The 70422-nt window shown below is 49.0% G+C and overlaps 5 protein-coding genes and 2 pseudogenes across 5 annotated transcripts; all 7 read left to right on the forward strand.

Annotated features, from left to right (window-relative positions):
• Positions 1–8068: 8068 nt before the first annotated feature.
• Positions 8069–10793, forward strand: LOC149331636 (TNF receptor-associated factor 3-like). The gene is made up of 2 exons (XM_089555532.1): positions 8069–8398; positions 9509–10793. The coding sequence occupies exons 1-2, from the start codon at positions 8114–8116 to the stop codon at positions 10667–10669; spliced, it is 1446 nt and encodes a 481-aa protein (XP_089411658.1). The 5' UTR covers positions 8069–8113; the 3' UTR covers positions 10670–10793.
• An 11682-nt stretch (positions 10794–22475) lies between these two features.
• LOC149331637 (uncharacterized) lies at positions 22476–25049 on the forward strand (annotated as a pseudogene).
• A 3358-nt stretch (positions 25050–28407) lies between these two features.
• LOC149331638 (uncharacterized) lies at positions 28408–29556 on the forward strand (the record flags this gene model as incomplete). Its single annotated transcript, XM_089557387.1, has 1 exon — positions 28408–29556. A coding segment is annotated over one exon (1149 nt), but the record flags the coding sequence as incomplete, so codon positions are not given.
• Positions 29557–38699: 9143 nt separating this feature from the next.
• LOC149331639 (uncharacterized) lies at positions 38700–41821 on the forward strand. The gene is made up of 2 exons (XM_089555533.1): positions 38700–39012; positions 40661–41821. Exons 1-2 carry the CDS (start codon positions 38722–38724, stop codon positions 41819–41821), a joined length of 1452 nt encoding a protein of 483 aa, XP_089411659.1. The 5' UTR covers positions 38700–38721.
• An 8918-nt stretch (positions 41822–50739) lies between these two features.
• Positions 50740–53318, forward strand: LOC149331640 (TNF receptor-associated factor 6-like). Its single transcript, XM_089555534.1, has 2 exons — positions 50740–51044; positions 52158–53318. The coding sequence occupies exons 1-2, from the start codon at positions 50760–50762 to the stop codon at positions 53316–53318; spliced, it is 1446 nt and encodes a 481-aa protein (XP_089411660.1). The 5' UTR covers positions 50740–50759.
• Positions 53319–54190: 872 nt separating this feature from the next.
• LOC149331641 (uncharacterized) lies at positions 54191–57691 on the forward strand (annotated as a pseudogene).
• Positions 57692–66913: 9222 nt separating this feature from the next.
• On the forward strand, positions 66914–69674 carry LOC149331642 (uncharacterized). The gene is made up of 2 exons (XM_089555535.1): positions 66914–67213; positions 68324–69674. Exons 1-2 carry the CDS (start codon positions 66929–66931, stop codon positions 69482–69484), a joined length of 1446 nt encoding a protein of 481 aa, XP_089411661.1. The 5' UTR covers positions 66914–66928; the 3' UTR covers positions 69485–69674.
• The last annotated feature ends 748 nt before the right edge of the window (positions 69675–70422 follow it).

Consider the following 70422-nt stretch of genomic DNA (forward strand, 5'->3'; position numbering starts at 1 on the left):
CGGAGCTCCAGCTCTCGCCGCATCCTACGCTCGTAGTCAGCGGGCAGGAATTCGCGCAGGAATGCTGCACGGAACTCCTCGAGAGTCGCTGCCCGGTGGCCGGAAAGCCGATGCCACCGAGCTGCCGTGTCAGTCAGCGCTGCGGGGATGATGTGTGGAAGCACCACCTGCTCAGTAAGACCCATAGTTCTCTGATAATGGGTGAGGGACTCAAGGAAATCCCGGGCACTGAGTAGGTCATCATACCCGCGGTATGTTGGCATGGGCAACTTGACCGCGGGGTGAGACAACTTCGGCGTGGCCAAAAGCGTCCCAACAGCCCCTGACAGCGACTGGATCATCTGGGCAGCACTGACTAGCAGCGCCTGCGCTCCGGCCTCAGTGGAGGCTTGGGCGGGCTGCACGAACGAGGGAGGCAAGGCCCTTAGTTCGATGAGCGGCGCGGTTTCCGCAGGGAACCGGGCCAGCGCCTCGCCGTTCCCAGAGCAGGATTGACTGCTCGCGGGGCACGGCTGCTGCTGTTCGAAACTGCCGGTTGCGGCAGCGTGTCACGAACTGCTTTCGCACTGGGCGGAAAGCGTGCACAGCTGAGGCATGTGACCAGCGGATGCACCGCAGGGTGCTTCCGATACAGCTCCGATGGGAGCCGCGTGGTCGACATTTTGGGTTGTGTCGCCGTAAACCCCAATGGGGGCCGCGGCCAACCACGGTGTATGGCTATTCGAAGGAACAGCAGCCAGCGGATCAAACGACGCTACAACTCCGTAGGGAGCCGACATGTAGCTGCTGAGTGCCCCGCTGGGGGTAGACATGGTGCGCAAGCGTGATCGGCAAGGCGACCTGCTCGGCTAATATGTCATCAAAGGCGTAAGCGCCAATGACTTAGCACGTTGGGCGCCAGTTGTGGGTTTCTAAGTGGACACAGGCCACCACCCACCGCGGGTTCGAGCTTCGCGCGAGCGAAGGCCCCCATCAGCCGTCACCACACACACACTGGGGCACCGATGCAGTGCACTCAACCTCCGCTGGGAGGAGAGCGATTCGCCGCAAAGAAATAGGCCTCCAAGTTCACAAAGGAGACGTTTATTCACATCGTCCTCTAGCTGATACACACACACTCAATAGTCACCCCGTCCCGGGGGCGCGCGAGGAGCAAGGCTCCGCTGCGCGCACGAAGCGACTCGAGTAATGCGTGCCGCTAGCACGCCGCTGCAGGAGAATGTCCCCGCGGCAGTGCTGTGATCTCCCTCTCGTGTCGACCGTTGGGCCGGTTGCGAGAGAGAGTGGGCAATCAACGCAAGGTACGCCTGTCGGAGGTCGCTGGACCCCGCTGGACAGGCTCGAGCCGCTGCAGGTCAGAGGACACGTGCGGGCGAGCTCGAGTATATGTACTGGTCCGAGCGGCAAAGGCCGGCAGGGACAAACAGTAACGTACGCACCTTACGCTGTCTCGGAGGGGTCTCTCTCTCGGCCCCGCTCGGACGGTCGCGGGATGCGCGGCCGCCAAAACGGGTCCCGGATTCCCGCCAAAAGGCGCCAATGGCAAAGGCGCTTGGGGAGCCGGGGCGGAGCTGTGGCTAAATGACAGTGATTAGTCACCCAGCCGCCTCTCCACCGCCTGAGGCGGGAGCAAGGGAAAGAGGGGAAACAACGCGGGAGGCCGGCAGAGCCGCGCAAAGGCGACGGCGGAAAGCCAGGATTCCCACAAATGGCAACAAAAAATGTTGTGCAGCACACTTAAATTCTGATGCACTTCTTTGTATTCATGTTAGGTGGAGTATGCTGTTATGACACATATTGTCGTCACCAAAACTGCGCAGTATCCAATTCGACATCGAGCCACCAGGCACTGATGATGTGAGGAACGAACATGCACACAGCATGGTGCTTGAGTAACAAAATTCAATGTTTCCCTTCTTTGCTGACAGCATAACACATTAATAATGAGCAACAAAGTATAAATTGTAGTGCCATGCAACGACGCATGTAACAGTTGCGCACAAATACAACTTTTCTTTCCTACAAGGACCACCTTTTTGACAAAACTATTTTAAGCTCGTCCCTGGACCTGGAAATTCGAGTGTGACGCATTGCACATGCAGTGTTAGTCAAATGTGATAGTTTTTTCAACTGCAGGGGTGAAGTTGCACGCCACTCTTCGAACTGCATTGATGCTTGCGCATTGAATGTTTGTGGAACTGTAGACATTGCTAGTTCCCACAAAAGTGTTCTTTCAAGTGTACACATACACAACATAGCTACCTTTATAATCGCAAAGAAGCTGTACTGCTTGGTGACTGAACTTCAAGACTTACCTCGCCTTCCTTGCCGAGCAGGGTCTGCTGCAGCTGTGGCACCTTGTGTAGTACTCATTGCTGCAGACATGTTGTTCTGCCCTTGTGTGCGGTTCATGACCTGGTCACTGGATGGGCCTTCGCCGTTTAAGCAGACACCAGTGGTAGCCATTGTGCTGTTGGCAATCTCGGCAATGTGATCATCATCGAGGTTTTCATTGCCTTCGTCTGCATAAAATATTTCTTCAATAACCTCGCTCACATTTTGTGATGTTCCTTGCTGCCCTAAAACAAAAAAAAAATATTTCAGAGACTGTAAGTACAATGCGACAGGCATTAAGGTATTACTTGTCCACTTCAAGAGGAATAAGCACTGGTGCTTGTATACAACAAGAAGGCACAAGAGAAATTGCATCATTCTCTTGTTCATAATGTTATATACGCGTTATCATTTCTTCATGCTAAAGGGTGCACGTGTGGTGCAGACTCATGCAGGAAAATTCACAAATACCTGGACATCGATACAGGTAAACTGGATTTAATTTCTGCTAGAGTTTACAATCCAATTTACCCATTGACAAAAGAGAGCTCTTCCTTGTGCTCTAAAATGCTGACCTGGCACTACAATTTGCCTCTTCGAGATGACGTCGGGTTCAATTGAAACAGGAGAAATCTTCAAGTAAAACAGCCCGGTGCAGCTCGTGTTTAATAGTGGCAGTGCTTACATTTACATTCGCACTATATTTGCTGAGAGCAATGTTACTAGTACCTCAGGCAGGAAAGAAGTATTCGCAAGCACACTGGCTTTGCTGCCACTCTGAACTGGTGAAGCATACTTTGCAGCAGTGCATGAATGCCAAGCAAACAATTTCTAGAGTCCCACAAAGAAAGTGTGGGGTTAGCACAGACATAGTTCCAAGTCATTCCGTTCAGAGGACACTCACACGAGCTCTGCATCTGTGGAGGCAGCACAGGGCCTTCTTGGTCCGGTGTGTGAATGGCTGCGGCTCCATCCCTGGACGCGCACGCCCGCGCTTTCGCCGACGGCACTCCGGACCGCGCCTGGGGGCGGCAGAAGGCGACCTTGTTTGTCGCCGCTTTCTTTATCACATGACCAAATTCTTTGGCCATGTCATGTACATCCTGCAGAAGGTGACATTTCTCGTCATACTCTTCTTCAGTTCCGGACCTGTGATAGCACAATGAGGTATTAAAGCATTGCGAGTTGGAATTACGAGCAACACAGCAAGCATGAAATTAATCGCAACCGCCTCGGGTAGTGATCGTAAAAGCAAACGAAAAAAAAAACAGCTTAGATGTTACTTACTTTGCAAGGTTGGCCCTGTCGTTTCGCTCGAACTGTGCTAGCAGCAGGTCCACCCGGTCGCGTATAGCCCTTTTCGACACATTTTTCCCAGTTCCCTGGGAAATTAATGCGGCTACTTGATCCCATCTCCTGGGATCCTCAAATGGGTTTGTAGCGTAAACTTCTCTCAATATATTTATATCGTCCTCTATCGTAAAGCGGACGCGCACGTGGGCAGCTGCTGCTTTTTCCGATGCCATTCCGCCTCGTGTTCAAAGGAGCACTGTTTGTTTTGACAGAACAGGCACATGTTTATGCACGTGGATGGGCACGCTTTTGTTCGTAGCGCCGCACCGGTTCAAAACTTAAGCAACTACTGAAGGTAAATGAAAGACTTATATTTATTGCTAATTCAAATCGTTATTTGTAATAAACTGTAAAGCTATTTATTAACAAAAGGTAATTGCCTCCTGCTGACGAACTACTGAGGCGGAAAACCCTGTTCGAATGTCCCGCCAAGTCATCTCCATGGCGACCAAACACTGCGTACTCGCTAAGCCTAGCAGCTCTGTAAACACGGAAGCAATCTGAAAATTTAGAGCACTTCATCGCTAAAATTTTGTGGTGCGGGCATCTTCAGACAAAGCGAAAGCTTCGTGCGCCTTTCGTTTGCCGTGAACTTAATACACAGAGTAGCGGCGACAACGAATCGGTGGTGTAGTGAGAGGCCCCGCTTCGACGGGCGCCGCCATGTTGCCTGAACGTAGAGCAGCGTTGGGGCGCACGCTATTTTGGCGAAATAGCGTTCCCCGCTAACGTTAACCCAAGACGCAGGGCGGGGCTTGCGTTCTGCGCATGCGCACTTCGACGCCCCAAACTTCTTGGGGCCCCCAAAGCTTGGGGCCCCCTATTCTAAAACTCTCTAATATGCAGAGCAAAGAAGCGGTCTAGCGGTTCGCCAATTACACTCGGCATAGGCCAATCCCTGCCTGTTGCATCGGATGAAAGCACTGTAACACTGTGCGATACTCCTACTTTTGAGAAATGCGCTTCATCCCAATATATATACCTACATATATACTCTAGGCTTGGCGCTGAAGGGGAGGAAGAACTGCGACTTCTGGTCGCCCAGGCGGTCGACATGCTCGGCCTGTAAATTATGGCCGAATAAAGGTCTTGTACTACTACTACCTCTACTGTATACTCCACGACCCTTCGCTTTCATGTTTTGTTTACATTGAAAGTAAAAAGGGTCCAAATCGGAAAGTTCAAAATCAAGAAAGAATAGGCCTCTTTAGCAAAGGGGAGTTTTGGGCCAGTTGGGCGCTCGTCCTGTGTCCCTCTCTTGTCTTCGTTTGTCTCGCGCTAAGCCAACCTGCAAATCAATAGGATTGGATTGGATTATGGGGTTTAACGTCCCAAAGCGACTAAGGCTATGAGAGACGCCGTAGTGGAGGGCTCCGGAAATTTCGACCACCTGGGGTTCTTTAACGTGCACTGACATCGCACAGTACACGGGCCTCTAGAATTTCTCCTCCAAAGAAATTCTAGCCGCCGCGGTCGGGATCGAACCCGCGTCTTTTGGGTCAGCAGCCGAGCACCATACCCACTGAGCCACCGCGGCGGCGCAAATCAATAGGGTTCTTGCATTGAATTCTTACGTTATTCTGATGCCATGAGAATTTTACTCGAATTTTTTGAGACATAGTACCATCAAAATGTACGGATATATGAGGTAAGCGCCCGAGGGAACGTGGAATCAGTTTATGTTTTGAAGGTAATCACTTTTCTCGAGATTAAGCAAAAACAATCGATGTTATTACTGGCGGGAAAACCTGAATATAAATGGCGGACGACATACTACTGAGCTCAGTGTTTAGTGAAACGTTTTTCACTACGTTCGCTGTATGGAACAAAAAAAAGAAAGAAACATTTGTTACTGAAGGATGCTATATTCGACTGAAGCAATGATATCGCTCCTAGGTGCAGCACACTCTCAGAAAAAGCTATGAGTTTCGCTGTCGACACAGTTGTATACCAAGTGCCTGAAAGCGCTATGCGCGCATCAAGTTAATATTCACATTCAGCTTCACAATCTAGAAATATGAAAAACAAAACTTTCCAGTTATCGCTTGCGTGCTGAGGCAGCTCGTACACGGTGCGAACCATGAAATCGTGATTGCGTTGACTAGCTGCGTCTCTGCGAACTCGTAATTTTAGAATCCCGCGATGGAGTACTCATTCGAAGTTACTGCGGCTGTGAATAACAGACATATTAATTCACTTAATGCATTTTTCTGTACTGATTCCCTTCGAGGAATAATTAGGGGGACACTTAGGTTATGCCCTAAGAGTATCACCCGATAGCCGTAATGGACGCCTTCAGTGGCATGGGTCCTGCTTGTATATGTAATGTATTTGTATTTGTAATGTTCTTTGTTTTTTAAGGATGAATATCTTGTGTAAGTTAGTATGTTTTGTTGTTGCCCACACTAATGAACTGTAATTTTATTTTTTTTGTTTATTTTATTTTTATTTTTAATCATTATTTCTATACAAAAAGGCATCCACGAAGTCCTTTAACAAAGTCGAATGAACGTTCCTCAGTGATAGAAGTGTGTAGCGCGCCCGCCTCACGACCCAAGAGGCAACGGTTCGAGTCCCGCCTCGAGCATCGTTATTTTCTGCGCGATTTCTTTTCTTTCCTCGGAGGAGTTACATAATGGAGGCGGAATGATGTTCGCGACCATGTATACCAATGAGGAATTGTGTATTCACGTCATCATTGTTGGACTGTGTGGTGAGTGTGGGATATTTGAATTACCCGCGCGAGGTCACGTGGCGGTGACTTCACACTACTTTTGACCACTCCCGATTTTCGCGACACGCCAACGGTAACGACGACGCCTGGTTCTCCGCTGATCGGGACCATTCACGCGCGTTATAATGCGCGCTCGAGAAATTAGTTTTCTGTTCCTGCTCGTATAAAATAGATATTGCTGCCCCGCAGAGCCAACGGCGAAGAATGACGGCCTGTGGGGTGATTTGGTGCATGACTGAAAACATTGCGGCGCCACGCCGACAACACAATAAAGAAAAGGACAACACATGCGCACACTACCAACTGTTTTTGGAAGAACAGGGGCATATTTATGACCCTCACTCACCATTTAACAGCGCTATATCGCTCTCAACCCAGCAAGTGACAAGTAATCTGGAAATGACTAGGCTAAATACAAATCGCAAAACGCTTCTTCTACCCTGTGCACTTAAAGCACTATAGCTTATTGCAAAGATTAGAAAAATAAACGAGACAAATCTCAGCAATAGCAGTGTCAGTCACCCGCAGCAAAAACAGTCAGTACCTTAAACGTAAAAGCAAAACAAAAACGATTTAAAATAATAAACAAAGTAAAATGACAATAAAAGCACCACAACAACGACACCCAGGTTTGGGCGTCGCACGCCAGCGAAAGAAGGGAGAATAATTTGCGGTGCAGGTCTTTATAAAAACGTTTCCAGACAGCAAACTTCATTTCTTCGATGAGCTATACAGGCCTGTCACTAATACACGTGCGACCCTTATTTTTAATCCTAAAGGCTTTAATAATTTCACGTGCCACCTGATCGCCAGTTCTGCTTAGAATCCTAATACTTCTAAGCACTCTCTCACACTCTCAGTCTATACAGCGGGGAGGCCAATTAAACCCCCCCCCCCCCCTTGCTATAGCGATTTCCCATGCTTCCCTGCCCTGTCAATGATGCAAAGTCCCGTCTGGCCTATGTAGACGCTTCCACATGTCAGTGGGATTTCATGCACCACGCTGACGGCCCAGGAAACAACAGATTTGTCATGCCTCTTATCGCAGTCGGGTTTCTTCTTTTGCCCGATCTGTGAGTACAACCCACTCAGCTTTCTGGGTGCGGAGAACACGACAGGTACAGTGTTTGTCAAATGTATAAAGCCAAAGGGGTCGGCTTCTGAGCTCCGAAGTGCGGCACCTCTTGCATACTCAGGGACCCTAATCTCACGAAGGCGGGTAGAGCTTAAGTCCACATGCTTCCCAAGCTTAGGACTATCAAATGTGCTCAAAAGCTCCGCTGCACGATTTGAAAGCAAACCCCTTGGGCTGTATATTGTTGACAAATTCTGTACGTCGTAGCGGCTTGCCACGTTTTTAAAGCTGTGAACCACTCGGTGTATGTGGGGGAGCAGTTGTGGTCGCCTAGTTTGCAGCTTGCTATCAGGGTTCTTCTTTCCTTTCATTTTTTGAAGGAGGGCATTACGAAGGCTGCATTACTGATAACTTTCGCCGCATGAACAGTGTCCGCGAGGCGAGGAACGAGAGGCAGCTGGTATTGGGGGCGTTGTCGCCTTGACGACCGGCAAGAAAAAAAAAGGGGGGGGGGGGGGGGGGGGAGAGCAAGCAAAAAGCGATAAGAGCGCGCATTCCGAGGGGCGGAAAAAGTCAGATCGTGCACACCGCCGAGCTGAGAGTGGACGCCTGGAGTGATGCCTCCTGAAATCTGGGAGTACACTGTGGTAGGCTTCTCCGTGGAGCTCGACTGGAAGCCCCTACGCTTCGTGAAACCCATTCCGTCACACAGAGTATGCGGCGTCTGTGGACTAGTTCGGAAGGGAACCGCGTTTCTTCCGTGCTCACACACTCTGTGCGAGTCCTGCTACGAGCAGTGCGCCCAGGACAACGCCATTGTGTGTCCGCTGGACGGCCATCGATGTGACGAGGATCACGTCGATCTGAACGAGTTCCCCGTCGAGGAGCTGCTGAAAAGAAAGGTAAGGGCGAAAGAAGGAATGACTCTGTCTTTTGTGCAACTGTTCTGCGAATGCAGACCCTTGTTATAGAGGGCCTTTAATGAGCCCTGTGAGACGCTGGTGTCATTTTCTAGAGGCTTAGGCATATCATGCATGAAGTTTGATTTTTATCGTGGTTTCTTCTTCACGGCTCGAAAGCTACGCATTCCTTAGAAGGACAAGGTAAGCTGTTGGGCGAGGAGGAAGGAAGAAGGAAGCGACAAATTCCCGTAAGTTAGAGGTGCGCGTTCATGGAGCGCTTTAAACCTGATTAAAAGTGAGGCTACATGCAAAGCAGATGCGTTCGAACGTAAAAGGCGTAACTAACGCGGTAGGGTACCACAACGCTAAATGCAGAGGTCGTGGGTTCGGAATGCACTGGCGGCATGTGGTTGTCGATACATTTCCTTTCTGTTGAATTATGTGATCTGTTATTGACCAACAGTGATTGACACCATTACTGAAAAAAATTGCCCTGATATTATGCGCTCTCAGTAATGCTTTTAACTGACGCAGCTGATGTTGGGAGAAATCTCGAGCGTGAACGCCTCGCACAATGCGTCTTTGAACCTCTCCGCCGGCATGTATGGTAGAAAAATTTAGCAAGTAACCATCGTTAAAATGTCTTTGTGGCAACTTAACTCTCAGCAATGAGAGGCCAGCCCTTGGCTTCAACGGAAGCTCGTACAGAACGGTCTTGCCTTCGTAGGTGGGGCGTTTGTGGCTAGGCGGCGCATGTTGTGGCGACATCTTGGCGCGCAGGTCGCGTGAGCGGCACTGGTCACGTGATGGGCTTCAACGCTGACGCCAATCGCGCTAGAAGTGAACCGCGAACAGTGGAGCTGTAAAATGTACCCCCTTCTGCTCATACCGATTTCAAAGACTGTTTTGCATCTTTCGCATCAATTGTAATGCCGGTTCTTTTTCGACTGTCTAAATCGAAAATCACGAACGTTGCGATAATCACTCGGCTTTCGCCAAAACGCTTTGTTTCCAAAAGCCTGAACGTAAGTTACAAAAATAGTGCAGCAGAATTCTGTGTTTGTCTCGATCTTAGCTTTGTAAAAGTGCTGTGCGCTTTATCACTTGCAGGTCCAATGCTGGAATAAGGAACGTAACTGCGGGGAGGTACTGCCTGCATCCAAGATCGTCCAGCACTTCCATCGAGAATGCGGATACCATTCCATCTGCTGCCCCAAATGCTCGGCCGTTGTTCTTTGCAGCGACGTCTGCAGGCATTTTAGATCGGACTGCTGCAGCACTGCTACGCCTGCTGCACCCGAGTGCGCAGGGGAGGCCAGCGGCAGAAACGCTGCGGCGCTTCTGGCATCGTTCAAGCAGAGCTTAGAAGGACGGGCAGACGAAATGAAAGCACTTCTTGAGCGTCTTCTCGTCGGAAGCGGCGCCAATAGTGACCGGCTCAGTGAAGTTGTTCACGGCGTGAACAACTGCCAAGAAGCACTGAGTGAACTGCGGAGTGGTATTAACGCTCTGAATGACACCATGGGACGAGAAGTGATCCAAGGAAGGACAGAACAAAGAGAGACTCAGAAGAAATGCTTGGATGAAATAACAGCGTTTAGGAAGGATATCAAAGAACGTTTGGTTGCTAACAGCGAGGGTATGCCAATTCTTTTCAACGGTCTGGATAGACTGGAGAAAGCATTGATAGGCGAGTCGGAAAAAGCGTCAAGGGAGATCCTTGAAAAGGTTTCCCAGGTTTTAGGTTGCATAAAGGAGGTCAAGGAAGGCATGACCGAAAGAAAGAACACAGCAGACTGCAGCGACGGAGTGCTGGGACATAGTGAAAGGCAGGTGAGGCGCTGCGAGTTTTTCGTGAAAAACTTCCAATCCCTCCGAGAAAAAGCTTTTAAGGATGGGTGGTCCCAGTACAAAGCAGATAAAGTATACCTATGCGGCTATTATATGTCACCTGGATTGCTACTCACTAAAAATGAAGGGCGAAAACTGTCACTCCATGCTTGGTTCTGTTTGTTCAGTGGTGCCATGGACGACGCTCTTCAGTGGCCGTTCAAGCAAACAATAAAGCTGGACGTTGTGCACCCAAATGGAAGGGAGGAACGTGAGCTCAGAGATTACTTTTCTGGTATTCATCTTGCTTGTAAAAAGCCGGTGGAGTCAGGCAATTCTTCGGGACTTTGTACCGCAAACACCCTTGACCTCGATGTTGTGATCAATGACGGCTACGTGAAAGATGACCATATAAGGGTGAAGTTCGAGGTGCTGCCCTGATTAGCTCCGAACGAGAACAGGGGGGAAATACAGCTTCGTCGCATTTAAGCACCTGTACCTAGTAGCACTTTTTTGTTAAGCTCCAGATTTCACAGCGTGACCAATAAAGAATGTTTCTCGGTCATTGCTCCTTCTGACGTGCGCTTTCAATACATCCTTTGATGGCACGTGCCAGTTTTGTGGGGAGGTGGCTGACACCTTCCACATGGCTTGGGCGTGTCAATCAAACCCATCTATCGCCCCCAACCCCAACCCCACCAGCGAGGTCTGGGAGGCGGCCCTGCTCGGCTGTCAGGACCTAAAGACACAAAAGGCCTTGGTTCACCGGACGCGGGCGGCGTTGCTTGCCAATGGGGCCCCGAAATAGGGGCTCCACCTAGTAATGTGAGGAGAAAGGACCAGTAGGGTCCTACCCCAATCACTTTACTGTGTAAATTTAATACATGATAAATGTTTTTCACCACCACCACCTGTGCCCGTGTTTATTGCCTAGAACTGAAATATATATAAAATATCACTGTTGTAGGTTCTGTGACGCGTACGTTAAATCTAAAAATTATATAAATCAGTTATTTTATTGATGTTAGGACTGTTTGAAGTGTGTAAAACTAAGGATAAGACAAGGTTGCATCTCGGACTGCACAGGGGCACTGCCTCCCAGACAAACAGTGCCTACCTCGCGTTCGGGATCGCACCGTCTCGTAACCAAACACATATATATGTACCTCGTGGGTGCAGCTTGGTTAGCATTGTCCGAGTGGATGTGAGCTATAAGCAAGTGGTCTCTGTTGTGCCCCGTTCGATTTGTCTGGCACCGACAGTATGCTAATTTATGCGGGTCGCGGGAGAGGATCGGTTTCGTTTGAGGGGGCTTAGCGTTCCAAAGATGAGGGACGCCGCAGTGAAGGGCTCCGGAACTTTCGACCTCCTGGGGTTCTTTAACGTGCGCTGACATCGCACAGAACATGGGCCTCTAGAACTTGGTATCCGCCAAAATTCGACTGCCGTGGCCTGGATCGAACCCGCATCTTTCCGGTCAGCAGCCGAACCCGATAACCACTGAGCCACCGCGGCGGCTTGGAGAGGGTCGGTTTCTCGCATGCTGTTGTGTCTCGTGATGACCTCGGCTTGTGGCGTGAAAAGCATACTGGGTGTTTTTTTAACCGTTTACAGATTAAAACAAAAGGCGCTGATAGTGTCGTGAATGCCGCCTTCACGGAACGTGTATTCGGCTCGGCCGAAACAAGACAAGACAAAGTGGTCAAATACATTTAATTAGCCAAATTTTGCTAATTATCTTTTTAACCTTTCACTTTACGCTGCATATTGCAATCGCAATATTGAAGGCTGCAAAGATTCAAAGTGGAACAGATATTGATATTCGCGATTGAATTTTCAGCCTTTTCGTATCCGATTCGGGAATTGAACGCTCAGAGTGCGTCGCAAATCGCGCCCATGATATTACATAAGAGATTGACGAAATGATGACGACAACCGGCAGCACAAAGGCTATCGCTGCGACTGCGGCAGACAGGCGCTCGAGAAGAGCGCATAGTCACTGCCTCCGCGAGCAGCACGCGCTCTTTTTTCGTCATTGGCATTGAAGTGAGATTCACGCTACCTATTCTCAGCGGCTTCGAAAAAGCAGCCTGATGATAATGTGCTAGATTTTCCTTTCCGCTCTGGCTCGCTGGCTTATCGGCTTGCGATTTATTATTTTTCACCGAAATCTTCACTGGTCCGCTGCCGGCTGTAGATTCTGTTAACAGAACGATCAAGGCTGCAGCAATAGCTGGGACACCCTGTATATATGAACTCTGAATGCGCGTTGGAATGGCAGGGCAGTTGCAACCGCGATTCTCGTTGAGCGAGAAGGTGCAGATCGTTTTCGCCTGCGCTCTAAAACGAATGGCAACGCTCGCCTCGCCTCAAGACTCCACGCCTTCGAGAATCCTGGGCGCCCGGTTTCGTCCCATGCGATGTTCGCTAAAATGCACGAACTGTTCCGGACCACAGGATCTGTGCTTCATTCACGGAAGGCAAAGGGAGTTATCCTGACTGAAGAATCCGGGAATAATGTTCTCACCTACGATCGTGCATACCCCGAAGCCAGCATCCGTCAAATCGTGGGGGCCGTTGCATCCACCCGCTATTCAGTCTGGAGGGCGGTCAAGAAGCACATTTTTTATCCTTATCACGTTTGCTAACATAATGACGGACGCTCAAAACAGAAGCCGTAAACGGAGTGCGGCCCTCTTGTGACAGGTGGACAAGGTGAAGAGGCTCCAGCTACGCAAGAACATCGCCTGGATGCTCTTCGACACGCACCTCTCTGACGTCACCTGGAACTGCACGGCGCCCGACGAGCGAGAGAAGCGGCTCAGAAGGAGAACTGCACATGCGTTGGCAGCGAGTAGCGTAGCAATCAGCACGCTCGGCTGTGGAACTGAAGGATCGTGGTTCTAATCCCATCGTGCTCAAAGATTTCTTCTCTGGTCTCACTAGAAAAATCGTGACACCTTCTGCTGGCAACCATCTGTCCACAACGATGAGGCATTAAAGGCTTTCCCCTTAAAAGTTGGCTCCACTGTTTCCCGAACAGTTCGGAAAGCATACCTTTAATCATTGCGGTTCGGGCTCAAATCCCAGATTGAACAGTTGTGGGTTCGGTTCGGATGCGCCCCTTCGACACGCACCTCTCTGACGCCAGCTGGAACTACACGGCGCCCGAAGAGCGAGAGATGCGGCCCAGGGAGTACGTGGCCACCTTCGGATGATGTCCATCGTAGCCCTCCGCAGAAAAAGGGCGAATACTAATATAAATAACTCTCGTACACTAGGCGCGTATATTTGGGCGCATCCGAACCGAACCCACAACTGCTTAATCTTTAATATGAGCCCGAACCGCAACGATTAAAGGTATGCTTTGCGAACTGTTCGGGAAACAATGGAGCCCACTTTTAAGGGGAAAGCCTTTAATGCCTCATCGTTGTCGACAGAAGGTTGCCAGCAAAGGTGTCACGATTTTTCTAGTGAGACCAGAGAAGAAATCTTTGTGAACGATGGGATTCGAACCATGATCATTCAGTTCCACAGCCGAGCGTGCTGATTGCTACGCTACTCGCTGCCAACGCATGTGCAGTTCTCCTTGTCTAGGACGTGGAGGGTGTTTGAAGAAGGGCGTCGAATAAGACGGATGCCTCCAGCATTTAGTGGTGTCTTCGGCTGACGGCACTCGTGGAGTTTTCTACGCACTCGTGCGGTGCCCCACGTTCGGCTAGATGCCACTGGTGCAGTGCCGTACATTCGGGTGGGACGAGCACGACATACGTGCGTGCCACCGCGCCATCGTGGAGACCGACGGTGGAGCGCGGTGCAATCCCGTCGTGCAGCGCGCGCTAGCAGGCTACGCTGTTCACGCTCGTTGGTTGACGCAGCATCGACGAAGAGGAAAAACGGACGAAGCATTACAAGTAGGTACATTTTAAAAAAAATTTTCAGTATTACAGAAGCTGCAATGCATTTATTCGCGCTGCATTCACGCAGCCACCGGCCGGCAAGCCATGTGCCTTCCGTTATGAGGAAATTAAAGGTTTGTCAATATTTTTAGTCTTGGAAGTTCTGCCTTGGCTCTTGCAGCGAACGGCATATGCTGTTCATCCGGGATGCCTGCACTTTATAACATCGAACTTTTTGCCAACGTATGCGCAGGCTAAAGGAAATCAATAAAGCGACAATGTAGGGCCCTTAGCGGATTGAGAATCACCTGCTGATATTTTCGAAGCTATAAAGGCGTATGCATCGAAACCGGAAAGCATAATGCCTTGGTGTGGTTCCTACAAACCTGCGCCCCCATAATTAATCGCAGTATCTCACGAGCAGGCTCGTGGGTCCCGCGTTTCCCGCCGATTCTATCAACGCCTGTTTCAAGCCCGGTACTGCATTGTTCTGAAGAGGCTGTTGCTATTTGTACAAACTGTGCTCTCGTTGGCGTCGGCCGCTCGTAGGAATAGCCTCTGAGATCATCGAGGGTCTCGGAGGCGTCGGTTAACAGACGGCAGGAAGAGCAATGGCACTCTGCGAGTGTTTCGCACGTTCAGCTGATGTGCAAGGAGACGTGCCACTCGTGTAGTATTTGACGTAACTTCCTGCGCACCGGCACGGAGGCAGTGCGTGTCAGCCGAAGACACCATAAGATTCGCAAACAATTGTGTACTTAATTATCATCTTAACCACACATCAGTGACACAAGCAGACAAACCGCGCCAAACGCTTTCGCCTCATCGCACTTTAGGTGAACAAAGTGCCCCCCTGAATTTTTGGCGAAACAAACCCGACATATTTTTTCTTTGGGGGGGAGGGGGGGGATGAGGGGGGGGGCAGGATTATAAGCAGTGTGATGCGTTCTCGAACCTACAAACTAACACAAATTCGAACAGTACGTTGTGATTAAGCACAGCGCATGTTCCCAGAGTGGGCACTAAGCAGCCCATTAACATATTTAGCGTGTAGGGGTATTTTAAGCGCAAACGGCAGTGAGAGACGAGGCCCCAGTTGGTTCAGTAAGAAGAAGACAGAGCATGTCGGTGACAGTGTGGGTGAATAAATCTCTCGGTGTGGTCGTCGCTCTGCGGATGATAGGCTGGGCTGGTCTGATTAATCATATTTTATTACACGTCTCCTTGCACTGAGCAGCTAGCAATGTGCACCATGAAGTTGCACGAAATGCCGCAGAATGAAGGTCGCCACGTCTTGCGCAGCACAAGCCGGGATCGGATTGGAAAACGTTTATTGCCAGTACTGAGCCTTAGTGGGCGTTATACTAGGTGGCTTCGAGCCCATGGCTCTCGGCAACCTTGCGAGCCCACTCAGTGTCCCGGACTCGCGTCAACGGGTCTGAGCTGGCCAGTATAGCCTCCCACCGCTCTACAGAAGGGACTGGTGGTAGGTCCGGCGGTGGCGGCGCCTTTTTGCTGCTCCATAACATGTGGTCGTATCCGGCTATCTTGTCGCATTTCTTGCAAGTCGGATTGTATTGTGTTGGATACATGTGTGCTAGTCTCGACGGGCTAAAGATGGCTCGCGTCTACAGCCGACGCCACGTTATCTCCTGGCTTTTGTCGAGCTCTTTGTCTGGTGGCGGATAGATCCTCCTTTCCAGTTTAAACTGAGTGGTATATTCGTGAAATGATACGAATGCACCTCTCGTGAAATATGGGGACTCAACCCGGCTCACTGCACGACTGACATAACCTCGAGCAATACTGTGAGCCAACTCATTCCCCCTATTCCCCGAGTGTGCCGGCACCCATATTAGTTCCACCTGTCTTTGGTCCCAGTCTTGATGTCTGCCTCCTGGGAGATCATCCGGGAGAGCTGAGGTTTCAGAGTACCTGTTCATTGGACAAACACCGACAACTGCCTATAGGCAAACGGTGCCAGTGTATGGAAGTGGACTGTGTAAATGAACGCTGACGCGGTCAAGTGGTCGAAGCGGGGAAGGCAGCGGTTGCAGCTCTCCAGGAGATGGAGAGGAGAGCGTCTTTCGGCGTTGACAGTTAAGGTTTGAGCGAATTTACTTGAGAACGATATTATACATACATGCGATGCTAGTGTATCGCGGCTGAATACTTGCGCCCGTCTTCAACACTCTAGGGTGCGCACATAGTGAGTTTGTGTGGAAATATGTACATAGATATTCACAATAAGTAGCAACTTTTTCTGGTCATCCGAGAGATTGTCGCCGCGATGAAGGAGGTAGGAGCTTATCGCGAACGGAGAATTGGGAAGCTTGACGGTAAAGGGCACGTGATGAGTTAACAGCCATTAGCTTGGAAAGTAAATAGAGAGCAATGTGATCCGAGGGTTATTGCGGTGCGGTGAAGACCTCTCAGAAAATGAAAAACGACGGTGTAGGGGCGTCTGCTGAGGAAAGGCGTTTCGATCCCTGCGGCCGGCGCGACAGACGACGCAAATGTCATATTCCTGTAGACGGGGAGTCCACCTGGCGAGGCGGCCAGATGGGTCCTTTGGCGCGAAAAGCTAGAGAAAATTAAAGTAACCTGTCACAACGTCAAAACGACGGCCATAAAAATTTAGGCTATAATCTACAAGGGCCCATGTGATTTCGAAACGCTTTTTTTCTGTCACGGCGATATTCGACTTTGCTTTCGTCAGCGCTGCTCACCTAGGCGACTTATTTACCGATGCCAGATTTGCGCTGGGCGCTGGGGCAACCACCCATCGTCTTCTTTGCAATATAACGTTTTCTGCCAAACGAAACAAAATTACTCAACTGCGGTTCAACAAACATCGTGTGTACAGGGAGCATTGTGGCCCTTGCTCTCTTTCTTCTTTCACTCCCACCTTCCTCCCTTCCCTTACGGCGCGGTCTGGGTGTCCCCGATATGTGCGACAATTACTGCGCCATCTACTTCCCTCAAAAATCGGTTTTCAATTGCCAAAGTGGCAGTAGGGGAATAGCAGAAAGCGAATCGAACTTCAAGCGCAGCAGAGATTAGATAAAAAAAAAATAAAACTTTTATTGCAGCGTAGAATGGTGCAAGGTATAAGCATGGTTAAACACTGAAAAAGCGGAAGCAAAGTAAGTCGAAAAGGTGATGCTAAAAAAAAAAAAAAACATTTGTGAAAACAGATGTGAGTCGGTGCTTACGAGAAAGAGTAAGTTAAACGAACTGGCTTGGCCTAACTGACCGATCGCGGTACGTCACGAAGATGAAAGAAAAAAGGTTTGAACCAGGCGCCTGAAGAAGCATAGCCATAAAATTATATGTGCTCGAAATGCGGCGACCATATAATGAACTTAAGCCCTTTTTGATTCTGCACAGAACGCACTGAAAATTATGATACTAAGTTCAATACCTAAATTATTGCGTAATATGCTTAATATGGAGACCAAAGAAGCGGCCGAGTGGTTCGCCAATGACATTCGGCGTGTGCCGATCCCTCCCTGTTGCATCGGATGAATACACTGTAACAGCGCGCGATACTCCTACTTGTAAGAAATGCGCTTCATCCCAATATATACGAGGTCTGTTAGAAAAGTATCCGACCTTTGGCCGAAGAAAAAAAACTGGCATAACTGGAGCGTTGGAAACCTCATAACCTTCAAAGTAGTCTCCTTGGGGCTCCATATACATCTCCCAGCGGTGCTGCCATTGTTGGAAGAATTCCGAAAAGGCCCTTTTCGGAACGGAATTTAGTTCTGCTGTCGTTGCAGGCATAATGTCCTTTCTTTTCTGTAATCGCGCTCCTTTCAATGGCCTCTTGATTTTAGGAAACAGCCAGAAGTCGCAGGGGGACATATCTGGAGAGTAAGGAGCCTGTGAACTACAGGAGTCTGGTTTTTCGCCAGAAAAGTCTGAATCAAATGCGTGGAATGTGCAGGAGCAATGCCGCGAGGGATGCGCCAATTTCTTGTTGACCTCGATTCCGGTCTCTTGCGCCGCAAAGCACCACGTAGGCGATGGAAGACATCTCTGTAGTACTCTTTAGTCATTCTTTGACCCTGTGGGGTGCGTACTCGTGGTGTGCCACACAGAGGGAGTCAAAAAAGCAGTCAACATCACTTTGACATTGCTGAGCACTTGGCGGCACTTCTTTGGTCTTGGTGACATGGAATGCGTCCCCTGTGACGACTGTGATTTGGTTTCCGGGTCGCACCCGTACACCCAAGACTCGTCACTAGAGATTACGGCGTCGGTGAAGTCAGGGTAACTGTTTGTGGAATCCAGCATCTCCTGTGAGACTTCAACACAAAGCTGCTTTTTCTCCACTGTCAGCAGCTTCGGCATGAATTTCGCTGCCACTATCTCCACGGCAAAATCTTCGGTGATAATGGAATGTGCAGGAAAATTGCTGATGTCCACCTCTTCCGCAATTTCTCGGATAGTCACACAACAGTTCCGCATCACCACAGCGTTCACTTCGGCAATTACCTGGTCATTTCGGCATGTTGATGGCCGACTGGAGCGTGGCTCTCTCTCCACGGATGTGCGGCCGTCTTTAAACCAGTTGCACCACTGCTTAATCTGTGTGCTGCTCATAGCATCATCACGGAAAGCCGTCTGAACATTTCGAATGATTTCCACTTGGCTATCGCCAAGTTTCTGGCAAAATTTGAGGTAGTAGCGCTGCTCCTCTCGCTCCGCCATTTTCCTTACAACAAAAAACCGACGAGAGCACTGCGCACTGCCTCACTCAAACGCTGCTTCCCAGTGACTGACGCTATCGGCAGGCGGGAAAAAATTCATGCATGCGCACGAGGGTTCAAGGTCAGCTGCTGTCAGCGCGCTTGTTTCATACCCATCAGGTGTTCGCAAAAAAAAAATAAAGTCGGATACTTTTCTAACAGACCTCGTATACTTGTATACTCCAGCCTTGGCTCTGAAGGAGAGGAAGAACAGCGACTTCTGGTCGCCCAGGTGGTCGACATGCTCGGCTTGTAAATAATGGCCGAATAAAGGCCCACTACTACTATTACTGTATACAGTATACTCCACGACCCTTCGCTTTCATGTTTTAATTACATTTAAAGTCGGAAGGGTTCAAAATCGGGAGGTTCAACATTATGAAAGAAGAGCGCTCTTTAGCAAAGTGGAGTTTCGGGCCAGTTGGGCGCTCGTCTTCTGTCCCTCTCTTGTCCTCGTTTTTGTCGTGCTAAGCCAACCTGCAAATCAATAATATTCGTGCATTAAATTCTTACGTTATTCTAATTCATCATGAATTTTATTCCAATTCGTTGGGAAATCGTACCATCAAAATGTACGGATATATCAGGTAAGCGCCCGAGGGAACGTGGAATCACTCTATGTTCTGAAGATGCTCTTTGCTCTCGACATAAACTAAAAAGAATGGATGTTATTACTTTCGGCAAAATCTGCATAGAAATGGCGGACGACATACTACCGAGCTCAGTGTTTAGTAAAACGTTTTCCACTGCGTTCGCTGTATGGAACAAAAACCAAACAAACGTATATGTTACTGAAGGATATTAAATTCGACGGAAGCAATGAGATCGTTCCTAATTGCGGCACACTCTCAGAAAAAGCTATGAGTTTCGCTGTCGACACAGTTGTATACCAAGTGCCTGAAAGCGCTATGCGCGCATCAAGTTAACATTCACATTTAGATTCACAATCTAGAATGGGAAAACCAAAACTTTCCAGTTATCGCTTGCGTGCTGAGGCAGCTCGTACACGGTGCGAACGATGAAATCGTGATTGCTTTGACTATAGCTGCGTCTCTGCGAACTCGCAATTTTAGAATACCGCGATGGAGTACTCATTCGAAGTTACTGCGGCTGTCAATAACAGACATATTAATTCACTTAATGCCCTTTTCTGTACTGATTCCCTTCGAGGAATAATTCGGGGGACACTTAGGTTACGCCCTAAGAGTACCACCCGATAGCCGTAATGGACGCCTTCAGTGGCATGGGTCCTGCTTGTATATGTAATGTATTTGTATTTGTAATGTTCTTTGTTTTTAAGGATGAATATCTTGTGTAAGTTAGTATGTGCCCTTGTTGCGCACACTAATGAACTGTAATTTTATTTCTTTGTTAATTTTATTTTAATTTTCAATCATTATTTCTATACAAAAAGGCATACACGAAGTCCTTTAACAAAGCCGAAAGAACGTTCCTCAGTGATAGAAGTGTGTAGCGCGCCCGGCTCACGACCCAAGAGGTAACGGTTCGAGTCCCGGCTCGAGCATCGTAATTTTCTGCGCGATTTCTTTTCTTTCCTCGAAGGCGTTACATAATGGAGGCGGAATGATGTTCGCGACCATGTATACCAATGAGGAATTGTTGGTTCGTTGGTTGGTTGATGGGGTTTAATGTCCCAAAGCGACTAAGGCTATGAGAGACGCCATAGTGGAGGGCTCTGGAAATTTCGACCACCTGGGGTTCTTCAACGTGCACTGACATCGCACAGTACACGGGCCTCGAATTTCTCCTCCAAAGAAATTCATCCGCCGCGGCCGGGTACGAACCCACGTCTTTCGGGCCAGCAGCCGAGCACCATAGCCACTGAGCCACCGCGGCGGCCAATGAGGAATTGTGTATTCACGTCATCATTGTTGGACTGTGTGATGAGTGTGGGATATTTGAATTACCCGCGCAAGGTCACGTTCGTGGTGACTTCACACCACTCTCGACCAATCCCGATTTTCGCGACACGCCAACGGTAACGACGACGCCTGGTTCTCCGCTGATCGGGACCATTCACGCGCGTTAAAATGCGCGCTCGAGAAATTAGTTTTCTGTTCCTGCTCGTATAAAATAGATATTGCTGCCCCGCAGAGCCAATGGCGAAGAATGACGGCCTGTGGGGCGATTTTTTGCATGACTGAAAACATTGCGGCGCCACGCCGACAACACAGTAAAAAAAAAGGACAACACATGCGCACACTACCAACTGTTTTTGAAAGAACAGGGGCATATTTATGACCCTCACTCACCATTTAACAGCGCTATATCGCTCTCAACCCAGCAAGTGACAAGTAATGTGCAAATGACTAGGCTAAATACAAATCGCAAAACGCTTCTTCTACCCTGTGCACTTAAAGCACTAGCTTATTGCAAAGATTAGAAAAATAAACGAGACAAATCTCAGCAATAGCAGTGTCAGTCACCCGCAGCAGAAACAGTCAGTACCTTAAACGTAAAAGCAAAACAAAAACGATTTAAAATAATAAACAAAGCAAAATTACAATAAAAGCACCACAACAACGACACCCAGGTTTGGGCGTCGCACGCCAGCGAAAGAAGGGAGAATAATTAGCGGTACAGGTCTTCATAAAAACGTTTCCAGATAGCAAATCTGATTTCTTCGAAGAGCTACAGAGCTGTCACTAACACACGTGCGGCCATTCTTTTTACTCCTAAAGGCTGCAAGAGTTTCACGTGCGACCTGATCCCGACTTCTGCTTAGAATACTGCTAAGCACTGTCTCACACTCTCAGTCTATACAGCGGGGAGGCCAATTCACCCCCCCCCCCCCCCCCCCCCCTTACTATAGCGATTTCTCATGCATCCGTGCCCTGTCAATGATGCAAAGTCCCGTCTGGCCTATGTAGACGCTTCCACATGTCAGTGGGATTTCATGCACCACGCTGACGGCCCAGGAAACAACAGACTTGTCATGCCTCTTATCGCAGTCGGGTTTCTTCTTTTGCCCGATCTGTGAGTACAACCCACTCAGCTTTCTGGGTGCGGAGAACACGACAGGTACAGTGTTTGTCAAATGTATACAGCCCAAGGCGTCGGCTTCTGAGCTCCGAAGTGCGGCACCTCTTGCATACTCAGGGACTCTAATCTCACGAAGGCGGGAAGAGCTTAAGTCCACATTCTTCACAAGCTTAGGAATATCAAATATGCTTAAAGGCTCCGCTGCACGATTTGAAAGCAAAGCCCTTGGGCTGTATATTGTTGACAAATTCTGTACGTCGTAGCGGCTTGCCACGTTTTTAAAGCTGTGAACCACTCGGTGTATATAGGGGAGCAGTTGTGGTCGCCTAGTTTGCAGCTTGCTATCAGGGTTCTTCTTTCCTTTCTTTTTTTGAAGGAGGGCAGTACGAAGGCTGCGTAACTGATAACTTTCGCCGCATGAACAGCGTCCGCGAGGCGACGAACAAGAGGCAGCTGGTATTGGGGGCGTTGTCGCCTTGACGACCGGCAAGAAAAAAAAAAGGGGGGGGGGGGGGAGAGCAAGCAAAAAGCGATAAGAGCGCGCATTCCGAGGGGCGGAAAAAGTCAGATCGTGCACACCGCCGAGCTGAGAGTGGACGCCTGGAGTGATGCCTCCTGAAATCTGGGAGTACACTGTGATAGGCTTCTCCGTGGAGCTCGACTGGAAGCCCCTACGCTTCGTGAAACCCATTCCGTCACACAGAGTATGCGGCGTCTGTGGACTGGTGCGGAAGGGAACCGCGTTTCTTCCGTGCGCACACACTCTGTGCGAGTCCTGCTACGAGCAGTGCGCCCAGGACGACGCCATTGTGTGTCCGCTCGACGGACATCGCTGTGACGAGGATGACGTTGAATTGAACGAGTTCCCCGTCGAGGAGCTGCTCAAAAGAAAGGTAAGTGCGAAAAAAGGAATGGCTGTGTCCTTTGTACAACTGAGCTGCTAACGCACACACTTGTTTAGAGGGCCTTTAATGAGCCCTGTGAGACGCTGGTGTCATTTTCTAGAGGCTTAGGCATATCATGCATGAAGTTTGATTTTTATCGTGGTTTCTTCTTCACGGCTCGAAAGCTACGCATTCCTTAGAAGGACAAGGTAAGGTGTTGGGCGAGGAGGAAGGAAGAAGGAAGCGACAAATTCCCGAAAGCTAGAGGTACGCGTTCATGGAGCGCTTTAAACCTAATTAAAAGTGAGGCTACATGCAAAGCAGATGCGCTCGAACGTAAAAGGCGTAACAAACGAGGTAGGGTGCCACAACGCTAAATGCCGAGGTCGTGGGTTCGGAATGCAGTTGCGGCATGTGGCTGTCGATTCATTTCCTTTCTGTTGAATTATGTGATCTTTTATTGACCAACAGTGATCGAGACCATTACTGAAAAAAATTCCCCTGATATTATGCGTTCTCAGTAATGCTTTTAACAGACGCAGCTGATGTTGGGAGAAATCTCGAGCGTGAACGCCTCGCACACTGCGGCCTTGAACCTCTCCGCCGGCATGTATGGTCGAAAAATTTAGCAAGTAACCATCGTTAAAATGTCTTTGTGGCAACTTAACTCTCAGCAATGAGAGGCCAGCCCTTGGCTTCAACGGAAGCTCGCACAGAACGGTCTTGCCTTCGTAGGTGGCGCGCTTGTGGCTAGGCGGCGCATCTTGCGGCGACATCCTGGCGCGCAGGTCGCGTGAGCGGCGCTGGTCACGTGATGGGCTTCAACGCCGACGCCATTCGCGCTAGAAGTGAACCGCTAACAGTCGAGCTGTAAAATGTACCCCCTTCTGCTCATGCTGATTTCAAAGATTGTTTTGCATCTTTCGCATCAATTGTAATGTCGGTTCTTTTTCGACTATCTAAATTGAAAATCACGAACGTTCCGATAATCACTCGGCATTCGCCAAAGCGCTTGGTTTCCAAAAGCCAGAACGTAAGTTACAAAAATAGTGCAGCAGAATTTTGTGTTTGTCTCGATCTTAGCGTTGTAAAAGCGCTGTGCGCTTTATCACTTGCAGGTCCAATGCTGGAATAAGGAAAGTAACTGCGGGGAAGTACTGCCTGCATCCAAGATCGTCCAGCACTTCCATCGAGAATGCGGATACCATTCCATCTGCTGCCCCAAATGCGCGGCCGTTGTTCTTTGCAGCGACGTCTGCAGGCATTTTAGATCGGACTGCTGCACCACTGCTGCGCCTGCTGCACCCGAGTGCGGAGGGGAGGCCGGCTGCAGAAACGGTGCGGCGCTTCTGGCATAATTCAAGCAGAGCTTAGAAGGACGTGCAGACGAAATGAAAGCACTTCTTGAGCGTCTTCTCGTCGGAAGCGGCGCCAATAGTGACCGGCTCAGTGAAGTTGTCCACGGCGTGAACAACTGCCAAGAAGCACTGAGTGAACTGCGGAGCGGTATTAACGCTCTGAATGACACCATGGGACGAGAAGTGGTCCAAGGAAGGACAGAACAAAGGGAGACTCAGAAAAAATGCTTCGATGAAATAACAGGGTTTAGGAAGGATACGAGGGAACGTTGGGTTGCCAACAGCGAGGGTATGGTAATTCTTTTCAACCGCCTGGATAGACTGGAAAAAACAGTGATAGGCAAGTCGGAAGAAGCGGCCGGGGAAATCCTTGAAAAGGCTTCCCAGATTTTAGGTGGAATAAAGGAGGTCAAGGAAGGCATGACCGAAAGAAAGAATGCAGGAGACTGCAGCGACGGAGTGTTGGGGCACAGTGAAAGGCAGGTGAGGCGCTGCGAGTTTTTCGTGAAAAACTTCCAATCCCTCCGAGAAAAAGCTTTTAAGGATGGGGGGTCCCAGTACAAAGGAGATAAAGTATATCTATGCGGCTATTATATGTCACCTGGATTGCTACTCATTCAAAATGCAAGGCGAAAAATGTCACTCCATGCTTGGTTCTGTTTGTACAGTGGTGCCATGGACGACGCTCTTCAGTGGCCGTTCAAGCCAAAAATAAAACTGTCCGTTGTGCACCCAAATGGAGGGGCGGAACGTGAGCTCATATACTACTTTTCTGGTAATGATCCTGTTTGTCAAAAGCCGGTAGCATCAGACGATTCTGCGGGACTTCATACCACAATTGCGATTGACCTCGATGATATCATCAGTGACGGCTACGTGAAAGATGACCAGATCAGGGTGAGATTCGAGGTGCTGCCCTGATTATCCCCGGGCCGAAAACAGGGGGGGGGGGGGGGGGGGAGGAAGACAGCTTCGACGCATTTATGCGCGTGCACCTGGCAGCAGTTTTTGTTAAGCTCCAGATTTCACACCGTGACCAATAAAGAACGCTGCTCGTTCATTGCTGCCTCTGACATGCCCCTGCCTGTGTTTATTGTCTAGAACTGAAATATTGTAATGAGACAACTCGCACAATTAGTGTGAACGGCCGGTCTTTGTTCAAGCGGTGCTGCTCAGAAGGCCAGCGTTCGCAAGCGTGCTCCCGAGCTTCGTCTTCTATCTGCTTCGTCTCCTTCATCGGCGCTAGCCGCTGGGGCAGCAAACCCCAACTCTCTTTATTACATATATATAAAAGATCACTGTTCTAGGCTCTCAGACGCGGACATTTGAAATCTAAAAAATTACCGACGATTACGTTACTTCCTAATGCGAAATTTGAGCGCAGCAAATAAGCTGCTTCACCTTTTCGATAGTGAGTCAACCCCAGCTGCGGAGTTGGTTTCAGGGACAACGCCGCCGATGCCGACACAAACAATATGATACCCTCGCTTCCGCAGCGCTAAGAACCAGGTCTAGCCGTGGGAAGGTGGTCACGTATTCGTCGACGTGCCGGGGCCTACGTGAAATAACCGGCGCGTCGGCAACTGAAGAGCACCCTATCCGCCACACAAGAACAGGGGGGGGACCCTTTCCTCCTCTTTCTGCATGGCGGCGACGGTGTTCTATGCAGTCACGTTATCTTGACTCTCTAGCGGCGTCAGCGGCATCCAGCGGTATCAGTCGGTCGCTGCTAGCGCTGGGGGGATGAAAGGGGGGCGGAGCTGGTTACGAGGCCGACGACAACGCCGACGACGACGCGAAACCCAGGAACGGACGCCAAAGAGCTGCGCTCTAAAATGATGTAAATAAATGACTGTTTTATGGACGTGGCGATTGTTTAGATGTGTAAACCTAGGGATAAGACAAAGTTGCATCTCGGACTGCGCAGGGGCACTCCCTCCCAGGTGAACAGTGCCTACGTCGCTTTCGGATTCGCACATTGTCGTAACTAAACGCATACTTTGTACCTTGTGGGCGCAGCTTGGTTGGCATTGTCCGAATGGATGTAAGCTATAAGCAAGTGGTCTCGGTTTTGCCACTTTCGATTTGTCTGCCACCGGCAGTATGCTAATTTATGCGGGTGGAAAGAGAGGATCGGTTTAGTTTTAGGGAGTTTAGCGTCCCAAAGCGATTCAGGCTATGAGGGACACCGCAGTGAAGGGCTCCAGAAATTTCGACCACCTGGGGTTCTTTAACGTGCGCTGACATCGCACAGAACACGGGCCTCTAGAAGTTCGCCTCCGTCGAAAGTCGACTGCCGCGGTCGGGATCGAACCCGCGTCTTTCGAGTTAGCAGCCGAACCCTATAACCACTCAGCCACCGCGGCGGCTTGGAGAGGATTATTTTGTTGTATGCTGTTGCTGTCTTGTGATGACCTCGGCTGAAGGCGTGAATTCTAACAGTTTTGGAAAAGCATACAGGGTGTTTTTTTTTTTACCGTTTACAGACTAAAAAATAAAAAGGCGCTGATAGTGCCATGAATGCCGCCTTCACAGAATGCATATTCGGCTCGGCGGGCACAAGATAAGACAAAGGGGTCAAATATATTTAATTAGCCAAATTTTGCTAATTATCTTTTTAACCCTTCACTTTACGCTGCATACTGCAATCGCAATATTGAAGGCTGCAAAGATTCAAAGTGGAACAGATATTGATATTCGCGATTGAATTTTCAGCCTTTTCGTACTCGATTCGGGAACTAAACGCTCAGAGCGCGTCGCAAATCCCGCCCATGATATCCCGCCCACGACAACCGGCAGCACAAAGGCTATGCTTTGCGACTGCGGCAGACAGGCGCTCGAGAAGACCGCATAGTCACTGCCTCCGTGAGCAGCACGCGCTCTTTTTTCGTCATTGGCATTTAAGTGAGATTACACGCTACCTATTCTCAGCGGCTTCGAAAAAGCAGCCTGATGATAATGTGCTAGATTTTCCTTTCCGCTCTGGCTCGCTGGCTTATCGGCTTGCGATTGATTATTTTTCACCGAAATCTTCACCGGTCCGCTGCCGGCTGTAGATTCTGTTAACAGAACGATCAAGGCAGCTGCAATAGCTGGGACACCCTGTATATATGAACTCTGAATGCGAGTTGGAATGGCAGGGAAGTTTGTCTTTTGTGCAACTGTTCTGCGAATGCAGACCCTTGTTTTAGAGGGCCTTTAATAAGCCCTGTGAGACGCTGGCGTGATTTTCGAGAGATAGAGGGATGTCATGCGTGAAGTTTGATTTTATCGTGGTTTATTCTTCACGTCTCGGAAACCTACACATTCCAAGTTGTTGGGCGAGTTAAAAGAAAGAAGGAAGCGACTAATTCCCGAAAGCCAACCGGAGCACGCTGTTAGAGCGCATTAAACCTGGTTCAGGGTGAGGCTACATGCAAAGCAGATGCGGGCGAACGTAAAAGGCGTAACTCATGCCGTAGGGCACAGCACGCTACATGCGGAGTTCGTGGCTCGTGGGTTCGGAATGCACTGTCGGCATGTGGTTGTCAATACTTTTCCTTTCTGTTCAATTATGTATTCTTTTCATGTCCAACAGTGATCGACAGCACTACTGATAAAAATGACCTGAGATTATGCGTTCTCAGTAATGCTTTTAACTAACGCAGCTGATGTTGGGAGAAGTCTCGAGCGCGGACGCCTCGAACAATACGTCCTTAAACCTCTCCACCATTGGGCGTATGCCGAGCTCAAACAGCATGCGATCACACATTAAGCCGGTATATAGGGTCGAAAAATTTAGCAAGTAACCACCGTTAGAATGTCTTTGTGGCACCTTCCCTCTTTGCAATGCGAGCCCAGCGCTTGGTTTCAGCGTAAGCTCGTACAGCACGGTCTTGCCGTCGTAGATGGCGCGCTTGTGGCTAGGCGGCGCATCTTGCGGTGACATCTTGGCGCGCAGGTCGCGTCTGCGGCGCTGGTCACGTGATGGGCTTCAGCGCTGATGGCAGTCGCGCTAGAAGTGAGGCACCAACAGCCGAGTTTTAAAATGTACTTCCCTCTGCTCATCTTCATTTCAAAGACTGTTTCGCTTCTGTCGTATCAATTTTAATGTCAGTTCTTTCGCGACTGTCTGAAATAAAAATCCCGACCGTTCCGGTAATCACTCGGCTGTCTCCAAAGCGCTCGGTTCTCAAAACCTGAACGTAGGTTACAAAAACGGCGCAGCAGAATTTTGTGTTTGTCTCGATTTTAGCGTTGTAAAAGCGGTGTGCGCTTTATCGCTTGCAGGTCCAGTGATGGAATAAGGACAGTAACTGCGGGGAAGTACTGCCTGCATCCAAGATCGTCCAGCCCTTCCATCGAGAATGCGGATACCGTTCCATCTGCTGCCCCAAATGCTCGGCCGTTGTTCTTTGCAGCGACGTCTGCAGGCATTTTAGATCGGACTGCTGCACCACTGCTACGCCTGCTGCACCCGAGTGCGGAGGGGAGGCCAGCTGCAGAAACGGCGCAGCGCTTCTGGCATCGTTCAATCAAAGCTTAGAAGGACGGGCAGACGAAATGAAAGCACTTCGTGAGCGTCTTCTCGTCGGAAGCGGCGCCAAAAGTGACCGGCTCAGTGAAGTTGTTCACGGCGTGAACAACTGCCAAGAAGCACTGAGTGAACTGCGGAGCGCTATTAACGCTCTGAATGACACCATGGGACGAGAAGTGGTCCAAGGAAGGACAGAACAAAGGGATACTCAGAAGAAATGCTTGGATGAAATAACAGCGTTTAGGAAGGATACGAGGGAACGTTGGGTTGCCAACAACGAGGGTATGGTAATTCTTTTCAACCGCCTGGATAGACTGGAAAAAGCAGTGATAGGCAAGTCGGAAGAAGCGGCCGGGGAGATCCTTGAAAAGGCTTCCCAGATTTTAGGTGGAATAAAGGAGGTCAAGGAAGGCATGCCCGAAAGAAAGAATGCAGGAGACTGCAGCGACGGAGTGTTGGGGCACATTGAAAGGCAGGTGAGGCGCTGCGAGTTTTTCGTGAAAAACTTCCAATCCCTCCGAGAAAAAGCTTTTAAGGATGGGTGGTCCCAGTACAAAGGAGATAAAGTATATCTATGCGGCTATTATATGTCACCTGGATTGCTACTCATTCAAAATGCAAGGCGAAAAATGTCACTCCATGCTTGGTTCTGTTTGTACAGTGGTGCCATGGACGACGCTCTTCACTGGCCGTTCAAGCAACCAATAAAACTGGCTGTTCTGCACCCAAATGGAGGGGCGGAACGTGAGCTCAGAGACTACATTTCTGGTGATGATCCTTTTTGTCAAAAGGCGGTACCATCAGACGATTCTGCGGGTTTTTATACCTCAAATGCGATTGTCCTCGATGATATCATCAGTGACGGCTACGTGAAAGATGACCAGATCAGGGTGAGATTCGAGGTGCTGCCCTGATTAGCCCCAGGCCGAGACAGCTTCGACGCATTTATGCGCGTGCACCTGGCAGCAGTTTTTGTTATCCAGATTTGACACCGTGACCAATAAAGAACGCTGCTCATTCATTGCTGCCTCTAACATGCCCCTGCCTGTGTTTATTGCCTAGAACTGAAATATATATAAAAGATCACTGTTCTAGGCTCTCAGACGCGGAATTTCGAAATCTAAAAATGATATAAATAAATGACTGTTTTATGGACGTGGCGATCGTTTAGGTGTGTAAGCCTAGGGATAAGACAAAGTTTTATCTCGGACTGCGCAGGGGCACTCCCTCCCAGGTAAACAGTGCCCACGTCGCTTTCGGGTACGCACATTGTCGTAATTAAACGCATACTTTGTACCTTGTGGGCGCAGCTTGGTTGGCATTGTCCGAATGGATGTAAGCTATAAGCAAGTGGTCTCGGTTTTGCCACTTTCGAGTTGTCTGCCACCGACAGTATGCTAATTTATGCGGGTGGAAAGAGAGGATCGGTTTAGTTTTATGTAGTTTAGCGTCCCAAAGCGATTCAGGCTATGAGGGACACCGCAGTGAAGGTCTCCGCAAATTTCGACCACCTGGGGTTCTTTAACGTGCGCTGACACCGCACAGAACACGGGCCTCTAGAACTTCGCCTGCGTCGAAATTCGACTGCCGTGGCCGGTGATCGAGCCCGCGTCTTTCAGGTAAGCCGCCGAGCACCATAACAACTGAGCCACCGCACTGGCGTGGAGAGGATCATTTTGTTGTATGCTGTTGCTGTCTCATGATGACTTCGGCTGATGGCGTGAGTTCTAACAGTTTGGAAAAGCATACAGGGTGTTATTTTTAACCACTTAGCTTTAAAAAAGAAAAACGCTTATAGTAACGTGAATGCCGCCTTCACGGAATGTATATTCGGCTCGGCGGACACAAGATAAGTACATAGTGGTCAAATTTATTTAATTAGCCGAATTTCGTTAAGTATATTGTGAACCCTCCACTTAACGCTGCATATTGCAAACGCAATACTGAAGACTGCGAAGATTCTAAGTGCAACAGCTATTGAGATATTCCCGATTGATTTTTCAGGCTTTTCGTATCCGATTCGGGAGCTGAACGCTCAGAGTGCGCCGGAAATCCCGCCCATAGTACTACGTAAGAGATGACGACAACCGACGGCACCAAGGCTATCGCTGCGACTGCGGCAGGCAGGCGCTCGAGAAGAGCGCATAGTCTCGCTGTCTCTGTGTTGTTGTTGTTGTTGCTGTGACTGAGAGAAGGAATAAAAGGAAAGCGCACGGGTGTGCCGAGTGGCTGGAGCCGAGCCACCACCGCTGACACGTGCAGAAAGGGGAGAGTTCAAAAATAAGAGGAAAGAAAAAACAAGAAAATATGCGCGCCGCATCAACCGCGTCCGCCCAAGCGGATACTGGCTAAATATATATATATATATATATATATATATATATATATATATATATATATATAAGCGGCCGTAGCCGCTGACCCGTAAAGCAGCAAGCGATCTTTTATCGTCGTTGGCATTGAATTTAGAGCCATGTTTACTGCCGTCACCGGGTTCGAAAAAGCAGCCCGATGATAACGCGCAAGATTTCCCGTTCCGCTCTGGCTCGGATAAGAAAGAACTAAAAACCGGCGGCTGATCGGCTTGCGATTTATTATTTTTCACCGGAATCTCCACTGGTCCGCTGCCGACTGTAGATTCTGTTAACAGAACGAACAAGGCTGCTGAAATACTATACATATGAATTTTAATGCGCGTTGGAATTCTCATTGACCGAGAAAGTGCAGAAGGTTGCCGCCTTCGTAAGAACGAATGGCAACGCTCGCCTCGCCTGAAGACTCTACGCCTTCGAGAATCCTGGCCATCCGGTCCCGTCACATACGATGCTGGCTAAAATGCACAAACTGTTGCGGACCTCAGGATCTGTGCTTCGTTCAAGGATTGCAAAGGGAGGTATCCTGAGTGAGGAATTCGAGATAAAATGTTCTCGCCTACCTTCGTGCGTACCCCAAAGCCAGCATACGTCAAATCGTCGAGGCCGTTGCATCCACCCGCAACTCAGTCTGGAGAGTGCTCAAGAAGCATAGTTTTTATCATTACCACGTTTGCTAACTTATTGAGGGTAGCTGAAAACAGAAGTCGTAAACAGAGTGCGGCCCTCTTGTGGCAGGTGGACACGGGGAAGAGGCTCCAGCTGCGCAAGAACATTGCCTGGATGCTCTTCGACACTCACCTCTCTGACATCACCTGGAACTGCACGGTGCCCGACGAGCGAGAGAAGCGGCTCAGGGAGTACGTGGCCACCTTCGGATGACGTTATCCGTAGCCCTCCGCAGAGAAAGGGCTAATACTAATACAAATAAGTAAAGAACTCTCGTACACCACGCGCGTATTTTGGAGTGCATGCGAACCGAACCCACGACTATTTCACCTTGGATTTGAGCCCGTACCGCAAGCATTAAAGGGATGCGTGCAAAGCTGTTCGAGAAACAGTGCAGCCCACTTTTGGCGCAACAGATCCCACATACTTTTTTTTTCTGAGGGAGGGGGGGGGGGGAGGGTCTGCACGATGATAAGCAGTGTGATGCGTTGTCGGAGCAGCAAAGTAACACAAATTTGAGCAGAGCGTTGGAATTAAGCACAGCGCATGTTCCCAGAGTGTGCACTAATCAACCCATTAAGATATCTAGTGTGTAGCGGTATTTTAAGCGTAAGCGAGAGGCGAAGAGAGAGAGAGAAAACTGATTTTTCAGCTGAAGTCCGAGCCTTCTCGGCAGGGAGAGAAGAGGCACCAGTTGGTTCATTAAGAAGCGAGGTGCTTGAAGACAGCATTTCGGCGACAGTGTGGGTGAATAAATCTCTCGGTGTGGTCATTGCTCTGCGGATGATAGGCTGGGCTGGTTCTATGAATTATATTTTATTACACGTCTCCTTGCACTGAGCAGCTAGCGATGTGCACCATGAGGTTGTACGAAATGCCGCTAAATGAAGGTCGCCACGTCTTGCGCAGCACAAGCCGGGATCGGATTGGAAAACTTTTATTGCCAGCACTGAGCCCTAGTGGGCATTAGACTAGGTGGCTTCGAGCCCATGGCTCTCGGCAACCTTCCGAGCCCACTCAGTGGCCCGGACTTGCGTCAACGGGTCTGAGCTGGTTAGTATAGCCTCCCGCCGCTCCAGAGAAGTGTCTGGTGGTAGGTCCGCCGGAGGCGGCGCCTTTTCTCAACGCCATAAAATGTGGCCATATCCGGCTATCTCGCCGCATTGCTTGTAAGTCGGATTGTATTGGGTTGGATACATGTGTGCTAGTCTCGACGGGCTAAAGAAGGTTCGCGTCTGGAGCCGTCGTCACGTTGCCTCCTGGCTTTTGTCGAGCTCTTTGTCTGGTGGCGGATAGATCCTCCTTTCCAGTTTAAACTGACTGGTGTATTCGTGAAATGATACGAATGCACCTCTCGTGGAATATGGGGACTTAACCCGGCTCATTGCTCGGCTGACATAACCACGAGCTATACTGCGAGCCAACTCGTTTCCCCTGTTCCCCAAGTGTGCCGGCACCCATATTAATTCCACCTCTCTTTGGTCCCAGTCTTGATGTCTTAGGACTCGTTCTGCCTCCTGGGAGATCATCCGAAAGAGTTGCGGTTTCAGAGTACCTGTTCAAGGGACAACCACCGACAACTGCCTATAGGCAAACGGTGCCAGTGTATGGAAGTGGACTGTGTAAGTGAACGCTGACGCGGTCAAGTGGTCGAAGCGGGGAGGTAGCGGGTGCAACTCTCCAGGAGATGGACAGGAGAGCGTCTTTCGACGTTGAGAGTTAAGGTTTGAGCGAACTTTTTTGAGAACGATATTATACATACATGCGATGCTATAGTGTATCGCAGCTGAGTTCTTGCGCCCGTCTTGAACACTCTTGTGGGCGCACATCGCGAGTGTGTGTGGAAAAATGTGCATACATATTCAGAACAACAAGCAACTTTTTCCGGTCACCCGAGAGATCGTCGCCGCGATGAAGGAGGGAGGATTAATCGCGAACGGAGAATTGGGAAGCTTGACGGTAAAGGGCACGTGATGAGTTAACAGCCATTGGCTTGGAAAGTAAATCGAGAGCAATGTGATCCGAGGGTTATTGCGGTGCGGTGAAGACCTCTCAGAAAATGAAAAATGACGGTGTAGGGGCGTCTGCTGTGGAAAGGCGTTTCGATCCCTGCGGCCGGCGCGACAGACGACGCAAATGTCAATTCCTGTAGACGGGGAGTCCACCTGGCGAGGCGGCCTGATGGGTCCTTTGGCGCGAAAACCTAGAGAAAATACTGTCACGACGTCAAAACGGCAGCCATAAAAATTTGGGTTAAAATCTATAAGTGCCCAGGTGATTTCCAAAGACTTTTTTTTTCTGTCACGGCAAAATTCGACTTTGCTTTCGTAAGCGCTGCTCACCTAGGCGACTTATTTACCGATGCCAGATTTGCGCTGGGCGCTGGGACAACCACCCATCGTCTTCTTTGCAATATAACGTTTTCTGCCAAACGAAACAAAATGACTCCAAACTGCGGTTCCGGAAAGGTCATGTGTACAGGGAGCATTGTGGACCTTGCTCTCTTTCTTCTTTCACTCCCACCTTCCTCCCTTCCCTTACGGCGCGGTCTGGGTGTCCCCGATATGTGAGACAATTACTGCGCCATTTCCTTGACTCAAAAATCAATTTTCCATTTCCAAAGTGCCAGCAGGGGAATAGCAGAAAGCGAGTCGCACTTCAAGCGCAGCAGCGATTAGATAAAAAAAAGAAGCTTTCATTGCAGCGTTGAATGGTGCAAGGCATAACCGAGGTTAAACACTGAAAAATCGACAGCAACACAAGTGGAAAAGGTGACGCGAAAAAAAAAAACATTTTTTTCAAGCAGGCGTGAGTGGGTGCTAACAAGGAAGAGTAAGTTGAACGAAATAGCTCGGCCTAACTTTCCGATCGCGGTACGTCACCAAGAAGAAAGAAAAGGTTTCAACCTGGCGGCTGAAGAAGCATAGCCATAAAATTATATGTGCTTGAAACGCAGCGACTATATCATGAATTTAAGCACATTTTCAGTCTGCACAGAACACACGCTAAATTAGGATACTAAGTTCAATACCGAAATTATTCAATCGCAATAAGTATTCCTATTGCATAATATGCAGACCAAGGAAGCGGCTGAGTGGTTCGCCAATGACATTCGGCGTGTGCCGATCCCTCCCTGTTGCGTCGGATGAAAGCACTGTAACAACGTGCGATACTCCTACTTTTAAGAAATGCGCTTCATCCCAATACATATACATATATACTCCAGGCTTGGCGCTGAAGGGGAGGAAGAACAAAGACTTCTGGTCGCCCAGGCGGTCCATATGCTCGGTTTGTAAATTATGGCGGAATAAAAGTCTTCTACTACTACTACTGTATACTCCACGACCCTTCGCTTTCATGTTTTGTTTACATTGAAAGTCGGAAGGGTCCAAAATCTGTAGGTTCAAAATCATGAAAGAATAGGGCTCTCTATAGCAAAGTGGAGTTTTGGGCCAGTTTGACGCTTGTCTTCTGTCCCTCTCTTGTCCTCGTTTTTGTCGCGCTAAGCCAACCTGCAAATCAATAATGTTCTTGCATTGAATTCTTACGTTATTGTAATTCGTCGGGAATTTTATTCGAATTTGTTGCGAAACGGTAACATCGAAATGTACAGATTTCTCAGGTAAGCGCCAGAGGGAACGTGAAATCAGTTTACGTTTTGAAGGTGCTCTTTGCTCTCGCCATCAAGCAAAAACAATCGCTGTTATTACTGTCGGGAAAATATGCACAGAAATGGCGGAAGACATGCTACCGAGCTCAGTGTTTAGTACAACATTTTTCACTACGTTCGCCGTATGCAACAATAAGCAAACAAACATTTGTTACTGAAGGATGCTAAATTCGACCGAAGAAATGAGATCGTTCCTAGGAGCAGCACGCTCTCAGAAAAAGCTATGAGTTTCGCTGTCAACACAGTTGTATACCAAGTGTCGGAAAGAGCTACGCGCGCATCAAGTTAATATTCACATTTAGCCTCACAATCTAGAGTGGCAAAAGCAAAACTTTCCGGTTATCGCTTGCGAGCTGAGGCGGCTCGTAGGCAGTGCGAATGATCAAATCGTGATTCCTCTGACTGGCTGCATCTTTGCGAACCCGTAATTTTAGAATACCGTGACGGAGTGCTGATTCTAAGTTATTGCGGCTGTGAATAACACATATATTAATTGACTTAGTGCACTTATCTGTACTGGTTCCCTTCGATGAAAAATTCGGGGGTCAGTTAAGTTTTGCCCTAAGTGTATGACCCGATAGCCGTAATGGGCGGCTTCAGTGGCATGGGTGCTCCTTGTATATTACTTCGCTGACACGGACAATGTCCTTTATACCGATACTCTGAACTCCTGAGCAGAGCTCTGAACTCCTGTTCATACGGCATTGACACGGGACGAGAAATGCAGTATATAAATCAATTGGAAAACTTTTTTTCAGTGCAACTTCAGTCACGTTCAAAATACAGAAATAAAAAACATCAAAATAAATACAAGAGTGCGCACAGTCATACAGAATACAAAGGATTATAAGCAATGAACAGCCCAAAGGGCGGCTAAGCATCAAAGAAGAAAAAAGGATGGAAAGCACTTCATACAACAGCAGTTGATGTATTAGTAATAACCGAAATGAACAATGACACTTCGTAGAGAGGAGATAGCAATTTCAGGGAAGCGAACGCTAGCTTCAGTTAACTGCTTTGGTAAAAACGGTAATTGATAACAAGCCCTCTGACGGCCGTAGTTTGTTCTTGTATATGGTAAAACCCACTGTGGTTTATGGCGATGCGGATGCGGCGATACAGACTGATGCAAATGAGCCAGAGAGGAAATGTTATCAATATGTCGGTGTTGCTGAACTTTATACAGGCACAACAGTCTATAAGAATAATTATTTAGTATAGTAACGATGTCGAGGTCAGTCATCAAATCCTGGGTTATGTGTCTGCTGCGCAAGTCGTAGACTATACGAAGGTTTTTTTTTAAGGTTTAATACCTTGTGTAAGTTAGTATGTGTTGTTGTTGCCCACACTAGTGTACAGTAATTTATTTTTATTTTCAATCGATATTTCTATACCCCAAGGCATACACGACGTACTTTAACAAAGTCGAAATGAGTGATAGAGGTGTGAGTGCGCACGGCTCATGACCTAAGAGGCAACGGTTCGAGCCCCGGCTCGAGCAGCGTTACTTTCTGCGCGATTTCTCTTCTTTCCTCGTAGGCATTACATATTGCGGCGGAATGACGTTCGCGACCATGTATACCAATGAGGAATTGTGTAGTGACGTCATCATGGTTGTAATGTGTGATGAGTGTGGGTTATTTGAATTACCCGCGCGAGGTCACGTGGTTGTGACTTCACGCTCCTCTCGACCAATCCCGATTTTCTCGATACGCCAACGGCAGCTATGACGCCGGGTTCTCCATTGATCGGGACCATGGGCACTATCGCGCTAATATACGCGCTCGTGAAATTATTTTTCTGTTCCTGTCCGTATAAAATAGATATTGCTGCCCTGCAGAGCCAACGACGAAGAATGACGGCCCGTGGGGAGATATGGTCCATGACTGAAAACATTGCGGCACCACGCCGACAACACAATAAAGAAAAGGACAACACGTGCGAACGCTACCAACTATTTATTGGAAGAAAAGGGACATATTTATTACCCTCACTCACCATTTAACAACACTATCGCTCTCAACCCAGAAAGTAACAAGTAATCTGCAAATGACTAGGCTAAACGCAAATCGCAGAACGGTTCTCCTACCCCGTGTACTTAAAGTGCAAGCTTATGACAAAGGTTAGAAAAATAACCCAGACAAATCTAAGCAATAGCAGTGTCAAAGAAACGTAGAAAAAAGTGTCATGCATTAACAGCAAAAGCAGTCAGTCAATACCTCAAACTTAAAAGCAAAACAAAAACAAAGTAAGATAACAAAACAAAGTAAGATCACAGTAAAAGCACCACAGCAATAACACACGGGTTTTGGGCGTCGGACGCAAGACAAAGAAGAGTGAATAATTAGCGGTGCAGGTCTTTATAAAAACGTTTCCAGACAGCAAACTTCATATCTTCGATGAGCTATACAGACCTGTCACTAATACACGTGCGACCCTTATTTTTAATCCTAAAGGCTTGAATCATTTCACGTGCCACCTGATCGCCACTTCTGCTTAGAATCCTAATACTTCTAAGCACTGTCTCACACTCTCCATCTATACAGCGGGGAGGCCAATTCGACCCCCCCCCCCCCCCCTCCGTTCTCTAGCGATTTCTTATGCTCCCGTGCCCTGTCAATGATGCAACGCCCCGTCTGGCCTATGTAGACACTTCCATATGTCAGTGGGATTTCATGCGCCACGCTGACGGCGCAGGAAACAACACACTTGTCATGCCTCTTATCGCACTCGGGTTTCTTCTTTTGCCCGATCTGTGAGTACAACCCACACAGCTTTATGGGTGCGGAGAACACGACAGGTACAGTGTTTGTCAAAAGTATACAGCCCCAGGGGTCGGCTTCTGAGCTCCGAAGTGCGGCACCTCTTGCATACTCAGGGACTCTAATTTCACGAAGGCGGAAAGAGCTTAAGTCCACATGCTTCACAAGCTTGGGAATATCAAATGTGCTCAAAAGCTCCGCTGCACGATTTGAAAGCAAACCCCTTGGGCTGTATATTGTTGACAAATTCTGTACGTCGAAGCAGCTTGCCACGTTTTTAAAGCTGTGAACCACTCGGTGTATGTGGGGGAGCAGTTGTGGTCGCCTAGTTTGCAGCTTGCTATCAGGGTTCTTCTTTCCTTTCATTTTTTGAAGGAGGGCATTACGAAGTCTGCGTAACTGATAACTTTCGCCGCATGAACAGTGTCCGCGAGGCGAGGAACGAGAGGCAGCTGGTATTGGGGGCGTTGTCGCCTTGACGACCGGCAAGAAAAAAAAAAGGGGGGGGGGGGGAGAGCAAGCAAAAAGCGATAAGAGCGCGCAATCCGAGGTGCGGAAATAGTCAGATCGTGCACACCGCCGAGCTGAGAGTGGACGCCTGGAGTGATGCCTCCTGAAATCTGGCAGTACACTGTGGTAGGCTTCTCCGTGGAGCTCGACTGGAAGCCCCTACGCTTCGTGAAACCAATTCCGTCACACAGAGTATGCGGCGTCTGTGGACTGGTGCGGAAGGGAACCGCGTGTCTTCCGTGCGCACACACACTGTGCGAGTCCTGCTACGAGCAGTGCGCCCAGGACGACGCCATTGTGTGTCCGCTCGACGGACATCGCTGTGACGAGGATGACGTTGAACTGAACGAGTTCCCCGTCGAGGAGCTGCTGAAAAGAAAGTCAAGTGCGAAAAAAGGACTGACTCTGTCTTTTGTGCAACTGTTCTGCGAATGCAGACCCTTGTTATAGAGGGCCTTTAATGAGCCCCGTGAGACGCTGGTGTCATTTTCCAGAGGCTTAGGCATATCATGCATGAAGTTTGATTTTTATCGTGGTTTCTTCTTCACGGCTCGAAAGCTACACATTCCTTAGAAGGACAAGGTAAGCTGTTGGGCGAGTTAAGTTTCAAGTTTCAAGTTTCAAGTTTATTTAATGCGCACATAGTAATACAAATACAATAAAATCAGTACAGAAGGAGGTCCCATAGCACACGACTGTCGGGGGGACCTCCTAGAGCAAATAAAGTGGGGTAAAATTGCAAAGAATGGAAGGCAGTGTATCAATTAGCATAAATAAACAATCTACAAAAAAATTACAATGTTATGTGTGAAAAACGGAACAAAAAGTATATACAGCAACAACTTTGTAACATAATGCGAAGAAAATGAGACTTTAAACAAGGATTACTACTGTTTAGGCATGTGAACTACACAGGAAATTAATTAAGTACTGTTTAATGCGGTGATGAAATGAGTGAACAGTAAACGACGCTTTAATTTCACATGGCAAAGTATTCCAACAGGATATGCCGGCAAATATTGTGGTAAATATTCCATAATTAGTCCTCACTTTAGGTAGAAGAAGATTATTACGCTGTTGAAACCTAGTAGAATTAGTATTTATAAGCTGATCAGGAAAGCCATCAATATGAGCATGATGATTAATTACCTTGTAGATAATGATGGATAATCCCGTAAGTTAGAGGAGCGCGTTCATGGAGCGCTTTAAACCTGATTAAAAGTGAGGCTACATGCAAAGCAGATGCGCTCGAACGTAAAAGGCGTAACTAACGCGGTAGGGCACCACAACGCCAAATGCAGAGGTCGTGGGTTCGGAATGCCGTGGCGGCATGTGGCTGTCGATTCATTTCCTTTCTGTTGAATTATGTGATCTTTTGTTGACCAACAGTGATCGACACCATTACTGGAAAAAATTCCCCTGATATTATGCGTTCTCAGTAATGCTTTTAACTGACGCAGCTGATGTTGGGAGAAATCTCGAGCGTGAACGCCTCGCACAATGCGGCCTTAACCTCCCCGCCGGCATGTATGGTCGAAAAATTTAGCAAGTAACCATCGTTAAAATGTCTTTGTGGCAACTTAACTCCCAGCAATGAGGGGCCAGCCCTTGGCTTCAACGGAAGCTCGTACAGAACGGTCTTGCCTTCGTAGGTGGCGCGCTTGCGCATAGGCGGCGCATCTTGCGGCGACATCCTGGCGCGCAGGTCGCGTGAGCGGCGCTGGTCACGTGATGGGCTTCAACGCCGACGTCAATCGCGCTAGAAGTGAACCACTAACAGTCGAGCTGTAAAATGTACCCCCTTCTGCTCATGCTGATTTGAAAGGCTGTTTTGCATCTTTCGCATCAATTGTAATGTCGGTTCTTTTTCGACTCTCTAAATTGAAAATCACGAATGTTCCGATAATCACTCGGTATTCGCCAAAGCGCTTGGTTTCCAAAAGCCTGAACGTAAGTTACAAAAATAGTGCAGCAGAATTTTGTGTTTGTCTCGATCTTAGCGTTGTAAAAGCGCTGTGCGCTTTATCACTTGCAGGTCCAATGCTGGAATAAGGAAAGTAACTGCGGGGAAGTACTGCCTGCATCCAAGATCGTCCAGCACTTCCATCGAGAATGCGGATACCATTCCATCTGCTGCCCCAAATGCTCGGCCGTTGTTCTTTGCAGCGACGTCTGCAGGCATTTTAGATCGGACTGCTGCACCACTGCTACGCGTGCTGCACCCGAGTGCGGAGGGGAGGCCAGCTGCAGAAACGGTGCGGCGCTTCTGGCATCGTTCAAGCAGAGCTTAAAAGGACGGGCAGACGAAATGAAAGCACTTCTTGAGCGTCTTCTCGTCGGAAGCGGCGCCAATAGTGACCGGCTCAGTGAAGTTGTTCACGGCGTCAACAACTGCCAAGAAGCACTGAGTGAACTGCGGAGCGGTATTAACGCTCTGAATGACACCATGGGACGAGAAGTGGTCCAAGGAAGGACAGAACAAAGGGAGACTCAGAAAAAATGCTTCGATGAAATAACAGGGTTTAGGAAGGATACGAGGGAACGTTGGGTTGCCAACAGCGAGGGTATGGTAATTCTTTTCAACCGCCTGGATAGACTGGAAAAAGCAGTGATAGGCGAGTCGAAAGAAGCGGCCGGGGAGATCCTTGAAAAGGCTTCCCAGATTTTAGGTGGAATAAAGGAGGTCAAGGAAGGCATGACCGAAAGAAAGAATGCAGGAGACTGCAGCGACGGAGTGTTGGGACACAGTGAAAGGCAGGTGAGGCGCTGCGAGTTTTTCGTGAAAAACTTCCAATCCCTCCGAGAAAAAGCTTTTAAGGATGGGTGGTCCCAGTACAAAGGAGATAAAGTATATCTATGCGGCTATTATATGTCACCTGGATTGCTACTCATTCAAAATGCAACGCGAAAAATGTCACTCCATGCTTGGTTCTGTTTGTACAGTGGTGCCATGGACGACGCTCTTCAGTGGCCGTTCAAGCCAACAATAAAACTGTCCGTTGTGCACCCAGATGGAGGGGCGGAACGTGAGCTCAGATACTACTTTTCTGGTAATGATCCTGTTTGTCAAAAGCCGGTAGCATCAGACGATTCTGCGGGACTTTATACCACAATTGCGATTCACCTCGATGATATCATCAGTGACGGCTACGTGAAAGATGACCAGATCAGGGTGAGATTCGAGGTGCTGCCCTGATTATCCCCGGGCCGAGAACAGGGGGAGGGGGGGGGGGGGAGAGACAGCTTAGACGCATTTATGGGCGTGCACCTGGCAGCAGTTTTTGTTAAGCTCCAGAGTTCACACCGTGACCAATAAAGAACGCTGCTCGTTCATTGCTGCCTCTGACATGCCCCTGCCTGTGTTTATTGCCTAGAACTGAATTATTGTAAGGAGACAACTCGCACAATTAGTGTGAACGGCCGGTCTTTGTTCAAGCGGTGCTGCTCAGCAGGCCAGCGTTCGCAAGCGCGCTCCCGATGATGATGATGATGTCCTCGGGCTGAATGGCACATACCCACGGCGGGGGATTGACCGAGCTTCGTCAGCTTCGTCTTCTATCTGCTTCGTCGGCGCTAGCCGCTGGGGCAGCAAACCCCAACTCTCTTTATTACATATATATAAAAGATAACTGTTCTAGGCTCTCAGACGCGGAATTTTGAAATCTAAAAATGATGTAAATAAATTACTGTTTTATGGACGTGGCGATTGTTTAGGTGTGTAAACCTAGGGATAAGACAAAGTTTTATCTCGGACTGCACAGGGGCACTCCCTCCCAGGTAAACAGTGCCCACGTCGCTTTCGGATTCGCACGTTGTCGTAACTAAACGCATACTTTGTACCTTGTGGGCGCAGCTTGGTTGGCATTGTCCGAATGGATGTAAGCTATAAGCAAGTAGTCTCGGTATTGCCACTTTCGATTTGTCTGCCACCGACAGTATGCTAATTTATGCGGGTGGAAAGAGAGGATCGGTTTAGTTTTAGGGAGTTTAGCGTCCCAAAGCGATTCAGGCTGTGAGGGACACCGCAGTGAAGGGCTCCAGAAATTTCGACCACCTGGGGTTCTTTAACGTGCGCTGACATCGCACAGAACACGGGCCTCTAGAACTTCGCCTCCGTCGAAAGTCGACTGCCGCGGTCGGGTTCGAACCCGCGTCTTTCGAGTTAGCAGCCGAAGCCTATAACCACTCAGCCACCGCGGCGGCTTGGAGAGGATTATTTTGTTGTATGCTGTTGCTGTCTTGTGATGACCTCGGCTGAAGGCGTGAATTCTAACATTTTTGGAAAAGCGTACAGGGTGTTTTTTTTTTTTTTACCGTTTACAGACTTAAAAATAAAAAGGCGCTGATAGTGCCATGAATGCCGCCTTCACAGAATGCATATTCGGTTCGGCGGACACAAGATAAGACAAAGTGGTCAAATATATTTAATTAGCCAAATTTCGCTAATTATCTTTTTAACCCTTCACTTTACGTTGCATATTGCAATCTCACTATAGATGGCTGCAAAGATTCAAAGTGGAACAGATATTGATAATCGCGATTGAATTTTCAGCCGTTTCGTATTCGATTCGGGAACTGAACGCTCAGAGTGCGTCGCAAATCCCGCCCATGATATCCCGCCCACGACAACCGGCACCACAAAGGCTATAGATGCGACTGCGGCAGACAGGCGCTCGAGAAGAGCGCATAGTCACTGCCTCCGTGAGCAGCACGCGCTCTTTTTCGTCATTGTCATTGAATTTAGAGGCACGTTTCGTGCCCTTAGGGGCTTCGAAAAAGCAGCACGATGATAACGCGCTAGATCTGCGTTTCTGCTCTGGCTCGGACAAGAAAGAACGGGTGGCTGATCGGCTTGCGATTTATTATTTTCACCGGATTCTCCACTGGTTCACTGCCGGCTGTAGATTCTCTTAACAGAAGGAACAAGGCTGCTGCAATGCTATACATATGAACTCTGAATGCGCGTTGGAGTGGCAGGGCAGCTGCAACCGCGATACTCGTTGACCGAGAAGGTTCAGATGGTTGTCGCCTGCGTAAAAACGAAAAGCAACGCTCGCCTCGCCTCAAAACTCTAGGCCTCCGAGAATCCTGACAGCCCGGTTTCGTCACACACGATGTTCGCGAAAATGCACGAACTGTTCCGCACCACAGGATCTGTGCTTCATTCACGGAAGGCAAAGGCAGTTATCCTGGGTGAAGAATTCGAGATAAATTTTCTCGCCTACGTTCGTGCTTACCCCGGAGCCAGCATCCGTCAAATCGTCGAGGCCGTTGCATCCACCCGCTATTCACTCTGGAGAGTGCTCAAGGAGCATGGTTTTTATCCTTAACACGTTTGCTAACATAATCACGGACGCTCAAAACACAAGCCGTAAACAGCGTACGGCCCTCTTGCGACAGGTGGACAAGGTGAAGAAGCTCCAGCTGCGCAAGAACATCGCCTCGATGCTCTTCGACACACACCTCTCTGACGTCACCTGGAACTGCACGGCGCCCGACGAGCGAGAGAAGCGGCTCAGGGTGTACGTGGCCACCTTCAGATGACGTCCTCTGTAGCCCTCCGCAGAAAAAGGGCGAATACTAATATAAATAACTCTCGTACACTACGCGCGTATTTTGGGGCGCATCCGAACCGAACCGACGACTGTTTAATCTTGGATTTGAGCGCGAACCGCAACGATTAAAGATATGCTTTCCGAACTGTTCGGGAAACAGTGGAGCCCACTTTTAAGGCAAAACCTTTAATGCCTCATCGTTGTCGACAGAAGGTTGCCAGCAGAAGTGCCACGATTTTTCTGGTGAGACCAGAAAAGAAATCATTGTACAGTTTGGGATTCGAACCACGATCCTTCCGTTCCACAGCCGACCGTGCCGATTGCTACGCTACTTCCTGCCAACGCATATGAAGTTCTGCCTGTCTAGGACGCTGGAGAGTGTTTGCAGAAGGGCGTCGAATCAGACGGATGCCTCCCAAACGCCCTCCAGTGTCTCCAGCATTTAAGATTCGCAAACAATTGTGTACTTAATTATCATCTTAACCACACATCAGTGACACAAGCAGACAAACCGCGCCAAACGCTTTCGCCTCATCGGACTTTAGGTCAACAAAGTGCCGCCTTGAATTTTTAGCGCAACAAACCCACCATATTTTTTTTTGGAGGGGGGGGGGGATGAGGGGGCAGGATGATAAGCAGTGTGATGCGTTGTCGAACCTGCAAACTAACACAGATTCGATCAGTGCGTTGTGATTAAGCCCAGCGCATGTTCCCAGAGTGGGCACTAAGCAACCATTAACACACCTAGTGTGTAGGGGTATTTTAAGCGTAAGTGAAAGGGAGAGACGAGGCCCCAGTTGGTTCAGTAAGAAGCGAGGCACTTGAAGAAAGAGCATGTCGGTGACAGTGTGGGTAAATAAATCTCTCGGTGTGGTCGTTGGTCTGTGGATGACAAGCGGGGCTGGTTTGATTAATTATAATGTCACGTAGTGGGTACTACAGTCCGGCGAACAGAAACACAGCGAGAATGTCTTCGAAACGAAACTCTTCATTTGGGCTGACTTGCGCCCGCAAAGAACAGAATCACTCGGCGGCGGCAACTAGCGTGCTCGGCGGTCGTCGAACAGAATGCCCGCCGCTGTCGGGCGTGCCATTTTTAGAGCTGATAGCGAACATTCGAGAAAAAGGTTGGAAAGTTTCTAGGACATTCTGGCACAAAGTTGAATCGGCCCTGCCTGGATGCGATCAATCGAGGTCAATCTAGGCGCCTCTTGCGCCACCAACGAAGCAATAAAGCGGCCTGCCGGCAGCCATGAAGCATGAACAAATAAACACAACAAACAAACGCTACCAAGATTCGCGGTAATATTGTATTATACGTCTTCTTGCACTGAACAGCTCTCGACGTGCTCCGTGAAGTTGCACGAAATGCCCCAAAATGAAGGTCGCAACGTCTTGCGCAGCAGAAGCCGGGATCCGATTGGAAAACGTTTATTGCTAGCACTGAGCCCTAGTGGGCATTATACTAGGTGGCTTCGAGCCCATGGCTCTCGGCAACCTTGCGAGCCCACTCAGTGTCCCGGACTTGCGTCAACGGGTCTGAGCTGGCCAGCATAGCCTCCCACCGCTCTACAGAAGGGACTGGTGGTAGGTCCGCCGGTGGCGGCGCCTTTTCTCAGCGCCATAAAATGTGGTCATACCCGGCTATCTCGCCGCATTGCTTACAAGTCGCATTGTATTGTGTTGGACACAAGTGTGCTAGTCTCGACGGGCTAAAGAAGGCTGGCGTCTGGAGCCGACGCCACGTTACCTCCTGGCTTTTGTCGAGCTCTTGGTCTGGTGGCGGATAGATCTTACTTTCGAGTTTAAACGGATTGGTGTATTCGTGAAATGATACGAATGCACCTCTAGTGAAATATGGATACTCAACCCGGCTCATTGCTCGATTGACATAACCTGGAGCTATACTGTGAGCCAACTAGTTTCCCCTGTTCAACGAGAGGGCCGGAACCCGTACTAGTTCGACCTCTGTTTGGTCCCAGTCTTGATGTCTTAGGATTCGTTCTGCCTCCTGGGAGATCATCCGGGAGAGTTGCGGTTTCAGAGTGCCTGTTCAAGTGACAAACACCGGGAATTCCCTGATGGCACAGGGTACCAGTGTATGGAAGTAGGCTGTGTAAATGAACGCTGACGCGGTCGAGTGGTCGAAGCGGGGAAGGCAGCGGTTGCAACTCTCCAGGAGATGGACAGGAGAGCGTCTTTCGACGTTGAGAGTTAAGGTTTGAGCGAAGTTACTTTAGAACGATATTATACATACATTCAATGCTAGTGTATCGGAGCTCAGTTCTTGCGCCCGTCTTGAACACTCTAGGGTGCGCACATCGCAAGTGTCTGTGGAAATATGTGGGCACCTATTCAGAAAAACAACCAACTTTTTCCGGTCATCCGAGAGATCGTCGCCGCGATGAAGGAGGTAGGAAGTTATCGCGAACAGAGAAATGGGAAGCTTGGCCGTAAAGGGCGTGTGATGGGTTAACAGCCGTTGGCTTGGAAAGAAAATCGAGCAGCAATATGCTCCGAGGGTTTTTGCGGTGTGGTGAAACCTGTCACAAAATGAAAAGCGACGGTGTAGGGGCGTCTGCTGTGGAAAGGCGTTTCGATCCTTGCGGCCGGCGCGACAGACGACGCAAATGACATATTCCTGTAGACGGGGAGTCCACCTGGCGAGGCGGCCAGATGGGTCTTTTGGTGCGAAAAGTTAGGGAAGCACACGGTAGCCTGTCACAACGTCAAAACGACGGCCATCAAAATTTAGCCTGTAATCTACAAGGGCCCAGATGATTTCCAAACACTTCTTTTTTTTCTGTCACGGGGAAATTCGACTTTGCTTTCGTAAGCGCTGCTCACCTAGGCGACTTATTTACCGATGTCAGATTTGCGCTGGGCGCTGGTTCAACCACCCATCGTCTTCTTTGCAATATAATGTTTTCTGCCAAACGATAAAACATTACTCCAAACTGCGGTTCAGCAAATGTCGTGTGTACAGTGAGCATTGTGGACCTTTGCCTCTTTCCTCTTTCAATCCCACCTTCCTCCCCTTCCTTGCGGCGCGGTCCGTGTGTCACCGATATGTTAGACAATTACCGCGCCATTTCCTTCCCTCAGAAATCAATTTTCCATTTCCAAAGTGCCAGCAGGGGAAAAGCAGAAAGCGAATCGCACTTCAAGCGCAGCAGAGATTAGATAAAAAAAAATGACTGAGGCTTAACTTGGTTAAGCCTGGAGAATGCTAAGCATCATCGTGTCACGTGATTTGGAGGCGCACAACCACAGCGACGGCGCGAGGTGGGCCCCCGTTTCTCCACTGTCGTGACGTCATCGTGTCACGTGGTGTGACGTCATGTATCACGTGATTTGGAGGCGCACAACCACAGCGACGGCGCGAGGTGGTCCCCCGTTTCTCCACTGTCGTGACGTCATCGTGCCACGTGGTGTGACGTCATGTATCACGTGATTTGGAGGCACACAACCACAGCGACGGCGCAAGGTTTGCCTCCGTTTCTCTACTGTCGTGACGTCATCGTGTCACGTGGTGTGACGTCATGTATCACGTGATTTGGAGGCGCATAACCACGGTGAAGGGCTGAAGTGGTAGCTAAAGTAGTATGCTTCGCATAAAAAAAAGCTTTTATTGCGGCGTAGAATGGTGCAAGGTATAAGCATGGTTAAACGCTGAAAAAGCGGCAGCAAAGCAGGTGGGAAAGGTGACGCTAAAAAAAAAACATTTTTTAAAGCAGACGTGAGTGGGTGCTAACAAGGAAGAGTAAGTTGAACGAACGAAAAAAAAAAGATTTGAACCTGGCGCTTGAAGAAACATAGCCATAAAACTATATGTACTTGAAACGCGGCGAGTATATCATGAACTTAAGCACTTTTTCATTCCGCACAGAACGCGCGCAAAATTAGGATAGCAAGTCCAATACCCAAAGTATTCAGTCGCAATAAGAATTCCTATTGCGTAATATGCGGTCCGAAGAAGCGGCCGAGTGGTTCGCCAATGACATTCGGCGTGGGCCGATCCCTCCCTGTTGCATCAGATGAAAGCACTGTAACAACGTGCGATACTCCTACTTTTAAGAAATGCGCTTCATCCCAATACATATACATAGTATATACTCCAGGCTTGGCGCTGAAGGGGAGGAAGAACAGCAACTTCTGGTCGCCCAGGCGGTCGACATGCTCGGCTTGTAAATTATGGCCGAATTAAAGTCTTCTACTACTACTTCTACTGTATACTCCACGACCCTTCGCTTTCAAGTTTTGTTTACATTGAAGTAGGAAGGGTCCAAAATCTAGGATACCAAGTCCAAATTAGGATACCAAGTCCAATACCCAAAATATTGGTTGGTTGGTTGGTTTATGGGGTTTAACGTCCCAAAGCGACTAAGGCTATGAGAGACGCTGTAGCTTAGGGCTCCGGAAATTTCGACCACCTGGGGTTCTTTAACGTGCACTGACATCGCACAGTACACGGGCCTCGAATTTCTCCTCCAAAGAAATTCAACCGCCGCTGCCGGGATCGAACCCGCGTCTTTCGGGCCTGCAGCCGAGCACCATAGCCATAGCCGAGCACCATAGCGTGCGATGCTCTCGTAGCCGTTCATTTAGGCAGCGTCCAGACTGTCCCACGTACCCCTCTCATGCGGTAGATGCTACGTGGGACAGTCTGGACGCTGCCTAAATGAACGGCTACGAGAGCATCGCACGCTGGTGGATTCATTGGCGGGGGGCAGCCATTTGGCAACGCATTGTAAGCGGTGCGTGTGCGTGCCGGCGTTTGATGCCACGTGTGTGCTTGGTAGGGGAGGCACAAGGTTAGGTCGTGAGATTTGTGAGGCTTATCACATTATCAGGGAAGGTGACAAGTGTGTAAGCACGACGTCACTTGCCCTGACCAGGAAAGAAACCAGGTATCTTCGAAACAGTTTGCCACTTCCTGATTACTTTTTTGTAACTCAGTGTGCGCATGTGCCACTGAAGTGTTTTTAAGTACATGTTTGGTGTAGTAAACCTTCATTTGATCTTTAGCGCTCGTCCTGTCTCCTTCTCTGTCTTTGTCCTAGTTTTTTGCGCTAGTCTTTTAATTAACTATGACTGAAAACATTGCGACACCACGTCGACAACACAATAATGAAAAGGACAACACGTGCGTACGCTACCAACTATTTATTGGAAGAAAAGGGACACATTTATTACCCTCACTCACCATTTAACAACACTATCGCTCTCAACCCAGAAAGTAACAAGTAATCTGCAAATGACTAGGCTAAACGCAAATCGCAGAACGGTTCTCCTACCCCGTGTACTTAAAGTGCAAGCTTATGACAAAGGTTAGAAAAATAACCCAGACAAATCTAAGCAATACCAGTGTCAATGAAACGTAGAAAAAAGAGTGTCAACATTACCAGCAAAAGCAGTCAGTCAATACCTCAAACTTAAAAGCAAAACAAAAACAAAGTAAGATAACAAAAACAAAGTAAGATCACAGTAAAAGCACCACAGCAATAACACACAGGTTTTGGGCGTCGGACGCCAGACAAAGAAGAGTGAATAATTAGCGGTGCAGGTCTTTATAAAAACGTTTCCAGACAGCAAACTTCATTTCTTCGATGAGCTATACAGACCTGTCACTAATACACGTGCGACCCTTATTTTTAATCCTAAAGGCTTTAATAATTTCGCGTGCCACCTGATCGCCACTTCTGCTTAGAATCCTAATACTTCTAAGCACTGTCTCACACTCTCCATCTATACAGCGGGGAGGCCAATTCGACCCCCCCCCCCCCCTCCGTTCTCTAGCGATTTCTTATGCTCCCGTGCCCTGTCAATGATGCAACGCCCCGTCTGGCCTATGTAGACACTTCCACATGTCAGTGGGATTTCATTCCCCACGCTGACGGCGCAGGAAACAACAGACTTGTCATGCCTCTTATCGCACTCGGGTTTCTTCTTTTGCCCGATCTGTGAGTACAACCCACACAGCTTTACGGCTGCGGAGAACACGACAGGTACAGTTTTTGTCAAAAGTATACAGCCCCAGGGGTCGGCTTCTGAGCTCCGAAGTGCGGCACCTCTTGCATACTCAGGGACTCTAATTTCACGAAGGCGGAAAGAGCTTAAGTCCACATGCTTCACAAGCTTGGGAATATCAAATGTGCTCAAAAGCTCCGCTGCACGATTTGAAAGCAAACCCCTTGGGCTGTATATTGTTGACGAATTCTGTACGTCGTAGCGGCTTGCCACGTTTTTAAAGCTGTGAACCACTCGGTGTATGTGGGGGAGCAGTTGTGGTCGCCTAGTTTGCAGCTTGCTATCAGGGTTCCTCTTTCCTTTCATTTTTTGAAGGAGGGCATTACGAAGTCTGCGTAACTGATAACTTTCGCCGCATGAACAGTGTCCGCGAGGCGAGGAACGAGAGGCAGCTGGTATTGGGGGCGTTGTCGCCTTGACGACCGGCAAGAAAAAAAAAGGGGGGGGGGGGGGGGGAGAGCAAGCAAAAAGCGATAAGAGCGCGCAATCCGAGGGGCCGAAAAAGTCAGATCGTGCACATCGCCGAGCTGAGAGTGGACGCCTGGAGTGATGCCTCCTGAAATCTGGCAGTACACTGTGGTAGGCTTCTCCGTGGAGCTCGACTGGAAGCCCCTACGCTTCGTGAAACCCATTCCAACACACAGAGTATGCGGCGTCTGTGGACTGGTGCGGAAGGGAACCGCGTTTCTTCCGTGCGCACACACCCTGTGCGAGTCCTGCTACGAGCAGTGCGCCCAGGACGACGCCATTGTGTGTCCGCTCGACGGCCATCGCTGTGACGAGGATGACGTTGAACTGAACGAGTTCCCCGTCGAGGAGCTGCTGAAAAGAAAGGTAAGGGCGAAAGAAGGAATGACTCTGTCTTTTGTGCAACTGTTCTGCGAATGCAGACCCTTGTTATAGAGGGCCTTTAATGAGCCCTGTGAGACGCTGGTGTCATTTTCTGGAGGCTTAGGCATACCATGCATGAAGTTTGATTTTTATCGTGGTTTCTTCTTCACGGCTCGAAAGCTACGCATTCCTTAGAAGGATAAGGTAAGCTGTTGGGCGAGTTAGAAGGAGGAAGGAAGAAGGAAGCGACAAATTCCCGAAAGCTAGAGGTGTGCGTTCATGGAGCGCCTTAAACCTGATTAAAAGTGAGGCTACATACAAAGCAGATGCGCTCGAACGTAAAAGGCGTAACTAAAGTAGGGTACCACAACGCTAAATGCAGGTCGTGGGTTCGGAATGCAGTGGCGGCATGTGGCTGTCGATTAATTTCCTTTCTGTTGAATTATGTGATCTTTTATTGACCAACAGTGATCGATACCATTACTAAAAAAATTACCCAGATATTATGCGTTCTCAGTAATGCTTTTAACTGACGCAGCTGATGTTGGGAGAAATCTCGAGCGTGAACGCTTCGCACAATGCGGCCTTGAACCTCTCCGCCGGCATGTATGGTCGAAACATTTAGCAAGTAACCATCGTTAAAATGTCTTTGTGGCAACTTGACTCTCAGCAATGAGAGGCCAGCCCTTGGCTTCAACGGAAGCTCGTACAGAACGGTCTTGCCTTCGTAGGTGGCGCGCTTGCGGCTAGGGGGCGCATCTTGCGGCGACATCCTGGCGCGCAGGTCGCGTGAGCGGCGCTGGTCACGCGTGATGGGCTTCAGCTCCGACGCCAATCGCGCTAGAAGTGAACCGCTAACAGTCGAGCTGTAAAATGTACCCCCTTCTGCTCATGCTGATTTCGAAGACTGTTTTGCATCTTTCGCATCAATTGTAATGTCGGTTCTTTTTCGACTGTCTAAATTGAAAATCACGAACGTTCCGATAATCACTCGGCATTCGCCAAAGCGCTTGGTTTCCAAAAGCCAGAACGTAAGTTACAAAAATAGTGCAGCAGAATTTTGTGTTTGTCTCGATCTTAGCGTTGTAAAAGCGCTGTGCGCTTTATCACTTGCAGGTACAATGCTGGAATAAGGAAAGTAACTGCGGGGAAGTACTGCCTGCATCCAAGATCGTCCAGCACTTCCATCGAGAATGCGGATACCATTCCATCTGCTGCCCCAAATGCTCGGCCGTTGTTCTTTGCAGCGACGTCTGCAGGCATTTTAGATCGGACTGCTGCACCGCTGCTACGCCTGCTGCACCCGAGTGCGGAGGGGAGGCCAGCTGCAGAAACGGTGCGGCGCTTCTGGCATCGTTCAAGCAGAGCTTAGAAGGACGGGCAGACGAAATGAGAGCACTTCTTGAGCGTCTTCTCGTCGGAAGCGGCGCCAATAGTGACCGGCTCAGTGAAGTTGTTCACGGCGTGAACAACTGTCAAGAAGCACTGAGTGAACTGCGGAGCGGTATTAACGCTCTGAATGACACCATGGGACGAGAAGTGGTCCAAGGAAGGACAGAACAAAGGGAGACTCAGAAGAAATGCTTCGATGAAATAACAGGGTTTAGGAAGGATACGAGGGAACGTTGGGTTGCCAACAGCGAGGGTATGGTAATTCTTTTCAACCGCCTGGATAGACTAGAAAAAGCAGTGATAGGCGAGTCGGAAGAAGCGGCCGGGGAGATCCTTGAAAAGGCTTCCCAGATTTTAGGTGGAATAAAGGAGGTCAAGGAAGGCATGACCGAAAGAAAGAATGCAGGAGACTGCAGCGACGGAGTGTTGGGGCACAGTGAAAGGCAGGTGAGGCGCTGCGAGTTTTTCGTGAAAAATTTTCAATCCCTCCGAGAAAAAGCTTTTAAGGATGGGTGGTCCCAGTACAAAGGAGATAAAGTATATCTATGCGGCTATTTTATGTCACCTGGAGTGCTACTCATTCAAAATGCAAAGCGAAAAATGTCACTCCATGCTTGGTTCTGTTTGTACAGTGGTGCCATGGACGACGCTCTTCAGTGGCCGTTCAAGCCAACAATAAAACTGGCCGTTGTGCACCCAAATGGAGGGGCGGAACGTGAGCTCAGATTCTACTTTTCTAGTGATGATCCTGCTTGTCAAAAGCCGGTGGCATCAGACGATTCTTCGGGACTTTATACCTTACATGCGATTGACCTTGATGATATCATCAGTGACGGCTACGTGAAAGATGACCAGATCAGGGTGAGATTCGAGGTGGTGCCCTGATTATCCCCGGGCCGAGAACAGGGGGGGGGGGGGGGGGGGGGGAAGACAGCTTCGACGCATTTATGCGCGTGCACCTGGAAGCAGTTTTTGTTAAGCTCCAGATTTCACACCGTGACCAATAAAGAACGCTGCTCGTTCATTGCTGCCTCTGACATGCCCCTGCCTGTGTTTATTGCCTACAACAGAAATATTGTAATGAGACAACTCGCACAATTAGTGTGAACGGCCGGTCTTTGTTCAAGCGGTGCTGCTCAGCAGGCCAGCGTTCGCAAACGCGCTCCCGAGCTTCGTCAGCTTCGTCTTCTATCTTCTTCGTCGGCGCTAGCCGCTGGGGCAGCAAACCCCAACTCTCTTTATTACATATATATAAAAGATTACTGTTCTAGGCTCTCAGACGCCGAATTTTGAAATCTAAAAATGATGTAAATAAATGACTGTTTTATGGACGTGGCGATTGTTTAGGTGTGTAAACCTAGGGATAGCGCCGCCGCGGTGGCTCAGTGGCTGTGGTGCTCGGCTGCTGACCCAAAAGACGCGGGTTCGATCCCGGCCGCGGCGGCTGGAATTTCTTTGGAGGAGAAATTCTAGACGCCCGTGTACTGTGCGATGTCAGTGCACGTTAAAGAACCCCAAGTGGTCGAAATTTCCGGAGCCCTCCACTACGGCGTCTCTCATAGCCTTAGTCGCTTTGGGACGTTAAACCCCGTAAACCAACCAACCAAACCTAGGGATAAGACAAAGTTTTATCTCGGACTGCACAGGGGCACTCCCTCCCAGGTAAACATTGCCCACGTCGCTTTCGGATTCGCACATTGTCGTAACTAAACGCATACTTTGTACCTTGTGGGCGCAGCTTGGTTGGCATTGTCCGAATGGATGTAAGCTATAAGCAAGTAGTCTCGGTATTGCCACTTTCGATTTGTCTGGCACCGACAGTATGCTAATTTATGCAGGTGGAAAGAGAGGATCGGATTAGTTTTAGGGAGTTTAGCGTCCCAAAGCGATTCAGGCTATGAGGGACACCGCAGTGAAGGGCTCCGGAAATTTCGACCACCTGGGGTTCTTTAACGTGCGCTGACATCGCACAGAACACGAGCCTCTAGAACTTCGCCTCCGTCGAAAGTCGACTGCCGCGGACGGGATCGAACCCGCGTCTTTCGAGTTAGCAGCCGAACCCTATAACCACTCAGCCACCGCGGCGGCTTGGAGAGGATTATTTTGTTGTATGCTGTTGCTGTCTTGTGATGACCTCGGCTGAAGGCGTGAATTCTAATAGTTTTGGAAAAGCATACAGGGTGTTTTTTTTTTTTTACCGTTTACAGATTAAAAAATAAAAAGGCGCTGATAGTGCCATGAATGCCGCCTTCACAGAATGCATATTCGGCTCGGCGGGCACAAGATAAGACAAAGCGGTCAAATATATTTAATTAGCCAAATTTCGCTAATTATCTTTTTAACCCTTCACTTTTCGCTGCATACTGCAATCGCAATATTGAAGGCTGCAAAGATTCAAAGTGGAACAGATATTGATATTCGCGATTGAATTTTCAGCCTTTTCGTATTCGATTCGGGAACTGCACGCTCAGAGTGCGTCGCAAATCCCGCCCATGATATCCCGCCCACGACAACCGGCAGCACAAAGGCTATAGATGTGACTGCGGCAGACAGGCAATCTAGAAGACCGCATAGTCACTGCCTCCGTGAGCAGCACGCGCTCTTTTTTCGTCATTGGCATTGAAGTGAGATTCACGCTACCTGTTCTCAGCGGCTTCGAAAAAGCAGCCTGATGATAATGTGCAAGATTTTCCTTTCCGCTCTGGCTCGCTGGCTGATCGTCTTGCGATTTATTATTTTTCACCGAAATATTCACTGGTCCGCTGCCGGCTGTAGATTCTGTTAACAGAGCGATCAAGGCTGCAGCAGTAGCTGGGACACCCTGTATATATGAACTCTGAATGCGAGTTGGAATGACAGGGCAGTTTGTCTTTTGTGCAACTGTTCTGCGAATGCAGATTCTTGTTTTAGAGGGCCTTTAATGAGCCGTGTGAGACGCTGGCGTGATTTTCGAGAGATAGAGGGATGTCATGCATGAAGTTTGATTTTTATCGTGGTTTATTCTTCACGTCTCGGAAACCTACACATTCCAAGTTGTTGGGCGAGTTAAAGAAAGAAGGAAGCGACTAATTCCCGAAAGCTGGCCGGTACGCGCTCTTGGAGGCTTTAAACCTGGTTAAAGGTGAGGCTACATGCAAAGAAGATGCGGTCGAACGTAATAGGCGTAACGCATGCGGTTGGGCACCGCACGCTCCATGCGGAGGTCGTGGCTCGTGGGTTCGGAATGCACTGTCGGCATGTGGTTGTCAATACTTTTCCTTTCTGTTCAATTATGTATTCTTTTCATGTCCAACAGTGATCGACAGCATTACTGATAAAAATGACCTGGTATTATGCGTTCTTAGTAATGCTTTTAACTAACGCAGCTGATGTTGGGAGAAGTCTCGAGCGCGGACGCTTCGAACAATACGTCCTTAAACTTCTCCACCATTTGGCGTATGCCGAGCTCAAACAGCAGGCGATCACACATTAAGCCGGTATATAGGGTCGAAAAATATTTAGCAAGTAACCACCGTTAGAATGTCTTTGTGGCACCTTCCCTGTTTGCAATGAAAGCCCAGCGCTTGGTTTCAGCGTAAGCTCCTACAGCACGGTCTTGCCGTCGTAGATGGCGCGCTTGTGGCTAGGCGGCGCATCTTGCGGTGACATCTTGGCGCGCAGGTCGCGTCAGCGGCGCTGGTCACGTGATGGGCTTCAGCGCCGATGGCACTCGCGCTAGAAGTGTGCCATCAACAGGCGAGATTTAAAATGTACTTCCCTCTGCTCATCTTCATTTCAAATACTGTTTCGCTTCTTTCGTATCAATTGTAATGTCGGTTCTTTCGCGACTGTCTGAAAAAAAAAATCCCGACCGTTCCGGTAAACACTCCCCTTTCTCCAAAGCGCTCGGTTCTCAAAAACCTGAACGCAGGTTACAGAAACGGAGCAGCAGAATTTTGTGTTTGTCTCGACTTTTGCGTTGTAAAAGCGGTGTGCGCTTTATCGCTTGCAGGTCCAATGCTGGAATAAGGAAAGTAACTGCGGGGAAGTACTGCCTGCATCCAAGATCGTCCAGCACTTCCATCGAGAATGCGGATACCAATCCATCTGCTGCCCCAAATGGTCGGCCGTTGTTCTTTGCAGCGACGTCTGCAGGCATTTTAGATCGGACTGCTGCACCACTGCTACGCCTGCTGCACCCGAGTGCGGAGGGGAGGCCAGCGGCAGAAACGGTGCGGCGCTTCTGGCATCGTTCAAGCAGAGCTTGGAAGGACGGGCAGACGAAATGAAAGCACTTCTTGAGCGTTTTCGCGTCGGAAGCGGTGCCAATAGTGACCGGCTCAGTGAAGTCCACGGCGTGAACAACTGCCAAGAAGCACTGAGTGAACTGCGGAGCGGTATTAACGCTCTGAATGACACCATGGGACGAGAAGTGGTCCAAGGAATGACAGAACAAAGGGAGACTCAGAAGAAATGCTTCGATGAAATAACAGGGTTTAGGAAGGATACGAGGGAACGTTGGGTTGCCAACAGCGAGGGTATGGTAATTCTTTTCAACCGCCTGGATAGACTAGAAAAAGCAGTGATAGTCGAGTCGGAAGAAGCGGCCGGGGAGATCCTTGAAAAGGCTTCCCAGATTTTAGGTGGAATAAAGGAGGTCAAGGAAATCATGACCGAAAGAACGAATGCAGGAGACTGCAGCGACGGAGTGTTGGGGCACAGTGAAAGGCAGGTGAGGCGCTGCGAGTTTTTCGTGAAAAACTTCCAATCCCCCCGAGAAAAAGCTTTTAAGGATGGGTGGTCCCAGTACAAAGGAGATAAAGTATATCTATGCGGCTATTATATGTCACCTGGATTGCTACTCATTCAAAATGCAACTCCATGCTTGGTTCTGTTTGTACAGTGGTGCCATGGACGACGCTCTTCAGTGGCCGTTCAAGCCAACAATAAAACTGGCCGTTGTGCACCCAAATGGATGGGCGGAACGTGAGCTCAGAGACTGCATTTCTGGTGATGATCCTTTTTGTCAAAAGCCGCTAGCATCAGACGATTCTGCGGGACTTTATACCTCAAATGCGATTGTCCTCGATGATATCATCAGTGACGGCTACGTGAAAGATGGCCAGATCAGGGTGAGATTCGAGGTGCTGCCCTGATTAGCCCCGGGCCGAGACAGCTTCGACGCATTTATGCGCGGGCACCTGGCAGCAGTTTTTCTTAAGCTCCAGATTTCACACCGTGACCAATAAAGAACGCTGCTCGTTCATTGCTGCCTCTGACATTCCCCTGCCTGTGTTTATTGCCTAGAACTGAAATATATATAAAAGATCACTGTTCTAGGCTCTCAGACGCGGAATTTCGGAATCTAAAAATGATATAAATAAATGACTGTTTTATGGACGTGGCGATCGTTTAGGTGTGTAAACCTAGGGATAAGACAAAGTTTTAACTCGGACTGCGCAGGGGCACTCCCTCCCAGGTAAACAGTGCCCACGTCGCTTTCGGGTTCGCACATTGTCGTAATTAAACGCATACTTTGTACCTTGTGGGCGCAGCTTGGTTGGCATTGTCCGAATGGATGTAAGCTATAAGCAAGTGGTCTCGGTTTTGCCACTTTCGAGTTTTCTGCCACCGACAGTATGCTAATTTATGCGGGTGGAAAGAGAGGATCGGTTTAGTTTTAGGGAGTTTAGCGTCCCAAAGCGATTCAGGCTATGAGGGATACCGCAGTGAAGGGCTCCGGAAATTTCGACCACCTGGGGTTCTTTAACGTGCGCTGACACCGCACAGAACACGGGCCTCTAAAACTTCGCCTGCGTCGAAATTCGACTGCCGTGGCCGGTGATCGAGCACGCGTCTTTCAGATCAGCCGCCGAGCACCATAACCACTGAGCCACCGCGCTGGCATGGAGAGGATCATTTTGTTGTATGCTGTTGCTGTCTCGTGATGACCTCATCCGATGGCGTGAATTCTAAGAGTTTTGGAAAATCATGCAGGGTTTTTTTTTTAACCGTTTAGATTTAAAAAGAAGGCGCTTATAGTGTCGTGAATGCCGCCTTCACGGAATATATATTCGGCTCAGTGGAGACAATATAACGACATAGTGGTCAAATTTATTTCATTAGCCGAATTTCGATAAGTACCTTGTTAACCCTCCACTTAACGCTGCATATTGCAAACGCAATACTGAAGACTGTGAAGATTCTAAGTGCAACAGCTATTGAGATATTGCCGATTCATTTTTCAGGCTTTTCGTATCCGATTCGGGAGCTGAACGCTCAGAGTGCGCCGGAAATCCCGCCCATAGTACTACGTAAGAGATGACGACATACGCCAGCACCAAGGCTAGCTCCGACTGCGGCAGGCAGGCGCTCGAGAAGGGCGCATAGTCTCGCTGTCTCCGTGATGTTGTTGTTGTTGCTGTGACTGAGAGAAGGATTAAAAGGAAAGCGCACGGGGCTGCCGAGTGGCTCGAGCCGAGCCACCACCGCTGGCACGTGCAGATAGAGGAGAGTTGAAAAATAAGAGGAAAGCAAAAACAAGAAAAGATGTGCGCCGCATCAACCGCGTCCGCCCAAGCGGACACTGGCTGAAAAAAAAAAAAAGTGGCCGTAGCCGCTCGTTCGTAAATCAGCAAGCTATCTTTTAGCGTCGTTGGCATTAAATTTAGAGTCATGTTTACTGCCGTCACCGGCTTCGAAAAATCAGCACGATGATAACGCACAAGATTTCCCTTTCCGCTCTGTTAAAAGAACGAACAAGGCTGCTGCAATACTATACACATTGTCACGTTGTAGTGACGGCAGTCTAGCGGTCAGTAGGACACCAACAAGACCTGGAAATGAAGCTCTTTATTTGGGATGACTTGCGCCCGCAAAAGAACTGAATCACTCGGTGGCGGCGTAAGCAACAAACGTGCTCGTCAGTCGTCGAACCACTAATGCCCGCTGCTCGCGGCATCGTTCAATTTAAAGCCGGCAAGGAAACTTCGAGATAACAGGTCGAGATCATCTAGAGTAATCTGGAAACACGTAGATGCAGCTCGGCATGGCTGTGATCAATCGAGATTAGTCCGGTCGCTAGTCGCGTCACGAACACAAATGATAACAGCCCTTTCCTGCGGCCTTGCGCGAACGAACGGACACTACAATGATACGTGGATACAATGATGTTTACTGTCGTCACCGGCTTCGAAAAATCAGCACGATGATAACGCGCGAGATTTCCCTTTCCGCTCTGGCTCGGATAAGAAAGAACTAAAACCGGTGGCTGATCGGCTTGCGATTTATTATTTTTCACCGGAATCTCCACTGGTCCGCTGCCGACTGTAGATTCTGTTAACAGAACGAACAAGGATGCTGCAATACTATGCATATGAATTTTAATGCGCGTTGGAATGGCATTCTCGTTGACCGAGAAGATGCAGAAGGTTGCCGCCTTGGTAAGAATGAATGGCAACGCTCGCCTCGCCTGAAGACTCTACGCCTTCGAGAATCCTGGCCATCCGGTTACGTCACATACGATGCTTGCTAAAATGCACGAACTGTTCCGGACCTCAGGATCTATGCTTCGTTCAAGGATTGCAAAGGGAGTTATCCTGAGTGAAGGATTCGAGATAAATGATCTCGTCTACGTTAGTGCATACCCGGAAGCCAGCATCCGTCAAATCGTCGAGGCCGTTGCATCCACCCGCTAATCAGTCTGGAGAGTGCTCAAGAAGCATAGTTTTTGTTCTTACCACGTTTGCTAACTTAATGAGGGGCGCTCAAAATAGAAGCCGTAAACTGAGTGCGGCCCTCTTGTGGCAGGTGGACAATGTGAAGAGGCTCCAGCTGCGCAAGGACATCGCCTGGATGCTCTTCGACACGCACCTCTCTGACGTCACCTGGAACTGGACGGCGCCCGACGAGCGAGAGAAGCGGCTCAGGGAGTACGTGGCCACCTTCGGATGACGTTATCCGTAGCCCTCCGCAGAGAAAGGGCTAATACTAATACAAATAAGTAAAGAACTCTCGTACACCACGCGCGTATTTTGGAGTGCATCCGAACCGAACCCACGACTATTTCACCTTGGATTTGAGCCCGTACCGCAAGCATTAAAGGGAGTCGTTCAAAACTGTTCGAGAAACAGCGCAGCCCACTTTTGGCGCAAGAGATCCCACATACTTTTTTTTTCTGAGGCAGGGGGGGGGGGGGGGGGGCGTCTGCACGATGATAAGCAGTGTGATGCGTTGTCGGAGCAGCAAAGTAACACAAATTTGAGCAGAGCGTTGGATTTAAGCACAGCGCATGTTCCCAGATGTGCACTAAGTAACGCATTAACATATCTAGTGTGTAGCGCTATTTTAAGCATAAGCGGGAGGAGGAGAGAGAGAGAGAAAACTTTGATTTTTCAGCTGAAGTCCGAGCCTTCTCGGCAAGGAGAGACGAGGCCTCAGTTGGTTCAATAAGAAGCGAGGTACTGGAAGACAGAGCATGTCGGTGACAGTATGGGTGAATAAATCTCTCGGTGTGGTCATTGCTCTGCAAATGATAGGCTGGGCTGGTTTGATGAATTATATTTTACTACACGTCTCCTTGCACTGAGCAGCTAGCGATGTGCACCATGAGGTTATACGAAATGCCGCTAAATGAAGGTCGCCACGTCTTGTGCAGCACAAGCCGGGATCGGATTGGGAAACGTTTATTGCCACCACTGAACCCTAGTGGGCATTATACTAGGTGGCTTCGAGCCCATGGCTCTCGGCAACCTTGCGAGCCCACGCAGTGTCCCGGACTCGCGTCAACGGGTCTGAGCTGGCCAGTATAGCCTCCCACCGCTCTACAGAAGGGACTGGTGGTGGGTCCAGCGGTGGCGGCGCCTTTTTGCTGCTCCATAAATTGTGGTCATATCCGGCTATCTTGTCTCATTTCTTGCAAGTCGGATTGTATTGTGTTGGATACATGTGTGCTAGTCTCGACGGGCTAAAGAAGGCTCGCGTCTGGAGCCGTCGTCACGTTACCTCCTCGCTTTTGTCTAGCTCTTTGTCTGGTGGCGGATAGATCCTCCTTTCCAGTTTAAACTGACTGGTTTATTCGTGAAATGATACGAATGCATCTCTCGTGAAATATGGGGGCTCAACCGGGCTCACTGCTCGACAGACATAACCTGGAGCTATACTGTGAGCCAACTCGTTTCCCCTGTTCCCCGAGTGTGCCGGCACCCATATTAGTCCCACCTCTGTTTGGTCCGAGTCTTGAAGTCTGAGGACTCGTTCTGCCTCCTGGGAGATCATCCGGGAGAGTTGCGGTTTCAGAGTACCTGTTCAAGTGACAAACACCGGCGATTCCCTGACGGCACACGGTGCAAGTGTATGGAAGTGGACTGTGTAAATGAACGCTGACGCGGTCAAGCAGTCGAAGCGGGGTGGGCAGCGGTTGCAACTCTCCAGGAGATGCATAGGAGAGCGTCTTTCGACGTTGACAGTTAAGGTTTGAGCGAATTTACTTGAGAACGATATTATACATACATGCGATGCTAGTGTATCGCAGCTGAGTTCTTGCGCCCGTCTTGAACACTCTATACTTGGCATGCGAGATCTCCCCCTTAGCCGCTTGTATTCTTAGACGGACTGCCACTGACCGAACACCGAAAAGAATCGCTTGGGCTCCTGGCTACCGGGGCTTGCGAGGTAATGAGGCCACTACGCGGCTGCTCATCCAAGCTCTTGTGTCTCGGAGACTGCGGTTCAGGGGAATATTAACACATTATAACGACAGCCACTCTACTCTGTCCTGCAATCATAAAACATTGTGATCCTAACACGGATCGATGATGCCTGCAATGTGGAGAGGCCTGTAATATCTTCCATATGGTCACCTGTGATATATTCCACGTGGTGTGGGGATATACTCAAAATACCAACCTCCCTCCTTCTCCTCTCCCTTCCCGAGAATCATGGGAGACTGCACTCCTCAACTGCTCCTCTCTCGAGTCCCAAAGGGCTCTGGTGAAACGGGCGCGAGACGGGGCCTCGTCATGCGGTGTCCCGGACTAGGGACGCCGACCATGTAGCGGAACCACTCTGTGGCTCCCAAACTCTATTCCCCCAAGGAAAAGTTTTCACCACCCCCACCACCTGGCAAGACGGCCAGATGGGTCTTTTGGTGCGAAAAGCTAGGAAAACACACGGTAGCTTGTCACAACGTGAAAAGGACGGCCATAAAAATATAGCCTGTATTTGATAAGGGCCCAGGCGATTTCCGAACACTTCTTTTTTCTGTCTCGGAGAAATTCGATTTGGCTTTCGTAACCGCTACTTGCCTACGCAAAGTCTCATTAATCGATTCCAGATCTGTGCTGGGCGCTGGGACAACCACCCATCGCCTTCTCTGCAATATAAACGAAACAAAATTACTCCAAACTGCGGTTCAGCAAACTTCGTGTGTACAGTGAGCATTGTGGACCTTTCTCTCTTTCTTCTTTCACTCCCACCTTCCTTCCTTCCCTTACGGCGCGGTCTGGGTGTCACCGATATTTGGGACAATTACTGCGCCATTTTTCTCTCTCAAAAATCAATTTTCAATTTCCAAAGTGGCAGCAGGGGAGTAGCAGAAAGCGAATTGTACTTCAAGCGCAGCAGAGATTAGGAAAAAAAAAAGCTTTTATTGCAGCTTAGAATGGTGCAAGGTGTAGCAAGGTTAAACGCTGAAAAAGCGGCAGCTATGCAAGTGTAAAAGGGGACGCTAAAATAACATTTTTTTTAAAACAGACGCGAGTGGATGCTGACTAGAAAGAGTAAGTTGAACTTACTGCCTCGGCCTAACTAACCTATCGCGCTGCGTCACAAAGAAGAAAGAAAACAGGTTTGAACCTGGCGCATGAAGAAACATAGCCATAAAATTATATGTGCTTGAAACGCGGCGACTATATCATGAATTTAAGCACATTTTCATTCTACAGAGAACACATGCTAAATTAGGATACTAAGTTCAATACAGAAATTATTCAATCGCAATGAGAATTCCTATTGCGTAATATGGAGACCAAAGCAGCGGCCGAGTGATTCGCCAATGACATTCGGCGTGTGCCGATCCATCCCTTTTGCATCGGATGAAAGCACTATAACAGCATGCGATACTTGTACTCTTCAGAAATGCGCTTCGTCCCAATACATATACATATATACTGCAGGCTTGGCGCTCAAGGGGAGGAAGAACAGCAACTTCTGGTCGCCCAGGCGGTCGACATGCTCGGCTTGTAAATTATGGCCGAATAAAGGCCCACTACTACTACTGCTGTATACAGTATACTCCACCACCCTTCGCTTCCATGTATTATGTACATTGAAAGTCGGAAGGGCCCAAAATCGGGAAGTTCAAAAACCAAGAAGGAATAGGGTTCTCTAGCAAAGTGGAGTTTTGGGTCAGTTGGGCGCTTGTCTTCTCTCCCTCTCTTGTCCTCGTTTGTGTCGCGCTAAGCCAACCTGCAAATCAATAATGTTCTTGCATTAAATTCTTACGTTATTCTAATTCATCGGGAGTTTTATTCGAATTCGTTGGGAAATATAGCAACATCAAAATATACGGATATATGATGTAAGCTCCCGAGGGAACGTGGAATCGCCTTATGTTTTGAAGGTGCTCTTTTCTCTCGCCATTAAGCAAAAACAATCGATGTTATTACTGGCGGCAAAATCTGCATAGAAATGGCGGACGACACGCTACCGAGCTCAGTGTTTAGAAAAACGTTTTTCACTACGCTCGCTGTATGGAACAAAAACCAAACAAAGATATGGAACTGAAGGATGCTAAATTCGACTGAAGCAATGAGATCGTTCCTAGGTGGAGCACACTCTCAGAAAAAGCTGAATTTCGCTGTCGACACAGTTGTATACCAAGTGCCTGAAAGAGCTATGCGCGCATCAAGTTAATATTCACATCCAGCTTCACAATCTAGAATGGGAAAACCAAAACTTTCCAGTTATCGCTTGCGTGCTGAGGCTGCTCGTAGACAGTGCGAACGATGAAATCGTGATTGCTTTGACTAGCTGCGTCTCTGCGAAATGTTAATTTTAGAATACCGCTACGGAGTGCTGATTCTAAGTTATTGCTGCTGTGAATAACAGATATATTAATTCACTTAGTGCACTTATCTGTACTGCTCCCCTTCGAGGAAAAATTCGAGGGACACTTAAATTTTGCCCTAAGAGTATGACCCGATAGCCGTATGGGCGCCTTCAGTGGCCTGGGTCCTCATTGTATATGTAATATGTTTGTAATGTTCTTTATTATTTTAAGGATGAGTATCTTGTGTAAGTTAGTATGTGTTGTTGTTGTTTACACTAGTGGACTGCAATTTTATGTCTTTGTTTATTTCATTTTTATTTTCAATCATTATTTCCGTACAAAAAGGCATACACGAAGTCCTTTAACAAAGTCGAATGAACGTTCCTCAGTGATAGAAGTGTGTAGCGCGCCCGGCTCACGACCCAAGAGGCAACGGTTCGAGTCCCGGCTCGAGCATCGTTATTTTCTGCGCGATTTCTTTTCTTTGCACGGAGGCGTTACATAATGGACGTGAAATGACGTTCGCGACCATGTATACCAATGAGGAATTGTGTATTCACGTCATCATTGTTGGACTGTGTGATGAGTGTGGGGTATTTGAATTACCCGCGCGAGGTCACGTGGTGGTGACTTCACACTACTCTAGACCAATCCCGATTTTCGCGACACGCCAACGGTAACGACAACGCCTGGTTCTCCGCTGGTCGGGACCATTCACGCGCGTTAAAATGCGCGCTCGAGAAATTAGTTTTCTGTTCATGCTCGTATGAAATAGATATTGCTGCCCCGCAGAGCCAACGGCGAAGAATGACGGCCTGTGGGGCGATTCGGTGCATCACTGAAAACATTGCGGCGCCACGCCGACAACACAATAAAGAAAAGAACAACACGTGCGCACACTACCAACTGTTTTTGGAAGAACAGGGGCATATTTATGACCCTCACTCACCATTTAACAGAGCTATATCGCTCTCAACCCAGCAAGTGACAAGTAATCTGCAAATGACTAGGCTAAATACAAATCGCAAAACGCTTCTTCTACCCTGCGCACTTCAAGCACTACATTATTGCAAAGATTAGAAAAATAAACGAGACAAATCTCAGCAATAGCAGTGTCAGTCACCCGTAGCAAAAACAGTCAGTACCTTAAACGTAAAAGCAAAACAAAAACGATGTAAAATAATAAACAAAGTAAAATTACAATAAAAGCACCACAACAACGACACCCAGGTTTGGGCGTCGCACGCCAGCGAAAGAAGGGAGAATAATTAGCGGTACAAGTCTTCATAAAAACGTTTCCAGATAGCAAATTTGATTTCTTCAAAGAGCTACAGAGCTGTCACTAACACACACTTGAAGGAATTGTTGAGCGCTAAAAAACCACGGAAAAAGAACGAACACACGGGACGAAGCGAACGCTTCGTCCCGTGTGTTCGTCCTTTTTCCGTGGTTTTTTAGCGCTCAACAATTCCTACAAGTATGTATTTCCAACTAGCCCCAGTAGTAGCTCTTTTGACACTAAACCCACGTGCGGCCATTTGATTGAATCCTAAAGGCTGCAAGAATTTCACGTGCGACCTGATCTCGACTTCTGCTTAGAATACTGCTAAGCACTGTTTCACACTCTCAGTCTATACAGCGGGGAGGCCAATTCAACCCCCCCCCCCCCCCCCTTACTATAGCGATTTCTCATGCTTCCGTGCCCTGTCAATGATGCAAAGTCCCGTCTGGCCTATGTAGACGCTTCCACATGTCAGTGGGATTTCATGCACCACGCTGACGGCGCAGGAAACAACAGACTTGTCATGCCTCTTATCGCAGTCGGGTTTCTTCTTTTGCCCGATCTGTGAGTACAACCCACTCAGCTTTCTGGGTGCGGAGAACACGACAGGTACAGTGTTTGTCAAATGTATAAAGCCCAAGAGGTCGGCTTCTGAGCTCCGAAGTGCGGCACCTCTCGCATACTCAGGGACCCTAATCTCACGAAGGCGGGAAGAACTTAAGTCCACATGCTTCCCAAGCTTAGGAATATCAAATGGGCTTAAAAGCTCCGCTGCACGATTTGAAAGCAAACCCCTTGGGCTGTATATTGTTGACAAATTCTGTACGTCGTAGCGGCTTGCCACGTTTTTAAAGCTGTGAACCACTCGGTGTATGTGGGGGAGCAGTTGTGGTCGCCTAGTTTGCAGCTTGCTATCAGGGTTCTTCTTTCCTTTCATTTTTTGAAGGAGGGCATTACGAAGGCTGCATAACTGATAACTTTCGCCGCATGAACAGCATCCGCGAGGCGAGGAACGAGAGGCAGCTGGTATTGGGGGCGTTGCCGCCTTGACGACCGGCAAGAAAAAAGAAAGGGGGGGGGGGGGGGGGGGGCAGAGCAAGCAAAAAGCGATAAGAGCGCGCATTCCGAGGGGCGGAAATAGTCAGATCGTGCACACCGCCGAGCTGAGAGTGGACGCCTGGAGTGATGCCTCCTGAAATCTGGCAGTACACTGTGGTAGGCTTCTCCGTGGGGCTAGACTGGAAGCCCCTACGCTTCGTGAAACCCATTCCGCCACACAGAGTATGCGGCGTCTGTGGACTGGTGCGGAAGAGGACCGCGTTTCTTCCGTGCGCACACACTGTGTGCGAGTCCTGCTACGAGCAGTGCGCCCAGGACGAAGCCATTGTCTGTCCGCTGGACGGCCATCGCTGTGACGAGGATGACGTTGAACTGAACGAGTTCCCCGTCGAGGAGCTGCTGAAAAGAAAGGCAAGTGCGAAAGAAGGAAGGACTCTGTCTTTTGTGCAACTGTTCTTCGAATGCAGACCCTTGTTATAGAGGGCCTTTAATGAGCCCTGTGAGACGCTGGTGTCATTTTCTAGAGGCTTAGGCATATCATGCATGAAGTTTGATTTTTATCGTGGTTTCTTCTTCACGGCTCGAAAGCTACGCATTCCTTAGAAGGACAAGGTAAGCTGTTGGGCGAGGAGGAAGGAAGAACGAAGCGACAAATTCCCGAAAGCTAGAGGTGCGCGTTCATGGAGCGCTTTAAACTTGATTAAAAGTGAGGCTACATGCAAAGCAGATGCGCTCGAACGTAAAAGGCGTAACTAACGCGGTAGGGTACCACAACGCTAAATGCAGAGGTCGTGGGTTAGGAATGCACTGGCGGCATGTGGTTGTCGATTCATGTCCTTTCTGTTGAATTATGTGACCTTTTATTGACCAACAGTGATCGACACCATTACTGAAAAAAATTCGCCTGATATTATGCGTTCTCAGTAATGCTTTTAACTGACGCAGCTGATGTTGGGAGAAATCTCGAGCGTGAACGCCTCGCACAATGCGGCCTTGAACCTCTCCGCCGGCATGTATGGTCGAAAAATTCAGCAAGTAACCATCGTTAAAATGTCTTTGTGGCAACTTAACTCTCAGCAATGAGAGGCCAGTCCTTGGCTTCAACGGAAGGTCGTACAGAACGGTGTTGCCTTCGTAGGTGGCGCGCTTGTGGCTATGCGGCGCATCTTGCGGCGACATCCTGGCGCGCAGGTCGCGTGAGCGGCGCTGGTCACGTGATGGGCTTCAACGCCGACGCCAATCGCGCTAGAAGTGAACCGCTAACAGTCGAGCTGTAAAATGCACCCCTTCTGCTCATGCTGATTTCGAAGACTGTTTTGCATCTTTCGCATCAATTGTAATGTCGGTTCTTTTTCGACTGTCTAAATTTGAAAATCACGTACGTTCCGATAATCACTCGGCATTCGCCAAAGCGCTTGGTTTCCAAAAGCCTGAACGTAAGTTACAAAAATATTGCAGCAGAATTTTGTGTTTGTCTCGATATTAGCGTTGTAAAAGCGCTGTGCGCTTTATCGCTTGCAGGTCCAATGCTGGAATAAGGAAAGCAACTGCGGGGAAGTACTGCCTGCATCCAAGATCGTCCAGCACTTCCATCAAGAATGCGGATACCATTCCATCTGCTGCCCCAAATGCGCGGCCGTTGTTCTTTGCAGCGACGTCTGCAGGCATTTTAGATCGGACTGCTGCGGTACTGCTACGCCTGCTGCACCCGAGTGCGGAGGGGAGGCCGGCTGCAGAAACGGTGCGGCGCTTCTGGCATCGTTCAAGCAGAGCGTAGAAGGACGGGCAGACGAAATGAGAGCACTTCTTGAGCGTCTTCTCGTCGGAAGCGGCGCCAATAGTGACCGGCTCAGTGAAGTTGTTCACGGCGTGAACAACTGCCAAGAAGCACTGAGTGAACTGCGGAGCGCTATTAACGCTCTGAATGACACCATGGGACGAGAAGTGGTCCAAGGAAGGACCGAACAAAGGGAGACTCAGAAGAAATGCTTCGATGAAATAACAGGGTTTAGGAAGGATACGAGGGAACGTTGGGTTGCCAACAGCGAGGGTATGGTAATTCTTTTCAACCGCCTGGATAGACTGGAAAAAGCAGTGATAGGCGAGTCGGAAGAAGCGGCCGGGGAGATCCTTGAAAAGGCTTCCCAGATTTTAGGTGGCATAAACGAAGTCAAGGAAGGCATGGCCGAAAGAAAGAATGCAGGAGACTGCAGCGACAGAGTGTTGGGGCACAGTGAAAGGCAGGTGAGGCGCTGCGAGTTTTTCGTGAAAGACTTTCAATCCCTCCGAGAAAAAGCTTTTAAGGATGGATGGTCCCAGTACAAAGGAGATAAAGTATATCTATGCGGCTATTTTATGTCACCTGGATTGATACTCATTCAAAATGCAACGCGAAAAATGTCACTCCATGCTTGGTTCTGTTTGTATAGTGGTGCCATGGACGACGCTCTTCAGTGGCCGTTGAAGCCAACAATAAAACTGGCCGTTGTGCACCCAAATGGAGGGGCGGAACGTGAGCTCAGATACTACTTTTCTGGTAATGATCCTGTTTGTCAAAAGCCGGTAGCATCAGACGATTCTGCGGGACTTCATACCACAATTGCGATTGACCTCGATGATATCATCAGTGACGGCTACGTGAAAGATGACCAGATCAGGGTGAGATTCGAGATGCTGCCCTGATTATCCCCGGGCCGAGAACAGGGAGGGGGGGGGGGGGGGGACAGCTTCGACGCATTTATGCGCGTGCACCTGGCAGCAGTTTTTGTTAAGCTCCAGATTTCACACCGTGACCAATAAAGAACGCTGCTCGTTCATTGCTACCTCTGACATGCCCCTGCCTGTGTTTATTGCCTAGAACTGAAATATTGTAATGAGACAACTCGCACAATTAGCGTGTACGGCCGGTCTTTGTTCCAGCTGTGCTGCTCAGCAGGCCAGCGCTCGCAAGCGCGCTCCCGAGCTTCGTCAGCTTCGTCTTCTATCCTGTTCGTCTCCTTCGTCGGCGCTAGCCGCTGGGGCAGCAAACCCCAACTCTCTATATTATTACATATATATAAAAGATCACTGTTCTAGGCTCTCAGACGCGGAATTTTGAAATCTAAAAGTGATGTAAATAAATGACTGTTTTATGGACGTGGCGATTGTTTAGGTGTGTAAACCTAGGGATAAGACAAAGTTTTATCTCGGACTGCACAAGGGCACTCCCTCCCAGGTAAACAGTGCCCACGTCGCTTTCGGATTCGCACATTGTCGTAACTAAACGCATACTTTGTACCTTGTGGGCGCAGCTTGGTTGGCATTGTCCGAATGGATATAAGCTATAAGCAAGTAGTCTCGGTATTGCCACTTTCGATTTGTCTGCCACAGACAGTATGCTAATTTATGTGGGTGGAAAGAGAGGATCGGTTTAGTTTCAGGAAGTTTAGCGTCCCAAAGCGATTCAGGCTATGAGGGACACCGCAGTGAAGGGCTCCGGAAATTTCGACCACCTGGGGTTCTTTGACGTGCGCTGACATCGCACAGAACACGAGCCTCTAGAACTTCGCCTCCGTCGAAAGTCGAGTGCCGCGGTCGGGATCGAACCCGCGTCTTTCGAGTTAGCAGCCGAAGCCTATAAC

Source organism: Amblyomma mixtum, chromosome 8 (assembly GCF_055824585.1).
Source record: "Amblyomma mixtum isolate Tamu chromosome 8, ASM5582458v1, whole genome shotgun sequence".
Taxonomy (NCBI): Eukaryota; Metazoa; Arthropoda; class Arachnida; order Ixodida; family Ixodidae; genus Amblyomma; species Amblyomma mixtum.

What these genes read in the sequence shown, in the direction of transcription:
- LOC149331639 (XM_089555533.1), top strand. Translation starts at nt 38,722, where the DNA reads ATGCCTCCTGAAATCTGGCAGTACACTGTGGTAGGCTTCTCCGTGGAG. An exon ending in TGCTGAAAAGAAAGTCAAGT is followed by an intron (nt 39,013 to 40,660) that starts GCGAAAAAAGGA and finishes TATCACTTGCAG; the next exon opens with GTCCAATGCTGGAATAAGGA.
- LOC149331636 (XM_089555532.1), top strand. Translation starts at nt 8,114, where the DNA reads ATGCCTCCTGAAATCTGGGAGTACACTGTGGTAGGCTTCTCCGTGGAG. An exon ending in AGGAGCTGCTGAAAAGAAAG is followed by an intron (nt 8,399 to 9,508) that starts GTAAGGGCGAAA and finishes TATCACTTGCAG; the next exon opens with GTCCAATGCTGGAATAAGGA.
- LOC149331642 (XM_089555535.1), top strand. Translation starts at nt 66,929, where the DNA reads ATGCCTCCTGAAATCTGGCAGTACACTGTGGTAGGCTTCTCCGTGGGG. An exon ending in AGGAGCTGCTGAAAAGAAAG is followed by an intron (nt 67,214 to 68,323) that starts GCAAGTGCGAAA and finishes TATCGCTTGCAG; the next exon opens with GTCCAATGCTGGAATAAGGA.
- LOC149331640 (XM_089555534.1), top strand. Translation starts at nt 50,760, where the DNA reads ATGCCTCCTGAAATCTGGCAGTACACTGTGGTAGGCTTCTCCGTGGAG. An exon ending in AGGAGCTGCTGAAAAGAAAG is followed by an intron (nt 51,045 to 52,157) that starts GTAAGGGCGAAA and finishes TATCACTTGCAG; the next exon opens with GTACAATGCTGGAATAAGGA.